Source organism: Oryx dammah, unplaced genomic scaffold (assembly GCF_014754425.2).
Source record: "Oryx dammah isolate SB20612 unplaced genomic scaffold, SCBI_Odam_1.1 HiC_scaffold_3, whole genome shotgun sequence".
Classification (NCBI taxonomy): Eukaryota; Metazoa; Chordata; class Mammalia; order Artiodactyla; family Bovidae; genus Oryx; species Oryx dammah.
Genome location: NW_024070187.1, coordinates 24,942,149 through 25,014,237, shown reverse-complemented (window position 1 = coordinate 25,014,237; position 72,089 = coordinate 24,942,149). Strand labels below are relative to the sequence as shown.

Genomic DNA, 72,089 nt, shown 5'->3' with positions numbered 1-72,089 from the left:
CCAAACAGCAGGTCCAGTGATCAGCACAGTGTTGAAGGGCATCCTAGGGAGGTAAGGTTGTCCTGTGACTCCCAGCGAGGGAAAGGACTCTGATAGCAGTGACTCAAGAAAAACACTTATTATTCTTATGTTTTGACTTGTTCTTCAGATTCTTTTGGATTTTTTTTCTTTTTTCTTTTCCTTTTTGTCCTCACCTTTATTGTAGTTGTCGATTTTATTGGCTCTATGGAATCCAATTAAGCTTTTGAGCTTTTTTTTTTTCTCAGTCACATTTTTTTATTGTTGTTATAAACCTCTGCCTCTATATTGGGCTTTTGCAGTTCTATGGAGTTTTTCTCTTTTTTCCTTTTCTCTTTTTAAATTTTAATTTAGAAAAGTCTATTATTATTTTTTTCTACATTTATTCATTTGCTTGCTTTTTCTACTGTTTTTTTTTGCCCTTGCAGTTAATCTTTAATGTATATAAATATTCTTTATCCACCTCTATTTAACTTTTCATATCTATTCTTTCCTTCTTTTCTTTCTCTCCTTTCCTCTCAATATATTTCTTAGTTTTATTTTCATTGCTTTATTCCCCAATTGGCACCTTGCTTTAATTTTGTTTTGTATGTGTATATTCTTGTTTTAATATGTGTATATTCACTCACACTTCTTTTTGTTGTTATAAACCTCTGCCTCTACATTTGGCTTTTGCAATTCTGTGAAGTTTTCTTTTTTTCCTTTTTTCTTTCTTCTTCCATTTTTTCTTTTCTGTTTTTTATAATTTTAATTTTTAACTCTTTTAAACCTGCTATATTTTTTCTACATTTATTCCTTTGTTTGCCTCTCCTACTGCTCTTTTCCCCTTGCAGTTAATCTTGTAGTTAATCTTCATCTGCCTCTGTTTAACTTTGCTTATTTATTCTTTCTTTCTTTCCTTTCCTCTCAACATATTTGTTAGTTGTGTTTTCATTGCTTTACTCCCCTTTGGCACCTTGCTTTAGTTTTGTTTTCTAGTTTGTACTTTAGTGAGTTTTGTTCTTAACTGGTGAATATAATTTTTGATTTCCTTTGTTCATAGGGTCAGTCTACTGTACTTTATTTTTGTTGGACTGTTTTCACTTTGCTCAAGGGTGTATATATATATATATATTCCATTATTTTAATTATTATTTTATTATTTTGTAACTGCCATTTGCCTGGGGTTCATCTTTGGTTTATCATTTTTGTATATTTGGTTTAATCTCACTTGGTGCCATAACAAACCACTTGTGGAATCTTTGTTCCTGACCAGAGATCAAGCCCTGAATCTTTGGAGTGGGAGCACTGACTCAAAGACCCTAGACTACCAGAGAACTAACCCTGCTACTGCTGCTGCTGCTGCAGAGAACTAACCCTAGGGTGTATCAAATAGTGAGAACTCACACAAAGGAAACCTCTTGAATACAAGACCCAATATTACCCAATAGCACCCTGTGTAGGAAGTCTCATCTACACAACAAACAAAACAAAAATACAAACTCAATCATCAGTAGACAGGAGTACCACCTCACTCGGGCCTTGCCCATCAGAGGCAAAACAAACAAACAAACAAAAACTCAGCACAAATCTCACCCTATATGAAGCTTACACAAACCACTGGACCAACTTAGGAGGACAGAAACCAAAAGGAAGAAAGAATTCAACCTTCTTCAAGGAAAGAATTCAACTTTCCTTGAAGCATGGGAAAAGGAGACCTCAAACACAATAAGTTAAAAAAAAATGAAAAGGCAGAGAAATACTACACAAATGAAGGAATAAACTAGAAACACAGAAGTCCAAGTAAATGAAGAGGAAATAGGCAAACTACCTAAAAAAGAATTCAGAATAATAACAGTAAAGATGATTTAAAAAAAAAAAAACCTGGAAAATAAAAGGGAGAAAATGCAAGAATCAGTGAACAAAGACCTAGAAGAATTAAAGAATAAACATACAGAGACAAACAACACAAAATTACTGCAATAAAAAATACTCTAGAAGGAGTCAATAGCAGAATATCTGAAGCAGAAGAACGAATCAGTGAGCTGGAAGATAAAATGGTGGAAATAACTTCTGAAGATCAGAATAAAGTAAAAAAGAATGAAAAGAATGGAGGATAGTCTCAGAGACCTCTGGGACAACATAAAACACACCAACATTCTATAAGAAGAGAAAAAGAAAGGGTATGAGAAAATTTTTGAAGAAGTTATAGTTGAAAATTTCCCCAAGATGGAAAAGGAAATAGTCAATCAAGTTCAAGAGTCCCATACAGGATAAATCCAAGGAGAAACATGCCAAGACACACAGTAATCAAACTAACAAAGACTAAACACAATGAAAATATTAAATGCAGCCAGGGAGAAGCAACAAGTAACATACAAGGGAAATCCCATATGCTTAACAGCTGATATTTCAGGAGAAACTCTACAGGCCAGAAGGGAATGGCAGGATATACTTAAAGTGCTGAAAGGGAAAAATCTACAAACAAGATTACCATACCTGGCATGGATCTGATTCAAAATTGACGGAGAAATCAAAAGCTTTTCAGACAAGCAAAAGTTAAAAGAATTCAGTACCACCAAACCAGCTTTACAGCAAATGTTAAAGGGACTTATATAGTCAAGAAATACAAGAGAAGAAAAAAGATCTACAGAATCAACCCCAAACAATTAAGAAAATGGCAATAGGAACATATATATCAATAATTACTTTAAATGTAAATGGATTAAATGCTCCAACCAAAAGACACAGACTGGCTGAATGGATACAAAAACAAGACCCATATACATGCTGTCTACAAGAAACCCACTTCAGACCTGAAGAGGCATATAGACTGAAAGTGAGAGGGTGGAAAAATATATTCCATGCAAATGGGAAGCAAAAGAAAGCAGGAGTAGCAATCTTCATATCAGACAAAATAGACCTTAAAATAAAGAAGATTATAAGAGATAAGGAAGGACACTACATAATGATCAAGGGATCAGTCCAAGAGGAAGACATAACAATTGTAAATATCTATGCACCCAACATAGGAGCACCTCAATACATAAGACAAACACTAACAGACATAAAAGAAGTTGACAGTAACACAATAGTAGTAGGAGATTTTAACACCTCACTCACACCAATGGACAGATCATCAAAACAGAAAATTAATAAGGAAACACAAGTCTGAAATGATACATTAGATGAGATGGATCTCATTGATATCTTTAGGACATTCCATCCAAATGCAGAAGAATACACTTTCTTCTCAAGTGTACATGGAATATTTTCCAGATAGACCAATCTTTGGTCACAAATCAAACCTCAGTAAATTTAGGAAAATTGAAAGCAAATCAAGCATCTCCTTTGACCACAATGCTATGAGACTAGATATCAATTACAAGAAGAAAACTAAGAAACACAAACACATGAAGATTAAACAACACGTTTCTAAATAACCAACAGGTTACTGAAGAAATCAAAAGGGAACTCAAAAAATTTCTAGAAACAAATGACAATGAAAACACGACAACTCAAAACCTATGGGATGCAGAAAAAGCAGTTCTAAGAGGGAAGATTAGAGCAATACAATCCTACCTCAAGAAATAAGAAAACCATCGAATAGACAACCTAGCTTTACACCGAAAGCAACTGGAAAAGAAGAACAGAAAAACCCCATAATTAGTATAAGGAAAGAAATCATGAAGATCTGAGCAGAAATAAATGAAAAAGAAATGAAAGAGACAATAGTAAAGATTAGTAAAACTAAAACCTGGTTCTTTGAGAAGATAAAATTGACCTATCTTTTGCCAGACTCATCAAGGAAAAAAGAGAGAAGGATCAAATCAACAATATTAGAAATGAAAAAGGAGAGGTCACAATAGACAATGGAGAAATACAAAGAACTATAAGAGACTATAATGAAAAACTATATGACAATAAAATAGATAACCTGGAAGAAATGGGAAGATTCTTAGAAAAGTTCAATCTTCCAAGACTGAACCAGGAAGAAATAGAAATTATGAACAACCCAACAAGCACTGAAATTGAAGCTGTGATAAAAAATTTTCCAAAAAAGCAAAAGCCCAGGACCAGATGGCTTCATAGGAGAATTCTATCATTTAGAGAAGAGGTAATGAAAGAGGAGAGCGAAAAAGTTGGCTTAAAGCTCAACATTCAGAAAATGAAGATCATGGCATCCGGTTGCAACACTTCATGGGAAATAGATGGGGAAACAGTGGAAAAAGTGTCAGACTTTAATTTCTGGGGCTCCAAAATCACTGCAGATGGTGACTGTAGCCATGAAATTAAAAGACGCTTACTCCTTGGAAGAAAACTTATGACCAACCTAGATAGTATATTCAAAAGCAGAGACATTACTTTGCCGACTAAGGTCCGACTAGTCAAGGCTATGGTTTTTCCTGTGGTCATGTATGGATGTGAGAGATGGACTGTGAAGAAGGCTGAGTGCCGAAGAATTGATGCTTTTGAACTGTGGTATTGGAGAAGACTCTTGAGAGTCCCTTGGACTGCAAGGAGATCCAACCAGTCCATTCTGAAGGAGATCAGCCCTGGGATTTCTTTGGAAGGAATGATGCTAAAGCTGAAACTCCAGTACTTTGGCCACCTCATGAGAAGAGTTGACTCATTGGAAAAGACTCTGATGCTGGGAGGGATTGGAGGCAGGAGGATAAGGGGATGACCAAGGATAAGATGGCTGGATGGCATCACGGACTCGATGAATGTGAGTCTGGGTGAACTCTGGGAGATGGTGATGGACAGGGAGGCCTGGTGTGCTGCGATTCATGGGGTCACAAAGAGTCGGACACGACTGAGTGGCTGAACTGAATGCCTATCCTTCTAAAACTCTTTCAAAAAATTGCAGAGGAAGGAATACTTCCAAACTCATTCTACAAGGTCACCGTCACCCTGGTATCAAAACTAGACAAAGACAACACACAAAAAGAAAACTACAGGCCAATATCACTGATGAACATAAATGCAAAAATTCTCAACAAAATTTAGGAAACATAATTCAGCAACAAATCAAAAAGCTCATACACCATGATCAAGTTGGGTTTATTCCAGGTATGCAAGGATTCTTCAATATACACAAACCAATCAATGTGAACACCATATTAACAAATTGAAAGATAAAAATCATATGATACTCTCAATAGATGCAGAAAAAGCCTTTGACAAAATTCAGCACCCATTTATGATTAAAACTCTTCAAAAATGGGCATAGAAGGAACCTATCTTTACATAGTGAAGGCCATATTTGATAGCCTATGGCAAACATTATTCTCCAGAGTGAAAAAGTGAAAGCATTCCCCTAAGATCAGGAACAAGACAAGGGTGTCCACTTTCACCACTCTTATTCAAAATTGTTCTGGAAGTCCTAGATACAGCATTCAGAGAAGAAAAAGAAATAAAAGGAACCAGATGGGAAAAGAAGTAAAGCTCTCACTGTTTGCAGATGACATGATACAGTGAATTTAGCAAAGTTGCAGGATAAAAAATCAATACCCAGAAATCACTTGCATTTCTATATACTAACAATGAAAAATCAGAAAGAGAAAGTAAGGAATCAATCCCCTTCACCATTGCAACAAAAGAATTAAATATCTAGGAATAAACTTACCTAAGGAGACAAATGAACTGTACCTGGAAAATTATGAGACACTAATGAAAGAAATCAAAGGTGACATAAACAGATGGAGAGATATTCCATGTTCCTTGGTAGGAAGAATCAATATTGTGAAAATGGCTATAATACCAAACACAGTCTACAGATTCAATATGATCCCTATCAAATTACCAATGGCATTTTTCACAGAACTAGAACAAAAAAATTCATATGGAAACACAAAGACCCTGAATAGCCAAAGCAGTCTTGAGAAAGTAGAATGGAGGTGGAGGAATCAACCTTCCTGACTTCAATTATACTACAAAGCTACAGTCATCAAGACAGTATGGTACTGGCACAAAAACAGAAATACAGACCAATGGAACAAGATAGAAAGCCCAGAAATAACCCCATGCTCCTATGGCTACCTTATTTTTGACAAGAGGGGCAAGAAGATACAATAAGGTAAAGACAGCCTCTTCAATAAATGGTTCTGGGAAAACTGGACAGCTACATGTACAAGAATGAAATTAGAACACTTCCTAACACCATACACAGAGATAAACTCAAAATGGATTAATGACATACTTGTAAGACCAGAAACTATAAAACTCTTAGAGGAAAACATAGGCAGAACACTCAATGACATAAAGCAAGATCCTCTATGACCCACCTCCTCAGTTCAGTTCAGTTGTGTCCGACTCTTTGCGATCCCATGAATCCAGCACGCCAGGCCTCCCTGTCCATCACCAACTCCTGGAGTTCACTCAAACTCATGTCCATTGAGTCAGTGATGCCATCCAGCCATCTCATTCTCTGTCGTCCCCTTCTCCTCCTGCCCCCAATCCCTCCCAGCATCAAAGTCTTTTCCAATAAGTCAACTCTTCTCATGAGGTGGCCAAAGTATTGTAGTTTCAGCTTCAGCATCAGTCCTTCTAATGAACACCCAGGACTGATCTCCTTTAGGATGGACTGGTTGGGTCTCCTTGTAGTCCAAGGGACTCTCAAGAGTCTTCTCCAACATCACAGTTCAAAAGCATCAACCACAGTTCAAAAACATCAATTGTTCAGCACTCAGCTTTCTTCACAGTCCAACTCTCACATCCATACATGACCACTGGAAAAACCATAGCCTTGACTAGATGGACCTTTGTTGGTAAAGTAATATCTCTGCTTTTCAATATACTATTTAGGTTGGTCATCACTTTCCTTCCAAGGAGTAAGCATCTTTTGATTTCATGGCTGCAATCACCATCTGCAATGATTTTGGAGCCCAAAAAAATAAAATCTGACACTGTGTCCACTGTTTCCCCATCTATTTGCCATGAAGTGATGGGACCAGATGCCATGATCTTAGTTTTCTGAATGTTGCGCTTTAAGCCAATTATTTCACTCTTCTCTTTTACTTTCATCAAGAGGCTTTTTAGTTCCGCTTTACTTTCTGCCATAAGGGTGGTGTCATCTGCATATCTGAGGTCATTGATATTTTTCCTGGCAATCTTAAAGAAAGGCAATGCCAAAGAATGCTCAAACTACTGCACAATTGCACTCATCTCACACGCTAGTAAAGTAATGCTCAAAATTCTCCAAGCCAGGCTTCAGCAATACGTGAACCGTGAACTTCCAGATGTTCAAGCTGGTTTTCGAAAAGGCAGAGGAACCAGAGATCAAATTGCCAACATCTGCTGGATCATGGAAAAAGGAGAGTTCCAGAAAAATATCTATTTCTGCTTTATTGACTATGCCAAAGCCTTTGACTGTGTGGATCCCAATAAACTGTGGAAAATTCTGAAAGAGATGGGAATACCAGACCACCTGACCTGCCTCTTGAGAAACCTATATGCAGGTCAGGAAGCAACAGTTAGAACTGGACATGGAACAACAGACTGGTTCCAAATAGGAAAAGGAATACGTCGAGGCTGTATATTGTCACCCTGCTTATTTAACTTCTATGCAGAGTACATCATGAGAAATGCTGGGCTGGAAGAAGCACAAGCTGGAATCAAGATTGCTGGAAGAAATATCAATAACCTCAAATATGCAGATGACACCACCCTTACAGTAGAAAGTGAAGAGGAACTAAACAGCCTCTTGATGAAAGTGAAAGAGGAGAGTGAAAAAGTTGGCTTAAAGCTCAACATTCAGAAAACGAAGATCATGGCACGTGGTCCCATCACTTCATGTGAAATAGATGGGGAAACAGTGGAAACAGTGTCAATTTATTATTATTATTATTATTTGGCTCCAAATCACTGCAGATGGTGACTGCAGCCATGAAATTAAAAGATGCTTACTCCTTGGAAGAAAACTAATGACCAACCTCGATAGAATATTCAAAAGCAGAGACATTACTTTGCCAACTAAGGTCCGTCTAGTCAAGGCTATGGTGTTTCCAGTCATGTATGGATGTGAGAGCTGGACTGTGAAGAAAGCTGAGTGCCGAAGAATTGATGCTTTTGAACTCTGGTGTTGGAGAAGACTCTTGAGCGTCCCTTGGACTGCAAGGAGATCCAACCAATCCATTCTAAAGGAGATCAGTCCTGGGTGTTCATTGGAAGGACTGATGTTAAAGCTGAAACTCCAGTACTTTGGCCACGTCATGCGAAGAGTTGATTCATTGGAAAATACTCTGATGCTGGGAGGGATTGTGAGCAGGAGGAGAAGGAGACGACAGAGGATGAAATGGCTGGATGGCATCACTGACTCGATGGACGTGAGTCTGAGTGGACTCCGGGAGTTGGTGATGGACAGGGAGGCCTGGCGTGCTGCGATTCATGGGGTCGCAAAGATTCGGACACGACTGAGCAACTGAACTGAACTGAACTGATGAAACCTACAGAAATATGTATCCATAAATATACTAAGTTTAAACCTGGCTTGAAGGGGGAAGAATCGTGCTGATGAATTGGAAAAGTGGTGGGTGAAATAAGACAAATTCCTGGAAGTTAACTTGAAACTATAAAGGACAGTATGGAGAGCTGGAGCACAGTAGAAAAAAGGTGTAGTTTGTTCAGTAAACCTAGTAACTTAAGTTTCAGGTTTGACAAACATCTTGTTTGTTGGTTTTAATTATTTTCACCTGTGTTCCTAACATCATCTGTTAAGTGGCTTAGAAGTTCAATGACCCATGTTGTTAAGAGACTTTTGTTTTCCCATAAGGGTTTTATAGAGCAAACAGGCCTGAGGTCATGGGTCGTGATTTTATAAAGATAGTTTAATTTATGCCAGTGAGAAGATACTAAAGTGGTAATAACCAAATGACAGAGCATTTGCTTGTGGTGAAAGCAGTTTTGAATGAAATGGTGATTTTGTCTTCGGGCAGTAAATCTGGCTAGCAAGATGCAGGTGTGTGGCTGTTTGTCTCTGATTCTTTTCCCAAGAGGAGATTGGGACACTCCTCAGCAGGAGTGATGACACTCTCCCAGCCCCAGACCACTGTTGCTCTGCACTGCTGCAGGTTTTCTCATAATCTTACAGTCGAGGCTGTTTAATAAAAAGAAAGATATTTCTAATCTGAGATGGTTTGGGCTAAGACAGAACAGTTACTTTTGGAGGTATTTTTAAAATGCATATAACTGTTGCATTTTTTTCTTGATTGAGGGGAGGGGTGGTGGTGGGATGGAATAAATGGAAGTCAGTAAAAATTACAGAGAAAATTAGCTATTTATGTATTTTTGGAGATGATTACTCTTACACTTTAAATAAGTTTTTGTGATTCATCTTTTTAAAGTATTGTTTTGAATACAGATTAATATACTCACATTGCATGAAGTAAGCATCTGGCCCATGATTATCCTACTAATTTTAAAGTCCTAATAAAAAAACAGGATGTATTTTCATCTAAGGATAAGGTAGTTCTGAGAAAAGAGGCATAAAATTAAACTCATAAGTGGGGCTTCTTTGGTAGTCCAGTGGTTAAGTCTCTGTACTCCCAATACAGGGGGCACAGTCAGGGAACTAAGATCCCAAATGCTGCAGAGTGCAACCAAGAAAACCCACAGAAACCTCATAGGTGACTGCACACTGTGATGTCAGTTAGTCCTAATTTATAATCAGAGATATACAGGGCCTGTCAGAAATGCATTGCTGATCTCGGCAAAGGCCATATCTTTGCTGATCAGTACATACACTTATGAAACTCAAATTAGAATTCAGAGTTCAGAGAAGTCAGCTGGCTTTTGAGAAATAAAAAGAAAGTTGGGTTATTTTGTTTAGAGTAAGGAGGGCTTCAATTATTCAAGATATTTTGTGCAAAAAAAAAAAAAAAGATAGAAATCTCTGACACAAGCTAGGTTCCTAAGATCATTATGACTTTAATTAGATTTCCAGGGGCAGGACTGGCTCTGGAGTTGGTTGATTTAGTGGTTTGGTGATGTCAGTAAGAACCCCGATTTTATTTTTTTCTCTGCTCTACTGTCACTGTGGAATTCATCAAAGGCTCTTTTTCCTTTTGATTACAGTCCTTGATTGGTAGTACATGCTTCCTTGTTTGTGTGAAATTGAAAGATGGGGAGAGGGAAGACAGAAGGAGAGAGAAGAAACTGGTTTGATTTTGATGACTGGATTTGCAGTTCCAGAAAAGAAAAAAAAACATCAAGGACTTCCCTGGAGATCCAGTGGTTGAGACTTCACCTTCCTGTGCAGGGGGTGAAGGTTTGATCCCTGGCCAAGGGGATAAGATCCCATGTGCTTCAAGGCCAAAAACAAAAACAAAACATAAAACAGAAGCAGTAGTATAACAAATTCAATAAAAACTCTAAAAATGGTCCACATTAAAAAATATCTTTTAAAAAAAGGAAAAAAGTTATATCACCCAGGATGAGGGGTTCTGGAAAACAAAGAAATAAAACCAAGTATAACCCAGTTAAACTCATGGGAGATTGTAAGCTAATTAGGCCAACTCAAATCACATGCTCATCTCTAGGCAAATAATTACAAGGGAATATATTTAAAAGTGTTTTTTGTTTAATTTCATCATCTGGGAGAAGAATAATATTGGGGAATCAAACAGTATCTCAATAAACCTGGATAAATGCTCTTTATGCTCTACTCTAGATATATGTTTACTTAAAGAAAATTAATGGCTCAAAGTCAAAACAATGCCTCCCATGAAGAGACATGGAAAAATATTGACACCTACTTTTATGATTTCCCTGTTCCATTTGCGTATGTTTCATGCATGTATCAGTCACCACATGCTTCTCTCTGTCAGCCAATAGGTTAAGTGCACTATGTCAGTGTCACTGGTTCAATCCTTATGAGTTAGATTTTCTCCACTCCAAGATTTTAGATCAAATTGTTAAATTGCTAATGTTTGTGTTGAAGGATTACAAAGAGGATTGCATGAGGAAGTATTAATGGATCAGTATAAATATATTATGGCTAATGAGAAAAAAGATGTGTCCATTTTGGTGAATATCACCTTACACAAATAAAGGACTGTTTGGATGTACTTTATTTTGTATTGCAAAGGTTATAGAATTACTTGGGATTGTTTGGTTGCAGCATCTCACTTGACCTGGCTTTTGGCCAGAGATTTATTTATAAATATACGGGGATGTATCATGGAATCCCAAAGCAGAGTCAAATCAGCCTCAGGCAGGAACTGGAACTAGGCAGTAGACCTCCATGGGAACGTCTCCATTTCTCTTCTTTCTGTGCATCTTCATTCCTCTTGCTGCAGATGGGCCTTCTTTTGATCTCTGTTCGTTTGGTTGAAATTATGATTACTATTTCCCCAGGTCACATATTCCTAAGCAAGATTCTTAGGAAGAGGCTGAATCAACACACTTTATTTGGTCTAGATTCTAAATTTCCAGGGAGTTTAATGACCATACCTGGTCCCATCAACAAAGATGACTCCTAGCTTTTCATAAACTTAAGGAAAAGGCAGAATCTATGAAGAGATGAGCTAGATAGATTACCTTATAGGTTTTCAATCTTTTACATTCATCTGTGGTAAATTGCTTAGGAAATTGCCACTTGTATAGTTACATGTGGATAGGATCTCCCTATCCATCACAAAATCAATGACTTTTTCTATGTAGGGATAAGGACTGGACTAAGAATCAGGAGACCTTGGATCAAGAGCAGACTCAGCCATTTAATCTTGAGAGTGAATGGTTACCCATGTGCCTACATTTCATCATCTTAAAAGTGAAAGACTTGAACTAGATCTTGTCTTTTATAAATTCCTTCTAGTTCTAAAGGTGTGAAATTTAAGAAACTATGTTGGAAGAAGGAATGTTTCATTTGGTAGGACCAACAAAGTGAAATCCCAAATTCTTGGGTTGAAACTACAAGAATCCTTACTTTCTGATCTTTTGTTATCTCAACCATTTGAAGCTGCAAAGAATATTTACATATTCTAATATAGTTAATTGTCAAGATAGCTGAATGCTGAAGAATTGATGCTTTTTTTTTTCCTTCTTTCTTTATTTTTTATTTTACTTTACTTTACTTTACATTGAACTGTGGTGTTGGAGAAGACTCTTGAGAGTCCCTTGGACTGCAAGGAGATCCAACCAGTCCATTCTGAAGGAGATCAGTCCTGGGTGTTCATTGGAAGGACTGATGCTGAAGCTGAAACTACAATACTTTGGCCACCTCATGTGAAGAGTTGACTCATTGGAAAAGTCTCTGATGCTGGGAGGGATTGTGGGCATGAGGAGAAGGGGACGACAGAGGATGAGATGGCTGTATTTCATCACTGATTTGATGGACATGAGTCTGAGTGAACTCCGGGAGTTGGTGATGGACAAGGAGGCTTGGCGTGCTGCGATTCATGGGGTCACAAAGAGTCGGACACCACTGGGCGACTGACCTGAACTGAATATAGTTAACATATGAACATAGTTAACAACTATGGAGGTTTTTTTCATTTTAATTTTTCTGTTCTTGACATATTTTTGATATTTATATTTCATTCATTTTATAATTTTATTTTGAAATCTCTAAATGTATACCACTAGTGTCCCTAATTAGAAATCTTACTTTTATTTTCCTTGTGTTTTCTTCATTGTTGTCTATTATGGAGTTAGTTTCATTTGTGTCTTAGCTATAGCATGTAAATTGATTTCTTAGGACTGGTTTCTGAACCCCAAGCCTGCATGGAGATCATAAACGAGTCCTAAATAATCAATTTAGAAATCTCAGAATGGGGATTGCATCTAACAGGGACCACCTATGCAAGATCTGGTTTAATCAGTAAGGGTCATTATAAATCAGAAATTTCGAGATGGTGGAGGAATAGGACGGGGAGACCACTTTCTCCCCCACAAATTCATCGGAAGAACATTTGAATGCTAAGCAAATTCCACAAAACAACTTCTGAATGCTGGCAGAGGACATCAGGCACCCAGAAAGGCAGCCCATTGTCTTCGAAAGGAGATAGGACAGATAAAAAGATAAAAAGAGAGACAAAAGAGGTAAGGATGGAGATCCGTCCCAGGAAGGGAGTCTTAAAAAAGAGAGGTTTCCAAACACCAGGAAACACTCTTTTCCGGTGGGTCTGTGGCAAGCCTTGGAATCTCAGAGGGCAAAATAACTGGGAGGAAAAATAAATAAATAGTTAAAACCCACAGATTACGTGCCTAACAACAACTCCCAGTGGAGCAGCAGCCCAGATGCTCGCATCCCCCACTAGCAAGCGGGGGCTGGACAGGGAGGAGCGGGCTGCATTGCTTAGAGTAAGGACCAGGCCTGAATGCCCCAAGGGCAATCTGAGGAAACTAGCTTGAGAGAGCAACCCAGACTGTGGGATAGCTAACCCATGAAAAGCCCTAACCTAAGACACTGCCCTGGTGGCTCAGAAGGTAAAGCGTCTGCCTGCAATGTGGGAGACCCGGGTTCGATTCCTGGGTTGGGAAGATCCCCTGGAGAAGGAAATGGCAATCCACTCCAGCACTCTTGCCTGGAAAATCCCATGGACAGAGGAGCCTGACAGGCTACAGTCCATGGGGTCGCAAAGAGTCAGACACGACTGAGCAACTTCACTCACTCACTCACTCAAGACACTGCCAGGCCGGCTCACAGAGCAAAAGACTGAGCAGAACTAGCCAGCTGCAGACTGGCCCATCCCCCTCCAGAGACAAGCAGGCGAGGGCAGCCAGAGCCAGAAGGGGACAATCGCAGCCTCAGAGAAGCATCCTATATCAAACTGCAGGGTGATTTCATTGCTAACCAAGACTTCTTGGGATTCTGGACAGTCGACATTCACTGGGAGGGTCACAGCCAGAGATCAGCTCCCCAGAAGAGATACATGGCACACCTAAGAAGGTGCACCCTTTGTACACCCAGAAAACTGAGCAGCTGGGAAGGGGGAGGCAATAAGTCATAGCCTTCAACTGGGGGCGACTGTGCTCACTAAGCACCTGGTCACCTGAGCTGCTTGGACCAGGGACAGACACAAAATGCAGGCCCAATCAAGTCTGTGCCTTTGTGGAGTACCTGAGAACCTGAACCTGAGTGGCTTAGACGTGGGGAGTGCATCCAACCCAGGGCCCACATCAGACAGTTCCTGGCAGAGCAACCTAGAGCCTGAGTAGTGAACACTGGGAAAGCACACACACTGTGAGTGGGGGCAAACCCAGTGTGGCTGAATCACTGTTAGCACAGTCAAGTGATGTTTGTTTGGAGTGTTCCTCCCTCCCCACAGCACGAATGAACAAGTGAACCTAAAAAAAGTGAGCACCACCACTCCTCTTTTGTCAGGGTGGAAACTAGACACTGAAGAGACCAGAAAACAGAAGAAACTAAAATAACCAGAGGGAACTGCTTTGGAAGTGACAGGAGCAATAGACTAAAACCTGAAAGCCTTCCTCAGTGATCAATGCAAAGAAATAGAGGAAAAGAACAGAATGGGAAAGACTAGAGATCTCTTCAAGAAAATTAGAGATATCAAGGGAACATTTCATGCAAAGATGGGCACAATAAAGGACAAAAATAGTATGGACCTAACAGAAGCAGAAGATATTAAGAAGAGGTGGCAAGAATACACAGAAGAACTGTACAAAAAGGATCTTCACGACCCAGGTAATCACAATGGTGTGATCACTCATCCAGAACCAGACATCTTGGAATGTGAAGTCAAGTGAGCCTTAGAAAGCATCACTACGAACAAAGCTAGTGGAGGTGATAGAAATCCAGTAGAGCTATTTCAAATCCTGAAGGATGATGCTGTGAAAGTGCTGCATTCAATATGCCAGCAAATTTGGAAAACTCAACAGTGGCCACAGGACTGGAAAAGTCAGTTTTCATTCCAATTCCAAAGAAAGGCAATGCCAAAGAATGCTCAAACTACTGCACAATTGCACTCATCTCACATACTAGTAAAGTAACGCTCAAAATTCTCCAAGCCAGGCTTCAGCAATACATGAACCGTGAACTTCCTGATGTTGAAGCTGGTTTTAGAAAAGGCAGAGGAACCAGAGATCAAATTGCCAACATCTGCTGGATCATGGAAAAAGCAAGAGAGTTCCAGAAAAACATCTATTTCTGCTTTATTGACTATGCCAAAGCCTTTGACTGTGTGGATCCCAATAAACTGTGGAAAATTCTGAAAGAGATGGGAATACCAGACCACCTGACCTGCTTCTTGAGAAACTGTATGCAGGTCAGGAAGGAAGAGGTAGAACTGGACATGCAACAACAGACTGGTTCCAAATAGGAAAAGGAATACATCGAGGCTGTATATTGTCACCCTGCTTATTTAACTTCTATGCAGAGTACATCATGAGAAACGCTGGACTAGAAGAAGCACAAGCTGGATTCAAGATTGCTGGGAGAAATATCAATAACCTCAAATATGCAGATGACACCACCCTTATGGTAGAAAGTGAAGAGGAACTAAAAAGTCTCTTGATGAAAGTAAAAGAGGAGAATGAAAATGCTGGCTTAAAGCTCAACATTCAGAAAAGGAAGATCATGGTATCCGGTCCCATCACTTCATGGGAAATACATGGAGAAACAGTGGAAAAAGTGTCAGACTTTATTTTTTGAGGCTCCAAGATCACTGCAGATGGTGATTGCAGCCATGAAATTAAAAGATCTTACCCCTTGGAAGAAAAGTTATGACCAACCTAGACAGCATATTCAAAAGCAGAGACATTACTTTGCCAACTAAGGTCCGTCTAGTCAAGGCTATGGTTTTTCCTGTGGTCATGTATGGATGTGAGAGTTGGACTGTGAAGAAGGCTGAGTGCCGAAGAATTGATGCTTTTGAACTGTGGTGTTGGAGAAGACTCTTGAGAGTCCCTTGGACTGCAAGGAGATGCAACCAGTCCATTCTGAAGGAGATTATCCCTGGGATTTCTTTGGAAGCAATGATGCTAAAGCTGAAACTCCAGTACTTTGGCCACCTCATGAGAAGAGTTGACTCATTGGAAAAGACTTTGATGCTGGGAGGCATTGGGGGCAGGAGAAGAAGGGGAGGACCGAGGATGAGATGGCTGGATGGCATCACTGACTCGATGGACGTGAGTCTGGGTGAACTCTGGGAGTTGGTGATGGACAGGGAGGCCTGGAGTGCTGCGATTCATGGGCTTGCAAAGAGTCGGACACGACTGACAGATTGAACTGAGCTGAACTGAACTGAACATAGGAAGGGGCCTATAGACCTTGAGAAGTACAAGCCAGACCAAGGAACTATTTGAAAATGAACTGACCCCACGCTGTCTGCAAAAGCTCCAGAGAAAGTCCTAGATATATTTTTACTATTATCATTTTTTAAATTAAAAAAATTTATTTTTAAGTCCCCTATTACTCCTTTAATTTTCATTTTTATAACCTACTATTACATTGCAAAAAAGACCCTATTTTTAAAGCAAACTTCCTATATATATTTTTTATAATTTTTGTGACTTTGCTTTTTTAAAAATATTGTATTTTTGAGAATTGAACCTTCACTCTAGAGTTTTAATCTTTGCTTTTTGGTATTTGTTATCAACTTTGTACCTTTAAGAACCCAATCTTCAGTACCCATTGTTACTTGAGAGCGAGATCACTGGCCTGATTATCCTCTCCTCCTTTTGACTCTCTTTTTTCTCCACCAGGTTGCCTCTATCTCTCCCATCCCCCTTTTCTTCTCTCCCTGACTCTGTGAATCTCTTTGTGTGTTCTAGGCTGTGGAGAACACTTAGGGAACTGATTACTGGCTGGATCTGTCTCTCTCCTTTTGATTCCCCCTTTTATCCTCCTAGCCACCTCTGTCTCCTTCCTCCCTCTCCTCTTCTCTTCTCTGTGTAACTCCATGAACATCTCTGAGGGATCCAGACTGTGGAGAGCACATAGGGAAGCGATCACTGGCTAGCTTGCTCTCTCCCCTTTTGATTCCCCCTCTTCTCTTCCTGGTCAGCTTTATCTCCCTCCTCCCTCTTCTCTTCTCCACATAACTCTGTGTACCTCTCCAGGTGTCCCTCACTGTGGAGAAACTTTTCATCATTAACCTAGATGTTTTATCATTGGTGCTGTATAGATGGAGAAGTCTTGAAGCTACTGTAAGAATAAGACTGAAAACCAGAGGCAGGAGGCTTAAGTCCAAATTCTGAGAACACCAGAGAACTCCTGAATCCAGGGAACATTAATCGATAGGAGCTCATCAAACACTTCCATACCTACACTGAAACCAGGCACCAACCAAGGGCCAACAAGATCCAGAGCAATACATACCAATCAAATTCTCCAGCAACAGAGGAACATAGTCCCGAGCTTTAATATACAGGCTGCCTGAAGTCACACCAAACCCACTGACATCTCAAAACTCATTACTGAACACTTCATTGCACTCCAGAGAGAAGAAATCCAGCTCCACCCACAAGAACACCGACACAAGCTTCCCTAACCAGGAAACCTTGACAAGCCATCCATCCAACACCACCCACAGTGAGGAACCTCCACAATAAAGAGGAACTACAAACTGCCAGAATACAGAAAGGCCGCCCCAAACACAGCAATATAAACAAGATGAAAAGGCAGAGAAATACCCAGCAGGTAAAGGAACAGAATAAATGCCCATTAAACCAAACAAAAGAGGAAGAGATAGGGAATCTACCTGATAAAGAATTCCAAATAATGATAGTGAAAATGATCCAAAAGCTTGAAAACAAATTGGAGTTACAGATAAATAGCCTGGAGACAAGGACTGAGAAGATGCAAGAAAAGTTTAACAAGGATCTAGAAGAAATACAAAAGAGTCAATATATAATGAGTAATGCAATAAATGAGATCAGAAACACTCTGGAGGGAACCAACAGTAGAATAACGGAGGCAGAAGATAGGATAAGTGAGGTAGAAGATAGAATGGTAGAAATAAATGAAACAGAGGAAAAAAGAAAAACGAATTAAAAGAAATACTCCTCAGAGACCTCTGGGACAATGTTAAATGCCACAACATTCGAATCATAGGAGTCCCAGAAGAAGACAAAAAGAAAGAACATGAGAAAATACCTGAGGAGATAATAGTTGAAAACTTCCTTAAAATGGGGAAGGAAATAATCACCCAAGTCCAAGAAACCCAGAGAGTCCCAAACAGGATCAATCCAAGGCAAAACACCCCAAGACACATATTAATCAATTTAACAAATATCAAACACAAAGAACAAATATTAAAAGCAGCAAGCGAAAAACAACAAATAACACACAAGGGGATTCCCATAAGGATAACAGCTGATCTTTCAATAGAAACTCTTCATGCCAGGAGGGAATGGCAGGACACACTTAAAGTGATGAAAGAAAATAACCTACAGCCCAGATTACTGTACCCAGCAAAGATCTCATTCAAATATGAAGAAGAAATCAAAAGCTTTACAGACAAGCAAAAGCTGAGAGAATTCAGCACCACCAAACCAGCTCTCCAACAAATGCTAAAGGATCATCTCTAGACAGGAAACACAGAAAGGGTGTATAAACCTGAACCCAAAACAATAAAGTAAATGGCAATGGGATCATACTTAGCAACAATTACCTTAAATGTAAATGGGTTGAATGCCCCAACCAAAAGACAAAGACTGACTGAATGGATACAAAAACAAAACCCCTATATATGTTGTCTACAAGAGACCCACCTCGAAACAAGTGACACATACAGACTGAAAGTGAAGGGCTGGAAAATAGAGACCAAAAGAAAGCAGGAGTAGCAATACTCATATCAGATAAAATAGACTTTAAGACAAAGGCTGTGAAAAGAGTCAAAGAAGGACACTACGTAATGATCAAAGGATCAATCCAAGAAGAAGATACAACAATTGTAAATATATATGCACCCAACATAGGAGCACTGCAATATGTAAGACAAATGCTAACAAGTATGAAAGGGGAAATTAACAATAACACAATAATAGTGGGAGATTTTAATACCCCATTCACACCTATGGATAGATCAATGAGACAGAAAATTAACAAGGAAACACAAACTTTAAATGAAAGAATTAGACCTAATTGATATCTATAGGACATTTCATCCCAAAACAATGAATCTCACCTCTTTTTCAAGTGCACACAGAACCTTCTCCGTGATAGATCACTTCCTGGGCCATAAATCTAGCCTTGGTAAATTCAAAAAAATTTAAATCATTCCAAGCATCTTTTCTGACCACAATGCAGTAAGATTAGATATCAATTACAGGAGAAAACTATTAAAAATTCTATTCTAAAAACTATTAAAATATATGGAGGCTGAAGAACACGCTGCTAAATAACCAACAAATCACAGAAGAAATCAAACAAGAAATTAAAATATGCATAGAAACCAATGAAAATGAAAACACAACAACCCAAAACCTGTGGGACACTGTAAAAGCAATGCTAAGAGGAGGGTTCATAGCAATACAGGCTTACCTCAAGAAGCAAGAAAAAAGTCAAATAAATAACCTAACTCTACACCTACTGCTGCTGCTAAGTCATTTCAGTCGTGTCCGACTCTGTGCGACCCCAGAGATGGCAGCCCACCAGGCTGCCCTGTCCCTGGGGTTCTCCAGACAAGAACACTGGAGTGGGTTGCCATTTCCTTCTCCAATGCATGAAAGTGAAAAGTGAAAGTGAAGTCGCTCAGTCATGTCCAACTCCTAGCGACCCCATGGACTGCAGCCTACCAGGCTCCTCTGTCCATGGGATTTTCCAGGCAAGAGTACTGGAGTGGGGTGCCATTGCCCTCTCCAACTAAAGCAACTAGAAAAGGAAGAAATGGATAACCCCAGGGTTAGTAGAAGGAAAGAAATCTTAAAAATTAGGGCAAAAATAAATGCAAAAGAAACTAAAGAGACCATAGCAAAAATCAACAAAACCAAAAGCTGGTTCTTTGAAAGGATAAATAAAATTGACAAGCCATTAGCCAGACTCATCAAGAAACAAAGGGAGAAAAATCAAATCAATAAAACTAGAAATGAAAATGGAGAGATCACAACAGACAACACAGAAATACAAAGGATCATAAGAGACTACTATCAGCAATTATATGCCAATAAAATGGACAACTTGGAAGAAATGGACATTCTTAGAAAAGTAAAACTTCCCAAAACTGAACCAGGAAGAAATAGAAAATCTTAACAGACCTATCACAAGCACGGAAATTGAAACTGTAATCAGAAATCTTCCAGCAAACAAAAGCCCAGGTCCAGATGGCTTCACAGCTGAATTCTACCAAAAATTTAGAGAAGAGCTAACACCTATTCTACTCAAACTCTTCCAGAAAATTGCAAAGGAAGGTAAACTTCCAAACTCATTCTATGAGGCCACCATCACCCTAATACCAAAACCTGACAAAGATACTACAAAAAAGGAAAACTACAGGCCAATATCACTGATGAACATAGATGCAAAAATCCTCAACAAAATTCTAGCAATCAGAATCCAACAACACATTAAAAAGATCGTACACCATGACCAAGTGGGCTTTATCCCAGGGATGCAAGGATTCTTCAATATCCACAAATCAATCAATGTAATACACCACATTAACAAATTGAAAAATAAAAGCCATATGATTATCTAAATAGATGCAGAGAAAGACTGACAAAATTCAACATCTATTTATGATAAAAACTCTCCAGAAAGCAGGAATAGAAGGAACATATCTCAACATAATAAAAGCTATATTTGACAAACCCACAGCAAACATTATCCTCAATGGTGAAAAATGAAAGCATTTCCCCTAAAGTCAGGAACAAGACAAGGGTGTCCACTCTCACCACTACTTTTCAGCATAGTTTTGGCCACAGCAATCAAAGTCGAAAAAGAAATACAAGGAATCCAGATTGGAAAGGAAAACTCTCACTGTTTGCAGATGACATGATCCTCTACATAGAAAATCCTAAAGACTCCACCAGAAAATTTCTAGAGCTAATCAATGAATATAGTAAAGTTGCAGGATATAAAATCAAGACGCAGAAATCCCTTGCATTCCTATACACTAACCATGAGAAAACAGAAAGAGAAATTAAGGAAACAATTCCATTCACCATTGCAACTAAAAGAATAAAAGAGGACACTAACAGATGGAGAAATAAACCATGTTCATGGATTGGAAGAATCAATATAGTGAAAATGAGTATACTACCCAAAGCAATCTATAGATTCAAGGCAATCCCTATCAAGCTACTAACGGTATTTTTCAGAGAACTAGAACAAATAATTTCACAATTTGTATGGAAATACCAAAAACCTCGAATAGCCAAAGCAATCTTGAGAAAGAAGCATGGAACTGGAGGAATCAACCTGCCTGATTTCAGGCTCTACTACAAAGCCACAGTCATCAGGACAGTATGGTACTGGCCCAAAGACAGAAATATATATCAGTGGGACAAAATAGAAAACCCATAGATAAATCCACACACCTATGGACATCTTATCTTTGACAAAGGAGGCAAGAATATACAACTGAGAAAAGACAATCTCTTTAACAAGTGGTGCTGGGAAAACTGTTCAACCACTTGTAAAAGAATGAAACTAGAACACTTTCTAACACCACACACAGAAATAAACTCAAAATGGATTAAAGATCTAAATGTAAGACCAGAAACTATAAAACTCTGAGAGGAAAACATAGGCAAAACACTCTCCGAAATAAATCACAGCAGGATCTTCTATGATCCACCTCCCAGAATATTGGAAATAAAAGCAAAAAGAAACAAATGGGACCTAATTAAAATTAAAAGCTTCTGCACAACAAAGGAAACTATAAACAAGGTGAAAAGACAGCCTTCAGAATGGGAGAAAATAATAGCAAACAAAGCAATGGACAAAGAATTAATCTCAAAAATATACAAGCAACTTATGCAGCTCAATTCCAGAAAAATAAACGACCCAATCAAAAAGTGGGCCAAAGATATCAAAAAGTGGGCTAAATAGATATTTCTCCAAAGACGACATACAGATGGCTAACAAACACATGAAAAGATGCTCAACATCACTCGTTATCAGGGAAATGCAAATCAAAACCACAATAAGGTACTATTTCATGCCAGTAAGAATGGCTGTGATCCAAAATTCTATAAGCGATAAGTGCTGGAGAGGGTGTGGAGGAAAGGGAACCCTTTTACACTGTTAGTGGGAATGCAAACTAGTACAGCCACTATGGAGAACAGTGTGGAGATTCCTTTAAAGCTGGAAATAGAACCGCCATAGGACCCAGCAATCCCACTGCTGGGCCTACACACCGAGGAAACCAGAATTGAAAGAGACACGTGTACCCCAATGTTCATTGTAGCACTGTTTATAATAGCCAGGACATGGAAGCAACCTAGATGTCCATCAGCAGATGAATGGATAAGAAAGCTGTGGTACATATACACAATGGAGTATTACTCAGCTGTTAAAAGAATACATTTGAATCAGTTCTAATGAGGTGGATGAAACTGGAGCCTATTATACAGAATGAAGTGAGCCAGAAAGAAAAACACCAATACAGTATACTAATGCATATATATGGAATTTATAAAGATGGTAATGATAAACCTGTATGCAAGACAGCAAAAGAGACACAGATGTATAGAACAGTCTTTTGGACTCTGTGGGAGAGGGTAAGGGCAGAATGATATGGGAGAATGGCACTGAAACATGTAAATTATCATATGTGAAACAAATCACCAGTCCAGGTTCGATGGATGATACAGGGTGCTCAGGGCTGGTGCACTGGGATGGTATGCGTAGGGAGGTGGGAGGGGGGTTCAGGATGGAGAACACATGTACACCCATGGCAGATTCATGTCAATGTATGGCAAAACCAATAAAATATTGTAAAGTAAAAGAATAAAATAAATAAATAAATAAAACAGAAATTTCATACCTAATCTACTTTTTAGAGATTATTATAGAACTCTCAATGGTTCCAAAGAACACTATGATTACAAGGTAGTTACTGCTTTAGCAATATTCTCTCAATCTTGAGACTTGCTTGGAAGCTTGAAAACACATACAACATTGTGTTTTGTGCTCTGTAGCTCAGTCATGTCCAACTCTATGTGCCTTCATGGACTGTAGCCTGCCAGGCTCATTTGTCTGTGGGATTCTCCAGGAAAGAATACTGGAGTGGGTTGCCATTGCCTTTTTTGGGATCTTCCTGACCAGCGATTGAACCTGTATTTCTTCCATCTCCTGTATTGGCAAGTGGATTCTTTACTACTGTATTACCCGGGAATTCCAACTTATACATACATAAATATTAATATTAAATAATAGAGTCACAAAATTTCTAGTAATGTCATTCTTTTTTTAAAAAAACTCTTTATTTAAAAGAAAAAATTTTAAGGTAACAGAAAAGTACCAAGGCCATAAAAGCTTTCCAGATGACACTAGTGGTAAAGAACATGCCTGCCAGTGCAGGAGACATAAGAGACACACGTTTGACCTGTGGGTCTGGAAGATCCCCTGGAAGAGTGCTTGGCAACTGACTCCAGTATTCTTGCCTGGAGAATCCCCACGGACAGAGGAGCCTCGTGGTTGACAGTCCATGGTGTCACAAAGAGTCGGACATGACTGAAATGACTTAGAATGCATGCACCAAGGCCATAACAGTCAAGGAAAGATAGAGGACTTAAAAGGCTAAAGAGACATAATAACTACATGCAACTTGTGATTCCGAAATGGATCTGTCGGGGCAGTGTGTAATTTCCTCAGTCCTGTCTCCTCACAACAAAAATGTTAAGTGATGGATGTTAAAGCCCTCGGACAGACCATGTCTCAGGTCTTGGACAGATCACTGTTACAGCTTGTGTTACAGCTCAGTTTTATTTAGAAAATAAAGGATAATACATCCTCGAGGCATGAGGGCATGCCGACCCAAAAAACGTGATAAGGAGAGAGCGAGAAAGAGAGAGAGAGAGAGAGAGCGATCAGGTGAGAGAGAGCGAGAGAGAGAGACCCCCCGCTCCCCCCCACCCCCCGGCCCTTTGGCTCCTCTTTTTATATGTTTTTTCCCTCCCCCTGGGCCTGCACTATGTAAATTGGGCTAGCCAGGAATGTTGTTTGTTGTACCTGAGGTCCTCACTATGGTCCTCGGACCTTTCTTTGTACTATTTTTGAGGGCTTTTCCCTTCCTTGTATTTTAGCCACCGCCATTCAGGACTCCCTTTTCCTATTCTAACTACCTAACATATCCTTTTGCTCTGAGGACATTACTGGGACAGTTAAGAAATTCAAATGGGGTCTGAGGATTAAATGGTCATAGAATATCGGTACTAATTTTCTTGTTTTGATGTTCTTACTGTAAGAATATCTTTGTACAAAATAGGCATTAAAGTATTTGGGGGTTGTGAGATATTGTAAGCTTCTTCTCAAATAGTTCAAAAGACATATTCTTTGTTTTGCACCTGCTACTTTTTTTGTAAGTTGGCATTGTTTCAAAATAGAAAAAAGATTTTTTTAAGTATAAAGAAGTCCATATTCTAGTTTTAACCATTTTCCAATAATGCCCTTTTGTGGCATGTTTTTCCCTATGGGTACAAATTCCAGTCCAGGATCATATATTGAATTTAGTTGTCATATCTCATTTGTCTCCTCTAATTGTGAACAATTTCTTAGGCTTTATTTCTCTTTCATGACGGTAACTTTTTGAAGAACAATGTGACATTAATTCTTGTCTTATGTTCTCTTTAAATATTGAATTTAAGCCCAACAAACTATATTCATCCATGTTTTTAAAAAACTAAGACTATTTTGATGATTCAGTGAAAACACACAAGTCATTTTCTTGGGCTGCCTTTACTTTCTAATAACCTTCAGTTGCAGTTGACTCCTATTAAAGAAAAAATTATTCATGACACTAAAGATGGTAAGGAAGACTATTCAAGAGGGATTACTGCAATGAACCAACCTAGACAGCATATTAAAAAGCAGAGACATTACTTTGTCAACATCTAGTCAAGGCTATGGTGTTTCCAGTGGTCATGTATGGATGTGAGAGTTCAACCATAAAGAAAACTGAGTGCTAAAGAATTGATGCTTTTGAAGTATGGTGTTGGAGAAGAGTCTTGAGAGTCCCTTGGACTGCAAGGAGATCCAACCAGTCCATCCTAAAGGATATCAGTCCTGAATATTCATTGGAAGGACTGATGCTGAAGCTGAAACTCTAGTACTTTGACCACCTGATGTGAAAAGCTGACTCATTAAAAAAACCCTGATGCTGGGAAAGATTGTGGGCAGGAGGAGAAGGGGACGACAGAGGATGAGATGGTTGGATGGCATCACTGACTCAATGGACTTGGGTTTGGGTGGACTCTGGGAGTTGGTGATGGACAGGGAGACCTGGTGTGCTGTGGTTCATGGGGTCGCAAAGAGTCGGACATGACTGAGTGACTGAACTGAACTGAACTGAACTGCAATGAAGGTTTTGCAGTATGGGAGAGATATCTGGCTTGACTGTGAATGTAATGAGGACATGTGGAGATTTATACTAAGGAGCAAGTTGGGAGTCAATGGAAGTTTGCTAAGAGGAAACATTGAGAATAGGGTTATTTTTACTACACCAAATTCAATAAATTCTTGCTGAAGACATGCTAGAATGGTAAGATATAAAGGGTGAAGGTTGAGGACTTAGATTAGATATTGAGAATGGAGAAGTTTTGCTAAACTCACCCAACAGGATTGTTGAGTAATACTGATTAATGATCCAGCAGGACTAAGCAGGCTAAGGACAGAATCCAAGGTCAAGGCCTAGTCAGAAGAGGGCTCACAACAGCCTGGCTCAAGTTCAGTCAAGGAGACCATCTTTATCACTCCTTGGTAAGGAAGCATAACTTTTTGCTTCTGATGCAGTTTCTTTAAATGTATTTATATGCATTCACTTAGGCAAAAAAAAAAATATATATATATATATATATTTATATTTATAACAGGAAGAAAAGTGTTATTTTGTTGTTATAGACTGTGTTTTAAAGTTCATTTTATTTGCTCTAAGTATTGCTACCCCAGTTTTCTTATGGTTTCCATTTATATAAATATCTTTTTTGAATCTCCTCACTTAAAGTCTCTATGTGTCTTTTGCTCAGGAGTGAGTTTCTTTGAAGTAGCATATAGATGGGTCTTCTTTTTTATCCAATCAGCCACTCTATGTGTTTTGATTGTTGCTGATTTTCTGATGTTTTTATAGTTCATTTCTTCCCTTGTAGGTTGCTGATTTTCTTTAGTAATGTTTGTGAGAACCCTGATACGCTTGTGTCCCTTTCTCTCTACTTTTTGTGTATCTGTTTTAGGTTTGGATTTGTGGTTCCCATGGGGGTTTTGACCTATAACTTTATCTACTTGTTTTAATCTGGTAGTCATTTAAGTTCAGATATATTCTATATTCTGCATTTTTTTTTTTTACTCCTCTCCCCCAAGTTTTGTGTTTTTGATGTCATATTCATGTCTTCATGTTTATCCCTTCACTGTTTATTATAGTTACAGTTGATTTTATTGTTTTCTGTCATTTAATATTTTTAGTTTTTTTAAATAGTTGATCTATAGCCTTTACTATATATTTGCCTTTACTAGTGGTATTTTTTTCCTTTCCTAGAGATTCTTACCACTTGCTGTAGCTTTTTCTTTTCCACCTTAGAGAAGATCTTTAAACATTTACTTTAGGATAGGTTTAGTGCTGATGAACTCTTAGTTTTTGCTCATCTGAAAAGTTCTTTATCCAAATGATAATCTTGCTTGGTAGAGCATCGAATGCTATAGGTTTTGCCCTTTAGCACTTTCAAATATAATGCAACACTTTAAATACATCATTCCATTTCCTTCTGTCCTACACAGTTTCTGCAGAGAAATCAGTTCAGTTCAGTTGCTGTTATGTCCAATTCTTTGCCACCACAGGAACTGCAGCACACCAGGCCTCCCTGTCCATCACCAACTCCCGGAGTTTACTCAAACTCATGTTCATTGAGTCAGTGATGCCATGCAACCATCTCATCCTCTGTCATACCCTTCTCCTCCCGCCTTCAATCTTTCCCAGCATCAGAGTCTTTTGCAAGGAGTCAGTTTTTTTTTTGCATCAGGTGGACAAAGTATTGGAGTTTCAGCTCCAGCATCAGTCCTTCCAATTAATATTCAGGACTGATTTCTCTTAGGATGGACTGGTTTAATCTCCTTGCAGTCCAGGGACTCTCAAGAGTCTTCTACAGCACCAGAGTTCAAAAGCATCAGTTCTTTGGCTCTCAGCTTTCTTTATGGTTGAACTCTCACATCCATACATGACCACTGGAAAAACCATAGCTTTGACTAGATGGACTTTGTTGACGAAGTAATGTCTCTGCTTTTTAATATGCTGTCTATGTTGGTCATAACTTTTCTTCCAAGGAGCAAGCATCTTTTAATTTCATGGCTGCAATCCCTATCTGCAGTGATTTTGGAGCTCCCCAAAATAAAGTCTGTCATTGTTTCTACTGTTTTCCCATCTATTTGCCATGAGGTGATAGGACCTGATGCCATGATCTTTGTTTTTTGAATGTTGAGCTTTAAGCCAACTTTTTCACTCTCCTTTTTCACCTTCATCAAGAAGCTCTTTAGTTCCTCTTTGCTTTCTGCCATAAGGGTGGTGTCACCTGTATATCTGAGGTTATTGATATCTCTCCCGGCAATCTTGATTCTGGCTTGTGCTTCATCCAGCCAGGCATTTTGCATGATGTGCTCTGCATATGTTAGATAGACAGGGTGACAGTATACAGCTTTGACATACTCTTTTCCTGATTTGAAAACAGTCTGTTGTTCCATGTCTAGTTCTATCTGTTGCTACTTGGCCTGCATACAGATTTCTCAGGAGGCAGGTCAGGTGATCTGGTATTCCAATATTTTTTTCCACAGTTTGCATAGTTTTTTGTGAGCCACACAGTCAAAGGCTTTAGCATAGTCAATAAAGCAGCAGTAGATGTTTTTCTGGAATTCTCTTGCTTTTTTGATTACCCAGCAGATGTTAGCAATTTGATCTCTGATTCTTCTGCGTTTTCTAAATCCAACTTGAACATCTAGAAGTTCTTGGTTCACATACTATTGAAGCCTCACTTGAAGAATTTTGAGCATTACTTTGCTAGCATGTGAGATGAGTGCACCTTTGGGGTATTTTTAACTTTCTTTCTATTTGCTTTTCTTGGGGATTGCAATGAAAACTGACCTTTTCCAGTCCACTTCTGAGTTTTCCAAATTTGATAGCATATTGTGTACAGCACTTTAATAGCATCATCTTTTAGGACTTGAAATAGCTTACCTCCACTAGCTTAGTTTGCAGTGATGCTTCCTAAGGCTCATTTGACTTCTGATACCAGGATGTCTGGCTCTAGGTGAGTGATCACACCTTCATGGTTATCTGGTCATTAAAATCTTTTTTGTATAGTTCTTCTGTGTATTCTTGCCACCTTTTCTTAATATCTTTGGCTTCTGTTAGGTCCTACCATTTCTGTCCTTTATTGTGCCCATCTTTGCATGAAATATTCCCTTGGTATGTTTAATTTTCTTGAAGAGATCTCTAGTCTTTCCCATTCTATTGTTTTCCTGTATTTCTTTGCACTAGTCACTGAGGAAGGCTTTCTTATCTCTCCTTGCTATTCTTTGGAATTCTGCATTCAGATAGCTATATCTTTTCTTTTCTCATTTGCCTATAGCTTCTCTTCTTTTCTCAGTTATTTGTAAGGCCTCCTCAGACAACCATTTTGCCTTTTTGCATTTGTTTTTCTTGGGGATGGTCTTGAGCACTGCCTCCTGTACAATGTCACAAATTTCTGTCCACAGTTCTTCAGGCAATCTATCAGCTCTAATCCATTGAATCTATTTCTCGCTTCCACTGTATAATCAAGAGGTATTTGATTTATGTCATACCTGAATGGTCTAGTGGTTTTCCCTACTTTCTTCAATTTAAGTCTGATTTTTGCAATAAGGAGTTCATGATCTGAGCCACAGTCAACTCTTGGTCTTGTTTTTGCTGAATGTATAGAGTTCTCCATCTTTGGGTGCAGAGAATATAATCAATTTGATTTCTGTATTGACCATCTGGTGATGTCCGTGTGTAAAGTCGTCTCTTGTGTTGTTGGAAGTGGGTGTTTGCTGTGACCAGTGTTCTCTCTTGGTTAAACTGTGTTAGTCCTTGCCCTGCTACGTTTTGTACTCCAAGGCCAAATTTGCATGTTACTCCAGGTATCACTTGACTTCCTACTTTTGCATTCCAGTCCCCTACTTGAAAAGCACAACTTTTTTTGGTTTTAGTTCTAGAAGGTCTTGTAGGTCATCATAGAACCGTTCAACTTCAGCTTCTTCAGCTTTGCTGGTTGGGTGTAGACTTGGATTACTGTGATACTAAATGGTTTGCCTTGGAAATGAACAGAGATCATTCTGTAATTTTTGAGTTTGCACCCAAGTACTGCATTTAGGACTTTCGTTGACTGTGAGGGCTACTCCATTTCTTCTAAGGGATTCTTGTCCACAGTAGTAGATATAATGGTCATCAGAATAAATTTGCCCATTCCAGTACATTTTAGTTCACTGATTTCTAAGATTTTGATGTTCACTCTTGCCATCTCCTATTTGACCATTCCAATTTGCTTTGATTCGTGGACTTAACATTTCAGATTCCTATGCAATACTGTTCTTTAAAGCTTTGGACTTTGCTTTCATCACCCATTGCACCCACAACTTAGCGTTGTTTTTGCTTTGGCTCCATCTCTTCATTCTTTCTGAAGTTATTTCTCCACTGATCTCCAGTACCATATTGGGCACCTACTGACCTGGGGAGTTCATCTTTCAGTGTCCTATCTTTTTGCCTTTTTATACTGTTCATGGGGTTCTCAAGGCAAGAATACTGAAGTGGTTTGCCATTCCCTTCTCCAGTGGACCATGTTTTGTCAGAACTCTCCACCATGACCTGTCCATCTTGAGTGGCCCGACATGGCGTGGCTCATAGTTTCACTGAGTTAGACAAGGCTGTGGTCCATGTGATCAGTTTGATTAGTTTTCTGTGATTGTGGTTTTCATTCTTTCTGCCTTTTGATGAATAAGGATAAGAGGCTTATGAAAACTTCTTGCTGGAATAGACTGAGTGTGGGGGAAACTGGGTCTTGTCTGATGGGCAGCGCCAAGCTCAGTAAATCTTTAATCCAATTTTCTGTTGATGGATGGCGCTTTGTTCCCTCCCCATGGTTTGGTGTGAAGGACAACCCTCCACCAGAAACTCCTGGACACTTACAGGCAAGTCTGACTCAGTCTCTTGTGGGGTCATTGCTCCTTTCTCCAGGCTCCTGGTGCACACAAGGTTTTGTTTGTGCCCTCCAAGAGTATTTCCCCAGTCCTGTGGCAGTTCTGTAACCAAATCCCACTGGCCTCCAAAGTCAACTTTGGTGGGGTTTCTCAGTCCCTTTGCTGGATCCCCAGGTTGGGAAATCTGTTGTGGGCCCTAGGACTTTCTTAATGGTGTGAGAATTTCTTTGGTATTATTGTTCTGCAGTTTGTGGGTTGGCTGCTTGACAGCTCTATGGTGGGGCTAATGGCAACCTCCTCCAAGAGGGCTTATGCCACACTCTTTGTGACCCAGGTCTGCTACAGCCAGAGCCCCTGGCCCCGTGGCAGGCCACTGCTGACCTGTGCCTCCACAGGAGTCACTGAAACACTCAAAGGCAGGTCTGGCTCAGTCTCTGTGTGGCCTCTGGGTCCTGGTGCACCCAAGGTTTTGTTTGTGCCCTCCCACCGTCTCTCACGAGTATGGGGTTTGATTCTAAACATGATTTTGGCCCTCCCACCATCTTGTTGGGGCTTCTTCTTTGCCCTTGGATGTGGGGTATCTTTTTTTTTGGTGGGATCCGACATTCTCCTGTTGATGGTTGTTCAGCGATGAGTTGTAATTTTGGAGTTGTTGCAGGAGAAGATGAGTGCACATCTTTCTACTCCACCATCTCGTATTAAGTCCTTCTACTCTGCCATCTGTATTACTGCAGTCGCTTCCACCAGTCTCCCTACTTTCCCTGTTACTCTTCTATAGAGTGTTACAACTTGCTTCAGATCCTATCATTCCTCAACTGATAACCTTATGGGAATTCTCTTGTATATGATTCTTTTTCTCTTGCTACTTTTAGAACTCTCTCATTATTGAACTTTTTCCATTTTGAGTATGATATGTCTTAGTGTGGGTCTGTTTGGGTTCATTTTGCTTGGGACTCTCTGTACCTGGATATCTGTTTCCTTTTTCAGGTGTGTGCTGGGTCTTCTCCTTTGCTCAGTGTCCAGCAGGACCCTATTGGGAGCAGGGTCAGGTCCCTAGTTGCTGGAGAAAAAGCCCTGAGGGTTGGGTCTGAGCTGGTTCCAATCCCTCTAAGTGTGTGCTCTCCATCTTCCCAGGAACTAACTGCTCCCTCCACCCAGAGGGAAGTGGTGCTTGAGCAAGAGAGGCTGGTGTAGGTTTTCAGCCTGAGGCCAGGCATGGGCTGTGGCAGTCTTGGTTCCAGCCAGAGCTCTGGATCTGTTGACTCCATGGGCATTAGCAATGGCCACCCTCATCCTGTTAAGATGCCATGTAGGGTCTGAGTAGGCTCCATCCTACACAACTGCTCACTTACCCTGGCTGCATCTTCCCTTGCCCTAGTGTGGAGCTGTGCCATGGAACAACAGGGCCAGGGCAGAAACTTGGTTCAGGCTAGGGCACAGGCTGGGGCACAGGCTGGGACATACATCGAGGCAGTTGTGGGAAACTGCTCAGAGTTCCAGACAATTTCAGTTTGCTTCCTCCACCTTGTTTTGGGAGAGAGCAAGGTATGTGCACACATTCTTTGTGAGTGGAGTCTAGGTTTCTCACAGACCTGTCAGTCCCACTGGTTTTCAAACCAGCTAAGTGGACTTGCCCTCCCAGTGTTGGACCCCAGGGCTGAGGTGCTCAATATGTAGTTCGAACTGCTCACTCCACAGGGAGGATATCTGAGCCCATGTAATCCCCCTCCTCTCTGTGTCCCCTTCTAGAGGCACAGGTCCCAACCTGATCACTTCCCTTCCCTTCTTACCGCTTTAGAATAGATATGATAATCCTATTTCTTCGGGTGGTTTGAAGAATTCCTTGAGATAATGAATATATATAGTGCTGAGCACACAGTGCTGTGCTTAGTCACTCAGTCATATCTGACTCTTTGCAATCCCATGGACTGTAGCCCACCAGGCTCCTCTGTCTATGGGATTTCCCAAGCAAGAATGCTGGAGTGGATTGCTATTTCCTGATCCAGGGGATCTTCCCAACCCAAGAATCAAACCTGTGTCTCCTGAATTGGCAGGTGGATTCTTTAACACTGAACCACCAGGGAAGACCTAATTTGAGAAGTAGCAGCAGACAGTTTTGGACTAGTAGCTTTGGGGTTCCAGATCTGGGATAAGACTAGGTCCTTGGCTAACTCCAGTGGAAGTTCTTTGATTTCTAGTAAAGAGACTCTGAAATGTCCATGCTGATAAATCATTAGCTAAAAGTCCTTTAATCTCAGTCTCTATCTTGGGAAGGGTAAAGAGAAGGCTTATTTTCACTGAGAGATTGATTTCTATAATAGGAGTTTGTCCTGTTACAATTCTTGTTTGCAATTTAAATTATTAACCAAGTTAAAACTGCTGTTTGGTTTTATTTAGTGGAAACAAACTAACCCTCACTGAGTGCCTAGTTAGAAATCAAGCACCTTTATGCACATTATTGATTTAATCCTTATTACAGTCTGTAAGGTTGATATATGTTTCTGATTAACAGATAAAACAGCATAGCCACCTTATTTGATGCCAGTCAGTTGTTAGTTAGAGGAGTGGGGATTTGATTTGAAATGTTTGCTTACAAAGTTCATGCTTTATTCCAGTTAAACTGCTGGTCTAGAAAGTTGTAAAATTTGAACTTTGTAATTTCCTTACTCCTGACATTACCTGTAGGTAGAATTTTGACTTCTAGGCTCTTGCTCATCTTACTTTTACTGTAAATTTTTAAAATAAATTTAAATTAAATTTGCATTTACTTTTATTTTTGTTGTTAATAAAATTGTAATGAATTGCTTTTCTAAGTCCTAGTTAGAAAAGAAGGTTATTTTTTTTTTTCTTCATCTTTAGATGAGTGTCTGTAAAGTGATAATTCATATTAAGGTAGTTGTTTTAGCATTAGGATGTCAGACAAATATAACTTATTTTTCACATTTTAGCATAAACCTCATTTATTCAATGTAGGCCTCCTCAAATCTCTCAAACCAGGTCAGGACCCCTATGCTACTCTCTCAAAGCCCCCCATACTTTTTATTCATAGCACTTTTAGCTTTCACTTTCAAATTTGGTGTTACTCAGTTGTATCTCTAGTGTGAATAGTACACAGGATTTAAATGGATTTATAGTAATTCTTTATCATTGGCTTACAATGCAAACTCTAGGTACATCGCAGGCTATAGGGGGGGATCTTTCTCAGGATGAGCATGAGCTGCTCTGAAGCAGAGTCAACATACTATGTTTTTCCTCAGGAGAAAACAAAGGTGGGGAGACTACAGAAAAAGATACCGAGTCATTATTATTATTATTTTGGCTCTGCTGGCTCTTTGCTGCTGGGCCGGCTTTTCTCTAGTTGTAGCAAGCAGGGGCTGCTCTTCATTGCATGTGCGGGCTTCTCATTGCAGTGGCTTCTCCTGATGTGGAGCACGGGCTCTAGAGCATACGGGCTTTCCTAGTTGCGGCACACGGGCTCAGTAGTTGCAGTACCTCGCCGCTAGAGCACAGGTTCAACAGTTGTGTAGGGGCTGAGTTGCTCGCGGCAGGTGGGATCTTCCCGGATCTTGAATCAAACCTGTGTCCCCTGCATTGGCAGGTGAATTGTATGCCACTGAGCTACCAGGGAAGCCCATTACTGAGTTATTAAGCATCACACATGTTTTATTGAATATTATTGAAAACCAAAATGAGAAATTACAGATCAAACGTTTTCACATCCTCCTAATGTTAGAAGTAAAGAATGCCTGTCAAACAAATAATGAAAACCTAAAAATCAGAGAACAGATCCCCAAAGAGTAAAAACACTCAGTGTAAATACAAACCTTTTATCTAGGTCTATTAAACACACATCGCTGTATTAGTACTTACCGGTTCCCTCAGTATTTAAAACCTGACTTTCATCTAAAATAGGTCCATCTTTTCTAGCCAGTTATCTTCTTTTTCTGATATTTGCCACAGTTTGTAATTTTCTATTTATTTATGTGTTTACATGTTTAATGTGTGTTTTCCTTATGTCTTTCCTATAGTCTCATGACTACAAACTCTATAAAGACAAGGCTATATCTCTTTTGTTCAAATCACGCATGTGGTGGCTGCCAATTATGCCTGGCAGACAGTTGTTACACGCATGATTTGTTTATTGAACGGTGAATAACTAAGATCAGCAATTTTTGCATACAGGGCTGCTGCTGCCAGCGCAGCAGGTAGGGATCAAAAGTGGTCGACACACAGCTTGGAAAAAAGAAACTAGAGACAGAATTAAAGTTTTAGAGATGGGACTGGGGGACTCAAGACCTCTTGGATCAAGAGCCCTGTTCCTCAGCCACATCTCTTTTATTTAGTGTCTTGGTAAGCAGAAAGTATCTGTTTTGCTGCAATAAAATCAGACTCCTGTGTCCTTGGTCACGTCTCTCATTTTACTGATCACTTTGAACTACCTTTGCTATTTTCTTGTACAAGGGGTACCCCCAGTTGGAGGTCATACCCCCGCATACACCTTGGGAAAACATCTTTGTGTGTGAACAAGCAGCGTTCTGAACTTGTGCTGACCCGGCGTTCCAAGGTGCACACTAAGTTTTTCCTTAGCTTAGCAGGGCATGACAACCCCAAATAATAACTTGATATACTTTTGTTTAGATTATACTGTATTGCTCTATTTTGCTTTTATTCTTTACCCATGATGTTCTTCTCATGGCTTAGCCAGAGCAACAGGCAGCTGATTATTAACTCTGTCCTGGGCCATCTTTAAATAAGAAAGTGTCATATTTGACATTTCTATGAAATTAATGTTGTTAAAAAGATATCTTGTTAAAAATTATTTCCTGTTAAATTAATCTTGGTTATTATGTATTTTGCAGAGTCATGGGAAATTGTGGGTATAAATGTAATTTGTGAGATTGTGAGAAACTTCCAAAGGCTGGATCCATGCATTAAGAGAGATTATTGAGGGAATGTCTATTGGATTGCTGATGACAACTGCTACTGAAAACATCATATTCACTGAAGCGTGCTTTGGTTCAGGAGATTTGAATTCTGTCTGGAAAACACCATGGAGGTGCCTCGAGACTTGTTGTTCTGTTGCTAAGTTGTATCTGACTTCTTGTGAACTTATAAACTGCAGCATGGCCAGGCTTCCCTGTCCTTCACTATCTCCCTGAGTTTGCTCAAACTCATGTTCATTCAGTCACTCATGCCATCCAACCGTCTCATCCTCTGTTGCCCCCTTCTCCTCTTGCCCTCATCTTTCCCAACATCAGAGTCTTTTCCAAAGAGTCAACTGTTCCCATCAGGTGGCCAAAGTACTGGAGTTCAGCTTCAGGATTAGTCCTTCCAGTGAACACTCAGGGTTGATGTCCTTTAGGATTGACCCATTTGATCTTTCTGTTCAAGGGACTCTCAAGATCTTCTCTAGCACCACAGTTCAAAAGCATTAATTCTTTGGCACTCAGCCTTCTTTATGGCCCAACTCTTAGATCTGTACATGGCTATTGGAATTAGTTAAGAGCATGTTGTTATAGAGTTTTAAAGACCTACATTTTAAATTACTTGTTTTAAAAAATTACAAAATCACACATGCTTTTTGTAGACTTAAGTTGTGGTTGTTTTAATCCATCTTTCACCAGTAATTTGGTATGTATGATTTCTCTTTTAACAATGACCAGAAGGCCTTTACATTCTTTGAACCTTCTTTTTCTGATATATATATTGTCTCTTGGTTTATATTTGCTACTCTAGCCCTCGAAATATGAAAAATATCTAAGATACTGGAAAGGGCACACTTTACAGAAACAAATATTGCTGGTTTTTGAGGTTACCAGGTTGCTTATGGCAAACTATGGCTGAACATTTGAAAATGCTACTTGGGATAATACTACAAAGTATTGTAATCAAAGCAGCATGGTATTGGCACAAAACCAGACATACAGTGATCACTGGAACAGGACGCGGAGGTCAGACACTTATAGCCAATCTACAGTGAAGGAGACAAGAATATACAATGGAGAAAAGACAGTCTTCAGCAAGAGGTGTTGGAAAAGCTGGACAGCTACATATAAATCAGTGAAATTAGAACATTCCCTCACCCATATATAAAAATAAGTTCAAAATGGTTTAAACACCTAAGTATAAGACATGACATCATAAAACTCCTAGAAGAGAAAATAGGCAAAACATTCTCTGACATAAATTGTAGTAGCAATATTTTCCTAGATTAGTCTTCCAAGGCACAAGAAATAAAAGCAAAAACAAACAACCCAGCCACTCTGTATCTTTTGATCAGTGAATTCAGTCATTTTATATTTAGGGTGATTATTGATAAATGGGGACATGGTACTGCCATTTTGTCTTTTGTTTTCTAGTTGTTCTATATCTCTATATCCTTGTGTTTCTGTCTGATATTTTAGTTTGGTGCTCTCCTATGATATTTTTCTTGGTTTCCTCTTTTGTTTTAAATGTTTCATGTCTCTGTTCTAGATTTACGTTTTGGGGTTACCATGAGGTTTGTACAAAACATCTCACAGATAAAATAGTCCTTTTCCTGCTGCTAACACCTTATCTTCACTTGTCTATATAGGCGCCATCCTTTCCTGCTTTCCCGTTTAAGTTTACATTGTCTGAAATTATTCCTTTTTATGGTGTGAGTTGGTTACCAGATTGAAGTAGTTATAGTTATTTATACTGCTTCCCCCTCTTTAACATTTATGCTGTAATTGTTTAACAATTATTCTGATATAGAGCTGCAATTTTCTGATTCTTTTTGTCTATTTAGCACCTTACACAAAGTTTGCTATACTTGCCTTTTCATTTCAGGTACAGGAGCTCCTTTCAACATTTCTTCTAAGGCAGGTTTAGTGGTAGTGAAATCCCCCAGCTTTTGTTTATCTGAGAAAGTCTTTATTTCTCTTTCATATGTTAAAGATGACTTTGCTGAATAGAGTGTTCTTGGCTGATATTTTTTAATCTTTCAATATTTTGAGTGTGTCATTCTACTCTCTCCTGGCCTGTAAAGTTGCTGTGGAGACATCTGTTGTAGCCTAATGAGGTTCCTTTATGAGTCACTGTCCTTTTCTCCTTGACTGCATTTAAAATTCTTTCCTGTCGTTAAATTTTGACAGCTTTAATATATTGTGTTTTGGATAATTTCTTTTTGCATCAGGGTAATTCAGTGTTCTCTTAACTTTGTGGATTTCTTTACCTAGTTCCTTCCTCAGGTTTGGGAAGGTCTCAGCTACTCTTTATATAAGCTCTCTGCTCCCATCTCCTCTCTTTTCCTCCTTGGATGCCCATTATTATTATATTGCCTTTCCTAATGGAGCCAGATAGCTCTCATATTATTTTTTCATTTTAAAAGGATGTTTGTTCCCACTCCTCTTTTACCCGTGTCGTGTCTAGGTCTGTATTTTCACGGTCACTGATTCTCTCTTACATATGGTCTTCTTTATTTTTGGTGCTTTCTAATGCAGTCTTCATCACATTTATTGAGTTCTTTGGTTCCAGAATTTATTTGATTCTTTATTTGAGAGCTCCAATCTCTTTGGAAAAGAATTCCTTTTGTTTGTTAATTTTATTCCTGAGATTACCGAAATTCCTTTCTGAGTTTTCTTATAGCTTATTGAGTTTTTTCATGACAGCTATTTTGAAATTTCTATCAGTTTGATCACAGTATTCTCCGATTTTAAGTTTGATTTTTGGAGAATTATTAATTTCTTTTTGTGATTTCATGTAATCGTGGTTTTTCATGGTGCTTGATGGGTTGTCCCTCTGCTGGTGCATTTGAAGTAGCAAACATCTTTAAGCTTTTTTTTTTTTTAAACTTGAATCTAATAATTCGATAAATTGTAATTAAAGGCCTTTTTCCCAACAAAACAGATTTATGTTTATGAAATATAACTCTATGGGTGGCAATATAGTTCAAGTTTTTCATTTTTCTTACATACTGCCTCTGGCTATATTTGAGATATTCCCACTCTGCACTGTCCCTGCCAGAGCTGACCCTTGTTGATACTGCTTATGTCTTTGGGGTTGGTGGTGCCTTATTGATCCTGGGGTTGCTGCTGTCACTGGCATCACTGCCTGGGGCACTGGATTGGTTGGTGCCTCCACCGCATCTGGGATCACCTGAGTTGCCACCATAGGGAGAGAAGGAGGGTGGGAGGAAGAGCTAAGGTTTTAGATCCCCCTGCTGCATCTGTGCTTTTGGTGTTCACAGGAGCTGCCATTGAGGATGCCAGTGAGCTGGAGTCGCGGGTGCTTTCGGGGACAGAGCTGCAGGCCCCTCTGCTGCATAGCCCGGAGACTGGAGTCGCGTGTGCCACCTCTGTTGCTAGCAGGCTCTCTGCGGCTACAGGCTCAGCCATCGCAGCTGGGGAGCTGGGGTCGCAGGGTCTGCCTCCGTCGTTTCTTCAGTCCTGCCTCCTCTCTGTGTTCCAGTCTACTGACTTTTAGACGTACAGATCTGGACATCTCTGACATCCTTGTGTGTTGGGCAGAGGGACTTTTGTTAAGTTATGGATGTTTTACTGGTTGGAGACTGAAGGGGAGAGACAAAGGGAGTGTTTCATGCTCACGTGATGCCTACATCACTCCTCTCTAAACCTGTTGGCTTCTTCCAAAGCATTTATGGTGTCTTCCTCTCATTTACTGTAAAGCATTATTTTCCCTCTAAGCTTCGAGGAGCCATTCCAGTAGCACAGAACGGACTCCAGATGTCCTTCTCAGGAATTAAATCACGAGGTAGAAGAGACTGCTCCTATTCCAACAATCTCTCCCTTATAGTCTCTGGTTTAGGATGCCTATGATTGACTGCAACACGTTTTTCTAATTCTTGCTAATACACGTGAGCCAGATTTTGTAGCTTTTTTTAAATAAATAAACTATTTCCCTAGTCACACTGACATTTGAATGCATTTATTGGCCTAGAAACCATGAGGAGAGTAAAGGTATACCTTTAAGGAGGCAAGTATCATTTTATGAGGCATTCACCTTAGTAAGGCTCCTTGTGTTCTCCAGGCAAGGAGAGGCTACTACCTGTGGCAAGGGGGAGTGGCACACTTCTTTAGGCCTATAGCATTTAGGAGAATCTGCAGTTCAAAGTTAAGATAGTCCAGTTCAGTTTTAAGATATCACCCTTTCCTATCATTGCCCTGGTTTTAGTGACAGATTTATAGATGAAAACCTTTCTGCAATTTTGCTAATATCATAATTAAATCATTGGCCTGATTTTTCAGCCCAATTTGTCCTCTAGTGGTAGGCGATAAGGGGACATTTAAATGCTGCTATAGAAGTCCTATGGTTGTTGGTCATACTCTTGGTTGATTGTTGTCTGACTCAAGCCTATCATTTTTTTCCTTCAGTGTATTGATGACACTAACAATAACTAAATCCACAGTCCTCATAATTACCATTACCATCTTATTTCTCAAGTGCTAATAATACTGCACAAGGCAGCAGATATTCCGTAATCTGTATCCCATCCAAATTAATCACAGGAGACTCACAGTTATTTTATCCCAAGAGCATGCCAAGAAAGACTCTATCTCACTTACTACCAGTATATTAGTTATCTGTTGCTTAGCGTTTTAAAACAAGCATTTGTGTTCTCAAAGTGTCTATTAGTCAGGAATCAGGGAACAGCTGAGCTGAGTGGTTTGGTTCCAGGTTTCTCACAAAGCTGTAATTGAGGTATTGGCCAGGGCTTGGTTATCTCAAAGCTTGGCTCAGGAAGAATGTTCTTCCAGTTTCACTTACATAGTGGTCTACAGGCCTCCTAAGATCCACTTCTGAGCTCAAGCCCTCTCCTCAGGCTGCCTCTTAATGTACTAGCTGGCTTCTCCCAGAACAAGCAATCGAAGAGAGACACTCCCCAGATGGAATAGAGCTCAATTGCAGAAATGATATCTCATCCTTTCTACTGTGAAAATTGAGTCATTAAGTCCAACCCACATTTAAGGAGAGGGGATTACACAAGGGCGTGAATACTAGAAGGTGGGGATCACTGGGGTCCATCTTACAATGGGGTCCAGCTCACAATTATACTTGCATAACTGATTTTTCTCCCTTAGCATAATGTCTTCAAGTTTCATCCATGTTATCACCCATGTGTCAGAGTTTCCTTCCTTTTAGGGGTGAATATAATTCCACTATGTGCACATGCACAATTTTTTTTTATCCATCATCGTTGATGGACACTTGAGTTGCTTCCACTTTTTGGCTATTATGAATAATGCTGCTATGCATATGGGTGTAAGAGTGTTTTTAAAGCTGACTATCAAAGTGGACAATTGGAGTTTAATCTTATAGGGATACTCTGTGCGCTGTGTATTTTCTAGCAATTTTTGTCAGTCATTGGCTAAGGGCTTCTTGGGAGGTACAGATTTCCTGGGACTTGTGGCTTATTGAATGTACAAGAAGCTCATGAATGGTGAGTTTTGTTTCTTTGGTGTGAAATGAGGCAGAACTTGATGTGGAAGAAACACAGTGTGCAAGGAAACATGGGCTCAGACATAGAGAAAGCTGAAATGGGAGTATCCTGGGTGAACTTTGTTTATTTGAAGGGTCTAGGATTGGGTGATTCAAATCAACCTTAATCTAGCTCTGAAAGGGAGGGTGTTCCTGGGTGACACTTGGTCACGTAAGAACAATGGTGATGAAGTGGTGACAGTAGAAGCTGGATATGAGCCCATTGCTAAATGAATCAGAGGCAAGCAGATAGAAACAGCGCTGTGTGGATAATCCTTCTAAATCGTGAAATCATGCAAATGGTATTTAGTTGGTGAGCATCATACTTAAAGTAACAGGGCACAGCGGACGCTAAAAAGAAAGGAAAGGAAAAAAAATGTTGAAATGTTTCTAAAGCAACATTTGTGATTTGAATTTCAAAATTTCCCTTTGCATACCAACGAATAAATTGGATTCCCTTTCCTAAAGTTTAGGTGAAAATAGGCAGATTAAATCAGTTATGAGATTTTTCAAAATGATGTGAAACCCCAAGAGTAAGGAACATGTAAGCAGACTTATACTCTCTTGGGGAATACTAATGCCCAGTTTATGGCTAGTGTTTGGTTTGTGGGCCAAAGATAGGTGCTAGAATTTAGAATTCTAGAGATAATTTCTCCTTTGAAATAGAATGACAAAAATAATAATTGTATTTTTATAAATTATGAACTTAAATTTAGGCTAGAATTTTATAAGCTAACTTCAGTGAGTTAATGTACATTTAAAGCAATACCAAACTGGAAATAAAATTCTAGTGGTAAGGGTAGGTGATCATTTAAGTATTTTAAGAATTATGTATTATAAAGTGGTAATTAAACAAAATGCATAAGGGAAGGAGATTTTTTGCAAATTCCTGAAACTTCCTTCAGTTGACTGTATGTGGCTTCTCCAGCCATGACTTCCCTTCCATTGCCTCCCCCACCTCCACACACCATTTCTCTTGGCCCCAAATACTCAGACATAAAAATTGTGTAAGTCACTTGCCATTTTCCAGTTTTCATTAATTCAACTGCTTCATTGATTTTGTCAAGATTCAGAGTATGGGTAATTAGTGCATCTAGGTTAATCTTCTTTGCCATATAATCAGAAACCAGTTTAGAGGCACCATCTCTGCCTTTCCAGCCTGGAAATACACAGATTAACAATAGATTTAATACAAGAGAGCCAGTATACAAGAAAGGCCCTACAATTTGTTGCTAGAGGTGTTGGCTTTGAGGAAATACAAGGATTTCCTGCTAACTTGTCTGGACCATCAGGAGAATGAATGCCTGTCCCAGCCATAAACTTTGTGTGGAAGGCTATTATCCTGGAGGAGACCTCTGGGCCTGCAGAGGAGTATTTGTTTACAGCAACTAGAACATGGACCTCTTCTTAGAGATGTGTGTGTGTGTGTGTGTGTGTGTGTGTGTGTTGATCTGCAGCTTCATGAAAGAGCCAAATATTTTAAGGAAAGAGAAGAACTTTCACCATGGCAGTGCTCAGTGACACTTTTGAAAAATGAATGTTTATAAAGTGAGATAAGAATAAAATGTGCCTTTAGGAAGTAAAATTGCACAGGAAAAGATGTGGTCAGTTAAGATAACATAAAACTTAGCATTGTATTTTCTCTGTTCTTGTGATTCTCAAGAAACATTGTCTTCATGTTTAGCTCTGTGCTGAGCGACATGCCCAGTGAGTCACCACAAAGAATTTGGTGGTCTGCTCATTTCTGCAAAGGGTGAGTGTGTGATTTTGCAAGGAGGCAACAGTGTCCTAAGCAGCTGGTTCTGTGACAGGGTCTTGGCAGTTACTTGCTTTTCTTGGTTCCAGGCCCAGCCAGTTTCTCCAGCCTTTCCAAAACTATTCTCAACACAATCTAAAACACTTCCAATACATTTATTTTCTGTTTAAGTTGGTTTTAATTATGTGTAATCAAGAATTCTAAATGATGTTCTGTGTTATGACATGAAGCATGGTGTGTTTTTCTATTTGTTTTTATCATTTAAAAAGTTGAAGTGTAATTAATAGGTAACATATTTGTTTTATATGTATAATGATTTGATATATGTATATATTATGAAATGACTACTATTAAACTAAGTTTAGTTAACATCCATCACCACACATAGTTACTATTTTTTATGATAACAACTTTTGATGTCTTTTCTACCTGTTGATTGGTAATCTGATAAAGCATTTTTATATCTATGTAAAGAACAATTTCACTTGTTTTTTGTTTCTTCTTTTAACCAAAAACAACAACAACAACAAAAAAGATGGATCCAGGAACATAGAACTAGGCTAGATAGTGTTTCTGAACAAGGCCACTAATTTTAGGGGGAAATTTTTTTCACTGTGTACATTATAGGAGGTTTAACAGTCCTGTCATTAGAGGCTATCCTTTAACTGAAAACCTTTGAAACCAGTGGATTATATTATCTGTAGAAGGAATTAACTTACATTCATGACCATTATATGAATGTATAGGTGTCGAGCAAAGTAGTTTCCTTGTGAGTTTTATTTGAAATATTAGTGAGCCTATTTAACAAGAGTTAACTGAGTATGTGTATTTGGAATCAACAATTATTGTCTCTGAGGGATATATTGTCTCTAGAGGGAAATAGCAATGGATATGTTTAATTATCCCAAATGGGGGAACTGATAATTAAACTGATTTATTGCTTGTTTTGGCTGGCCATGCCATTTCTCTACTCTATGCCCATGAATTCGGGAAGATTCCTGGTATCTATAGGACACTGCCGTAAGCAGTTGAGAGAACACAAATGAACCACCAGTCCCCAAAATTCAGGTAGCTCCTGGTTCTCATGTCTTTTGCCCAAGAATTCAAATTTCCCCCAAATCTCTGGATAAGTATATTTCTCGTATCAGGTTGCTTGCTTATGAGCCTAGAATCCCACACAGATTTATTTTAGTTTGTTTTCTACTTCCTCAGTAAGAAAACACTTCTAAAGTCTTTAAAATATATAAGTTGTAAGACAGGTTTGAAAAATGGAAAACCAAGGGATTGTATGAAAATTTTTTTTTCCTCCGGAAAAAATATTCCCTTTCGGTTTTATTGGTCGTTTCTCTTTTCAATCATGAGTTCATTATGTTTAATGTCTTTGAGTTGTACAATGCCAACTCGACTGTTTTGGGTAAGATTTAACATTAGTTGAACCATTTACTAATAATTCAGTATATTCTCCAAAGAATTCCGGTTGGCCATCATATAACTGAATTGAATAGTTATTGATCACAGTATTGCCTCTGCATTAAACTTTGGACACTAATCAATTAAAAAAAACTCTTCCTTTGCATGAGAAAAAAATTACTAAGAAGCAACTGCATACATCAATATTCATCCTCTTATCTTAGATACTTGTGTGTTGAAACAACTGTAATCTAAAGCTCTCATTCAAGCATTCATTACACATTTCTCTACTCCCCTCCTCTATAATCCCATACATTTCCATTCTTCCCTGAATTATTCATACCTCCATAAACAGATCCCTTTAAAGAACGTCCTGAGAAGAACAAGTGGCCACTGATGTTGAGTTGGACACCAATGATTAACCCAATAATCACGCAGACCCCATGGCTCTCATGGCAGGAGGCCAGGGCAGCTGCCTGTTGTAAAGCAATGTAAAACAATGAGGGGGTTAAGAGGTGTACTTGAGAGGTGGACCTAAGTCTGAATCTCAGCTTGACTGTTCTCAGTGGTCTGTTACATGCTTTTCTGACGCTCCTTGTCCTCATTTGAAATAACATTTATTTTTTAAGAATGCGCTGAAACATAAACAAGACATTGTGTGCTACAGAGTATAGTATCTGGTACAATAGATGAAAATCAAAAAATGAAAATAAAGGCACCCATGGTAGTAGTAATAATAATAATGACAGTAATAATTTCTATACTGACACGAGTGGTTAGTTAGAGCTGACATATTCATAGGGCTTCCCAGGTAGCCCTAGTGATAAAGAACCCTTCTGCCAGTGCAGATGTTAGAGATGTGAGTTCAATCCCTGAGTTTTGGGAAGATCCCCTGGAGAAGGGAATGGCAACCCACCCCAGTATTTTTGCCTGGAGAATACCATGCAGAGAGGAGCCTGGTGGGCTATAGTCTGTGGGATCGCAAAGAGTCAGACATGACTGAAGCGACTTAGCATATTCTTTTAGATACTGAAAAATATAGTTGGCTATTTGTATAGCGTCATATATTAGCAAAGTTATAAATAAGCATGTTCCTATTACTTATTTTCAAACATTATTTTTCGGAGCAAGACTATTTGCAGGAAAGCCTGTGACAAAGATTTTGTTATATCATTTTTACAGACGAGGGGATTTATGTGTAGTGAGGAATGGAAACATTTTGTAAGCTGAGGAAAGGGTCTCAGTTGGAGGAGGCAGATCTCGGGTTCTCATGGAGCTGATTAGAAGATGGAGACATGCAACCCAATAGTATGCTATTTCTACGGTCCCAGAGAAAGAGAGGGTCAAATTGTGAAATAATGTCCTATCCATTTATATTCTTACATAAACCATATTCAGCCAGAAAAAGTACCGTTTTTTCCCTTCATTCTTGAACTCTTTTAATCGAGGTTGGTAAATAATGTTTCTTGGACGATTATCTCAGATCCAACATGATAGACTTTGCTGAAAGTGTAGAGCTTTGCAGGGTCATTAATTATTCTTGTCACACTTAAATTTTCTGGCTTGGAAGTTATAGTTACTAAGCTGCTCCTTCTTATGAAATAATTCAGTAAGAATTCCTTACAAAGCTTTTTTTCCCTGTCTATTGTAGGTTGTCTGCTTATTTGAAGGGATAGTATTGATATAATGGAACAGAGGGAGAAAAAAACTCAGTATGAGGGTTCAGTGTTTGGGATAGTGAATAGATTTATAAGAGTAGACAGAAGGTACCAGGTGGGATGTCAGGGGCACAAAGAGAATTAAATAGAAGATTGTGGAGGGAATTTTAGAATTTTCACTCAGTTAAAAACATAAAATAAAGACTGGGGGCTTCCCTCGTGGTTCAATCGATAAGAATCTGCCTTCCAATGCAGGGGACACAGGTTCAATACCTGGTCAGGGAAGATCCCACATGCTGTGGCATGACTAAGCCTGTGTGCCACAACTTCTGAGCCCATGCACTGCAACTACTGAAGCCCAGGTACCTAGACCCTCTGCTTCACAAGAGAAAATCCATGGAAATAAGAAGCCCGTGCACCACAATAAAGAGTAGCCCTCACTCACCACAACTAGAGGGAGCCCTATGTGCAACAACGAAGACCTACCACAGCCAATAAATATACAAATCTTAAAAAAAAAGCGACTGATAGAAATATCGGTAATTTTCACAATTGAAAATCACATACCACAGTTTCTGGATTTCCAATGACCTCAAAGCTAAAGTCCACACCATCACCTGTCAGGTCAAATAAAACTTCTTGGATGGGTTTCTCATAGTCCTGTGGGTTGATGCACTCAGTGGCACCCACTTCCTTTGCCTTCTCAAATTTGTCTTTGTTGATGTCCACTGCAATGATCCTGGTTGCTCCAGCTGCTTTGCAGCCCATGATAACAGACAGGCCAACTCCTCCCAGGCCAAACACAGCACAAGTGGAGCCTGGGGTCACCTGCATACCCAAAGGCAGAAAAAAAGAGCAAAGGGAACATATACTGTGACTTAATTGGACAGACAAGATCTGAATGTACTTTTTTATGAGACATAAACAAAGGCCATCTTCAAAAAAACATGTGACTAAAGAATTTTAGCTTCTCAACATATTTCTAGATATGGGATACTTTTTGATAAAGGAGCAAAAACTAACCTGTAAAAAGAGTTTTAAGTCTCAGGAACTAGGGTAAATAGAAGTTTAATGAACTTTCATTGACTCTTAAGACTTATTTAACAGACTATTTAATTTCATATATTTTTGAGTTTTCCACCTTCTTGCAACATTTCCCTTCTCTTTTCTTTTGGATATCTGTAAACTTTGGTTCACTTATAATGTCAATGCCTTACAAAGGTAAAGACTTATTTTTTATTGGGTCTAAAATGAGACTAATTTAAATTGAATCCCATACTAAGTCTCTGGATAGTATGGGGACTAATGGAGATTGAAAAAAATAAAGAACTAAAATTCACTTGCTGCTTCAGCCTGGATGGGAGAGGTGTTTGGGGGAGAATGCATACACGGCTGAGTATGGCTGAGTGCCTTTGCTCTTCACCTAAAACTATCATAACATTATTAATCGGCTATACTCCAATACAAAATAAATACAAAAGAAAAAAATTTTAAAAAGGAAATTTATTAACCACTTAAAGAAAGAAGCTAGGCAGGTTTGGGTGATATTCCAGAAACTGTCATTTAACAGTAACCCACTCTAGAGTTCCCCAGTTGCCTAGTGGTTAGGATTCCAGGCTTTCACTGCTGTGGCTTGTATTCAGTCCCTTGTTGGGAAAGTAAGATCCTGCAAGTCAATTTGGTACCACCAAAAAGAAAAAAAAAAAATCAAACAAAGCAGTAACCCACTCAACCAGAGTGGGATTACCTGACTAGTCTGTTTTACATGCCAACATCTTCTCCATCAATTGGTCTTTTTACTTCCCTTTTATTTTTATAGGAACTTATCACCATCTGTTAAATAACAGAATAGAAGCTCAATGGGCACTTTTAGCTGTTGAATCAAAGGATCTGGAACAGTGAATGGCCCCATAAATGTATGTTGAAAGAAAAAAAGAATTAACTGGAATGTGGAAGGATACATAGTCATTTTAAACTGTAGTATGTTCAACTCCCAGGAATTCCTGATGTCTCCACTTGTGAATGGCATCTAGACTTAATTTGCCGCATACTGCTGACCAAGAAGGAATCGGAAATATGTGCAAGGGAGTATAGGTGACTAGACAATAATAAAGAATTTGAGGATGTTTTGAGGCAAGTTTGTGAGTCTCTCTCAGGCTATATGATCAAACATGGCCCAGATACATAAGGCCTTCCAATTCCATAAGTTAACAATTACATTCATAATGGATATAAATGCTTCTCACCTTGGCAGTATTGATTGCACCACCATACCCAGTAGAAAAACCACAGCTAACTAAGAATACTTTCTCCAGAGGTGCAGCTGCATCGATCTTGGCAACTGAGATTTCGTTCATTACTGTGTATTCGGAGAAGGTGCTTGTATTCCCAAAGTGGTATACTGGTTTTCCCTTGCAGGTAAATCTACTGGTACCATCAGACATCATGTGGGTTTCTCCCTGTCTTTTATGGACAAAAGCAAACAAAAAACATTTATTTGGAATTAGAAAGTTTAGATTCCTTTTAAGGAAATTGAATTAATTTTTCAAAAAAAATGTTTGTAAAAACTTACTTGAATTTTATACAAAAATTGTCTGTAGAATTAAGGCAAGAGGTGCATTCTCCACATTGTGGTAGAAAGAGTGTGATAACTTTATCTCCTAAGAGAGCAAAAATGTTTATGAAGGCATTATTTTTAAAGTAAAGAGATAGCTGTATCTCAGGAACTGAACAACAAGGCGCTCAAGAAAATATAACTAAGAATTTGTTCCACAGTTAATTGTGTTTGCTATTGTGGAGAATACTTGCAAAAAAGGGGATATCTTTGGCATGTGTGTCTAGCCCTGGGCTCAATGTCTGACTCCCAAGGAGCTGGCTTCAGATTTGCCTCCTTTCTAGGTTCCTCTTGAGGCACCAGATGACTTTGTCATGTAGCCACTCAGCCAAGTCTTTTCTTACATTTCCTATAAAACTTCTGCTGTCAGGAATTGGATTTAAAACTGTTTGGATACCACAAACTCACAGAATAAGCTTCTGGATCAGGGACAGAGGACTGTCTCCATGCTATCTTCTGCGTTTTACATCAATCCTTTCTCCAGAGGTAGACAGTTTTTTCTACTAATGTTCAAAGTATAAGAAGAATATTAGAATAACCTGCCTGTGATGGACTTACTGACTGCCCCACTGTCTATCCTTGTAAACCAGAGCAATTTACTTCATATTTTCTGTAAAAATAATTTGTAGAATTTCATTTATTTTCAGTTTTTTTAAAAAAATAATACATACGGTAAAATTTAAACAGTACAAGTGAAAATTGACATCCAAGTTTCTAGTCTTCCTTATCCCACCCTAAAGACAATTACTTTTATCCATATTCAAGGTATTTTTCAGAGACATAGTCCCTTTAGAAAGACAAAAACTAGTATACCATGTACCCTATCATAGGCCTTGCTTTTCTATTTAAAGGTTGATCTTGGAGATTTCTTATCTTAGAATGATACAGCATTCTATCATTTATTTAATATTTACATAGTATTCTGTTATATAAATATATCATAATTTGTATTTAAGCAGCACCCTGTATACTGACAGACATTTAGGTTGTTTTCTACTTTTATTATTTCTTCCTCTTTGACATGAAAAAGAACAATGCAATAAATATTTTGAGCACACATGGTCTGTGGTAGGCAGAATTTCTAAAATGGCTCACCAAAGATGTCTTATCCTAATTCCCAGAAATTAAATATGTCAAGTTATCATGCCTGTGAATGTTACATGGAAAGAAGAGAGGCTTTGCAGATGTAATTAAGATTACTAAGCAATTGACATTAAAATAGGAGACTATCCTGGGTTATTTAGGTGGACCAAAGATCCATGAAAGGAGACAAGAGGAAAGCAGAAGAGGAAGAAAAAGTGATTCAAAGCATGAGAAGGACTTGATGTGCCATTGCTGCTTTGAGGCTAGAAGTGGGTAAAGGGGCCCCATGAGAAGGAATGTGAGCAGCTTCAAGGAGCTGAGGTCTGTAGCCCCAGCTGACAGCCTATCAACGGAGGTTGAGCACTTTAGTCTTACAACCTTAAAGGTTGTCAGCCCTAAATATTACACTTTCAAGCCTTTGGTAATTTTTTAGATAAACAGTTTTTCTGTTGTCTTTAAAATTTTAATTTATTTAGGGTTTGAGATTGGACATCTTCTCACATGCTTAAAAAGCATTTGTGTGTATATGTGTGCATATCTACATCTCTGTATATATTTCCCTCCAAACTAAATGTATATTTCCTTTGCCAATTTTCATAAGTTAGTGTTAAAGAATTCTTTATAAATTAAAGAAATTTGCCCACTGTCATATTGGCTTGTTGATTTGGGTGAAAGGTATTTTTGTAACACAGAATTTTAAAGAATTTATTTTCAAATTTATCGATATGTTATTTTACATCTGAACTTTTTGGGTTAGTTAAAATTTCCTTCCCTTCTCTGAAGTATTAAAAAATGTTCTGTTACAATAATTTATAATACTTCTATGGTTTCACTTTTCACTTTTAATTCTTGGATTCATATAGCATCTTTCTTTCTATAAAAATGTAATAGCAACTCAAGGTACTTTTATTCTCCAGAAAACTATCCAGTTGTTTCAATATTATATATTGAAATACATGTTTCCCCTTCAAATTTGAAAGGCAAACTTAATCCTATATTAAATTCCTACATGAATTTGATCCAGTTCTGAACTTCTTCCCTATTTAGTTCACTAATGTGTTCAGCTGTTTATCATAGTTGAACTATTTATCAAATTTATCATATGCTTCATTTAAACAATTGTTCAACCGTTTCTCTCAGTTGATTTTTTTGAGGAAATTTTTGTCACATTTGCACTCTTTCAAGTTCAATCTCAGTACATTCGATTTTTTGTTTTTATTAATATCAAAATATAAGTATAAAGAATACATTTAGTATTTTTCTGTAATTTATACTTTTAACCCTCCTTTTCTAAGAAATGGGCAATATTTTACCTTTTATTTCACTTACGCTTAACATAATTTAAGGGATGCTTTTTATTCCTGAGGTGGGTTCCAAGTTGCTGCTATTTCCTAACTCCAGGTACCAGTTCATACCTGCTTTCACTGTGCTCACTCCTTCTCCCACACTCTCGACTATTCCAGCTCCTTCATGGCCCATAATGATAGGGTAGTGTTGGTGCTGAAGATTTTTATCTTTCAACATTTTCATCTCGGTCCCACAGAGCGCAGTGACCACCATCTGTATGGAAGGCAAAGAGTAATATAGTTTTTTCTGTCTCAGAGATGTTCTAGAATTGTTAATGTTGTAAAGTGTTTTGGTAGTTTGATATGCTGCATTAATATTAATGCATTAATTTCTTAGTTTTAACTCTGGACAAGGGCCAGTAATGTGTTTCAATCAATGCAGTGTTTTTCACTAGCTAATTTTGGAATCAAATGATTTTAAAACTTACTGGAGAGGGTAGGATATGCTCAGAAGAGACCGTTGTAAAACCACATGTGGCATCAAAGGTCTCACTTTGTGCTTCACTGTAGCTTGTGGGTGGGAGTGTGGAGGAGTAAGACCAATTATAGAAATGAAGGAATTGGAATACAGGAAGGAGAGGGATAATGCCTCCTATTATAATTGAGGCTTTAATTTATTTCACATGAGGGCTTTACAGTTATGTTATTGGTACAAGTTGTAATTCCATTTTTTGTTGTAAATCAGCCAGATAGTTTAAAGTGGAGGTACTCAGAGCAGTGGTTACTAAAGAGTTTAGAGCTGAAATCTTGGCTCTGCACCCCTGTTTAACTGTGTGATCAGGAGATAATTGTCCTTCTGAGTCTCAGTTTCTTCATCTCTAAAATGGGTATGGGGTTGGAATGCATATGCACACGCACACACACACACACATACACACACATGGCTAAGTCAAGAATTGAAATCTATTGAAATTTGACCATGTAAAAGGGGTATAATTTGAAGGGTATCATAAAATTGCATGTAACTTGGACTGTAAGCAGTGCAGTTGGAATTAATGGATCTAGAAATCCATCAAGCAGACTTTGTCTACTTCTGTCTACTTTGACTCAGTGTGTGTATAGCTGCATTTTCCTATCATTCTCTGAAGACAGGCTTTCTCTTATTCATATGACCACATGGTTAAAAATGACTGCCAGCCCTGAGCCCCTCCAGCCTCTCTAATTCCCTCCAACCCCTGTCTTGCTCAGACTCTCTGTATCTTGTTCAAATTCTTGAGTGAGAGATTCAGATTTGTAGCTTATCAGATAATGGCTGGATGTCCTTGAGTTGGTGTCCACATCTCTCTGTATGAGTTGTGATCCTGTGGGTGGAGAGTGAATAGAGATGGCCAAATGACCTTCTGTGCACTCCATGGATCATATAAGCCAGAGATGACTTTTTGAAAAGAGGGCATGGATTGCACAGGCAAGGTAACTTAGAGAATGATGATCTCTCTGTGATCCATTAATAAATAATATTTATTCATCATTACTAACATTAAATAGTGAAAATTCAAAAGAAACTAAACTAGAAGTCAGGTGAGCTACCTTCTGGGCTGGTAGCCTCTCATTAGAATCACCTAGGGGAGATTTTAAAACTCTAATGATCAGCCTGTGTGCATGCTAAGCTGCTTCAGTTGTGTAACCCTATGCACTGTAGCCTGCCAAACTCCTCTGTCCAGGGGATTCTCCAGGCAAGAATACTGAGTGGATTGCCATGCCCTCCTCCAGGGAATCTTCCCAACTCAGGGATCAAACCTAGGTCTCCTGCTCGGCAGGAGTGTTCTTTACCACTAGTGCCCCTTGGGAAGCCCAATCAGACTGCTCTCCACACCAGATAAATCACAAATTCAAAATGTCTAAGGGTGGGATTCAGTTTTCAGCATTTTCCAAAGCTCCCAAATGATTCCAGACATATAAGCAAGGTTGAGAAAAGCAGTTGAAGTCTCTGTTCTTATTTAACCGCTAGAACAGTCCTATACATTATTGATTTCAATCTTATTTTTAAAATAACAGGTATCTGTAAGCCTCTTCCAGCTCTAATCTGAATTCCAAAGACTGAGTCTTGATTTATCTATAATCAAACAAAATTTCATAAAACATACAGTCAATCCTTCTTATCCATGGGTTTTTCATCCATGGATTCAACCAATAAGGGATTGAAATTATTTTTAAAAAATCCAGAAAGTTGCCCGAACAAAACTTGAATTTGCTGCATACTGGCAACTACTTACATTTCATTTACATTGTATTTACAACAATTCGTATAGCATTTATCTTGTATTAGGTATTTTTAAGTAACCTAGGCGCTAGTGGTAAAGAATCCTTCTGCCAGTGCAGGAGATGTAAGAGATGTGGGTTTGACCCCTGGGTCAGGAAGATCCCCTGGAGGAGGGCACAACAACCCATTCCACTATTCTTACACGGAGAATCCTATGGACAGAGGAGACTGGTGGACTACAGCCTATAGGGTCGCAAAGAGTCGGACACAACTGAAGTGACTTAGCAGAGGTGATTTAAAATATACAGGAAAATGTATATGCAAATACCACACCATTTTACATAAGGAATTTGAGCCTCCTAGGATTTTGGTATGGAGTGGAGGAGTCTTGGTACCAATCCCCTGCAGATATAGGGGGAGGACTGTTTCAGGGTAACTTAAATATCATGAAGAATATCATAAAGAAAATTGAAAGTACAGATTAAAGTATGGTTTGTGGGTAGAAACTTCTTTTAATTAGTCATAGTTACAAATAAGTGTCCATTGGGTATGTAGCCTATGCTATACCTTCCTAACTGATTCTCTGTTTAGATTTGAAGACTAATGGAAATGTTTAATAAAAAAAAAAAAATAGGAGAGCGTATAGTTTTCTTTCTGAATTGAACATAGTGAAAAGAATGTATCACCTACAGTGAACCGCTCTGAGTTTGGTGTGGAAATATTGTGGATTTTTTTTTTTTTACCTTTATGCGAACTTCTTTTGCCTTTGGTGGGGCCACTTCTACCTCCTCAATGGAAAATGATCCACCAGGCTTCCAGACTATGGCTGCTCTGCACCTGATAACCTGGGAAGAAGAATATGGAGGCAGAAAGGGAAACTCTTTAGGCTTGGGAGTTAGAGAATTCCTATATTAATGATTATTAGAAGGTTGAATCCAATTCTTTCACACTCAAGCCTAGATTAAAAAAAAAAAAAAAGGAAGAAATCATTGCTTAAATATACTCAGAATGTAGCCTCTTGACCTCAACTCTTCCTGTACTATCAGTCTCTGTATTCAAATCAGTCTTGCAATTCTAACCATATTTACATACTGCTACACAACCAAGGGGATAGATGTCATACTTTTGATCTTATGATGAACGAAGTTGTTCAGTTTCAGGGTAGAAATGACATTGCAGTGTGAGAGTTATTTGTAATCCTAGGTATGGAGAGAATCAGTTTTGGGGTGCAGGCAGGAATGGAGACCATCTAATTGTGGCATTTCATCAAATGGTGGTAGTCACTGGCAGACTGAGATTGAAGAGGTTGTTGGTGGTAAGGTAGTCCTTCAAGGGTTCTGATTTCAGCCCATCATCTTTCTCACTATAAATTATTATCCTATGTGATTTCACCTAGTTTATATAGAATCAATGATTACTTTTATATAGATGACCTTTGTAACAGACTTGTTACTAAGCTTTGGATTCTATTCATTGGCTATTTGATTGTACTGTGCTTAGTTGTTCAGTCATGTCCAATTCTTTGCAACCCTTTGGACTGTCCTACAGGTATCTCAACTTCAACATGATAAAACATGAAGACACTGTTCTTTCTTTCTTCCACCACCCCCCTTCCCTTGACCAGTGGTGGACACAGCACACAATTTGTTCTTTCCTCTGCTTTCTCTGTTTCAATGAGTTGCCATATAATCTATTCAATAATACAAGAAATAAACCTAGAAAGAGCCTTGATTTGTCTCTTTCCCTCAACCTCCACAATCTAAAAATTTCTGTGATCTGACCCCTCTTCTCCATTTCTGCTGCTACTGTGTGGTCCAGTCCTCATTGTCTTTCACCTGGCTTAGTTCATCACCTTGAAGTCCATCTTTTATAGCACTGCTGTGCTTAGCCACTCAGTTGTATCTGACTCTTTGTGACCCCATGCACTGTAGTCCACCAAGCTCCTCTGTCCATGGGGATTCTCCAGGCAAGAATACTGGAGTGGGTTTCCATGCCCCACTCCAGGGATCTTCTTAACCCAGACCTGAATTGAACCCAGGTCTCCCGATTGCAGGCAGATTCTTTACTGTCTGAGCCACAGAGAAGCCCTGAATTATAATCCTTATCATGCTAATTCCCTACCTAAAAATGATATTGTCACTAGTTGTTTGTCAGGATCTGTTGATGTGATCTACAAAGCTTTCCATGATCTTCTTGTCAGTCTTCCAACCTTACTTCTAGTCATTTCCTGCCCTCAGGAACAACAGAGAAATTCTGGATAATTTTCTTCTGTTTTTCCTCATGTTTCATCTACCTGCACAACTGCCTCCTCCTTTACCTGGTGAATTCTTACATCTGTAAGTTTTCTCTTATATGTCACTTTCTCTGGGAAGCCAGGCAAGATTAGGGGCGATGCCCCTCTCTATTTCACTACCCTTGGACTCTCTTTCGTAGTTACTATGTCTCTTTATGAGATCCTTTAAGGAGGGGATATATCTTTAACTTTGGAGAGTTTGATATACGGCTTGATATATTGCCTATTAAAGAACTGAAAAAAAAAAAAAACGAAGAAAGGCAAGGCACATAAAAAGAATAAAAGACAAGGGGAAGGAGAAGGAGAGATATTAAGATTAAGATTGTCTTCCACCTTTAGGAGTATAGAGAGTAGTTGAGTAATGCTGCTAAGTCGCTTCAGTCGTGTCTGACTCTGTGCAACCCCATAGACGGCAGCCTACCAGGCTCCGCCGTCCCTGGGATTCTCCAGGCAAGAACACTGGAGTGGGTTGCCATGTCCTTCTCCAGGTGTTGGTAAATAGACAAGCACACAGGTTGACACATTTATGCTATGACATAAAAAGAATACTATACTTACTTTCCCTGTAGTGCTCATGCTGATTTTCTCTTGTGTTCTTCTGGCCACAGATGAATACACTGAGAAAAGGAGATTCTGGTTACAACTTTCAAAGTCCAAGGGAGTAGAGGTCACTGTTTGATCAAGAGGCTGAGTCCTGACCTTTGTGTATTAATCAGGAAATTAATACACCTCATAACTGGAAACAGATTTTCCTGATCCTTGATGGAAGTTCCTAATTATACTATGAAAAAGATTTAGCTCAGTGCACAAGCACAAAAGGTGAAATTGTGCAAAGTTTTTCTTCTCTTAGTCATGAGGTTCCCCTCTTAGTATCCATTCTGTTGAATTTTAAATTTGGTCTTCTAAATGTCCAAGTTTAAAATTTCTATTAACATGTATAAAATTGTGTCTGTGGTGTTTTTCCCATGCAGATATGGTATCTATGAGTCTAAATTTGAGTAATTCATTGGTTTTCCAAGCATGTATCCCATTCTTGAGGAATTAGGATGTTACTAACTAGTTTTATCTAGGAGTTTAGCATAAGCTCCACACCTCTTGGTATGCTGAGCTGGTTACTCAGAGAAATTGAAACCAATTTGGTTAAGAAGCCTAACAATCAGGATTTGAATTTGAGCAAATGTCTGTATGTGGATTAAGAGACTTGACCAGAACCCTGATGAACATGAGGAAAAGGAAACACATTCCCAATGAAAGGTAAACCAGTAGGCAGGTTTTAGCTAGAAGGGAAGAGAAGAAGATTAAATGCTCTTTCTGTGTCATAAAATGAGCACATGATCTTCTTACTTAGCCTGTGAGATTACAGTGGATTATATTGATTATTTTTCAAATATTGAACCAGCTTTACATATCTGGAATAAATTCTACTTGGTGTATTAGTTTTCTTTCTTTGCACTGCCTTTGTCTGATTTTGGTTTCATAGTAATAATAATATAAAATTATTTCCTCCACTTCTATTTTCTGGGAGTGATTGTATAGAATTGATATTAATTCCTTAAATGTTTGGTTGAATTCTTTAATGAGACCATCTGGGTCTAGACATTTCTATTTTGGGATGTTTAAAACTGTGAATTTAATTACCTTTGTATTTGTTGGTTGGTTGGTTTGGTTTAGTCTCTAAGTTGTGTCTGACTCTTGCAACCCCATGGATTCTAGCCCACCAGGCTCCTCTGTCCAGAGGATTTTCCACCTCTGTCCAGAGGATTTTCCAGGCAAGAATATGTAAATGATCTGTTTTGCATGTTAGTCTGCAGTCTTTGAGCAATTACTCCATTTCATCTAATTTGTCAAATTTATGTGTATAGAATTGCTAACAAAGTGTGAAAGTGCAAGTTGCTCAGTTGTGTCTGACTCTTTGAGACCCCATGGACTATATATTCCATGGAATTCTCCAGGCCAGGATACTGAGGTAGGTAGCTTTTCCCTTCTTCAGGGGATCTTCCCAACCCAAGGATGGAACCCATGTCTCCCTCATTGCAAGTGTATTCTTTACCAGCTGAGCCACAGAACCGTTTGTATTCCCTTATTAGTCTTTTGATGTTTGCAGTGTCTGTAGTAATATACTCTGATTCCTTATTATTGATAATTTGTGTCTTTTTTTCTGTTTTTCTTTGTCAGAAGCCACTCTTATATTTCAGGCATTCATTTGATGCTGGGGTAATGATGATGAACATGATATTCAGAGTCCACAGTCTCATAGTGTGAACAAAAAATCAGACAATTACAATACAGTGTTTGACATGGTATAATGGAGGGAGTAGAGGATGCAATAGAAAGAGAGAGGAAGTATAGGTAATCTATATTTCTGGGAGCCCAAGGCTAATAGAGTTTTGCCAAGAGAATGCACTGGTCATAGTAAACACCCTCTTCCAACAACACAAGAGAAGACTCTACACATGGACATCACTATATGGTCAACACTGAAATCAGATGGATTATATTCTTTGAGGACAAAGATGGATAAGCTCTATACAGTCAGCAAAAACAAGACTGGGAACTGACTGTGGCTCAGATCATGAACTCCTTATTGCCAAATTCAGACTTAAATTGAAGAAAGTAAGGAAAACCACTAGACCATTCAGGTATGACCTAAATCAAATCCCTTATGATTATACAGTGGAAGTGAGAAATAGATTTAAGGCACTAGATCTGATAGACAGAGTGCCTGAAGAACTATGGACAAGTTTTGTATCATTGTACAGGAGACAGGGATCATGACCATCCCTATGGAAAAGAAAGGCAAAAAAGCAAAATGGCTGTCTGGGGAGGCCTTACAAATAGCTGTGAAAAGAAGAGAAGTGAAAAGCAAAGGAGAAAAGGAAAGATATTCCCATTTGAATGCAGAGTTCGAAAGAATAGCAAGGAGAGATAAGAAAAACTTCCTCAGCAATCAATGCACAGAAAGAGAAGAAAACAACAGAATGGGAAAGACTAGAGATCTCTTCAAGAAAATTAGAGATACTAAGGGAATATTTCATGAAAAGATGGGCTCAATAAAGGACAGAAATGGTATGGACCTAACAGAAGCAGAAGATATTAAGAAGAGGTGGCAAGAATATACAGAAGAACTGTACAAAAAAGATCTTCATGACCAGATAATCACAATGGTAAGATCACTCACCTAGAGCCAGCCATCCTGGAATGTGAAGTCAAGTGGGACTTAGGAAGCATCACTACGAACAAAGCTAGTGGAGGCGATGGAATTCCAGTTGAGCTTTTTCAAATCCTGAAAGATGATGCTGTGAAAGTGCTGCACTCAATATGCTAGCAAATTTGGAAAACTCAGCAGTGGCCACAGGACTGGAAAAGGTCCGTTTTCATTCCAATCCCAAAGAAAGGCAATGCAAAAGAATGTTCAAACTACTGCACAATTGCACTCATCTCACATGCTAGTAAAGTAATGCTCAAAATTCTCCAAGTTAGGCTTCAGCAATACGTGAACTGTGAACTTCCTGATGTTCAAGCTGGATTTAGAAAAGGCAGAAGAACCAGAGATCAAATTGCCAACATCCGCTGGATCGAAAAAGCAAGAGAGTTTCAGAAAAATATTTATTTCTGCTTTATTGACTATGCCAAAGCCTTTGACTGTGTGGATCACAATAAACTGTGGAAAATTCTTCAAGAGATGGGAATACCAGACCACCTGACCTGCCTCTTGAGAAACCTGTATGCAGGTCAGGAAGCAACAGTTAGAACTGGACATGGAACGACAGACTGGTTCCAAATAGGAAAAGGAGTACATCAAGGCTGTATATTGTCACCCTGCTTACTTAACTTCTATGCAGAGTACATCATGAGAAACGCTGGACTGGAGGAAGCACAAACTGGAATCAAGATTGCCGGGAGAAATATCAATCACCTCAGATATGCAGATGACACCACTCTGATGGCAGAAAGTGAAGAGGAGCTAAAAAGCCTCTTGATGAAAGTGAAAGAGGAGAGTGAAAAAGTTAACCTAAATCTCAACTTTCAGAAAACGAAGATCATGCATCTGGTCGGATCACTTCATGGGAAATAGATGGGGAAACAGTGGAAACAGTGTCAGACTTTATTTCTGGGGGCTCCAAAATCACTGCAGATGGTGACTACAGCCATGAAATTAAAAGACGCTTGCTGCTTGGAAGGAAAGTTATGACCAACCTAAATAGCATATTTAAAAAGCAGAGACATTACTTTGCCAATGTTCATCTAGTCAAGGCTATGGTTTTTCCAGTGGTCATGGATGGATGTGAGAGCTGGATTGTGAAGAAAGCTGAGCGCTGAAGAATTGATGCTTTTGAACTGTGGTGTTGGAGAAGACTCTTGAGTGTCCCTTGGACTGCAAGGAGATCCAACCAGTCCATCCTAAAGGAGATCAGTCCTGGGTGTTCACTGGAAGTCTGATGCTGAAGCTGTAACTCCAGTACTTTGGCCACCTGATGCGAAGAATTGACTCATTGGAAAAGACCCCTATGCTGGGAGGGATTGGGGGCAGGAGGAGAAGGGGATGACAGAGGCTGAGATGGCTGGATGGCATCACTGACTCTATGGACATGAGTTTTTGTGAACTCCAGGAGTTGGTGTTGGACAGCGAGGCCTGGTGTGCTGCAATTCACGGGGTTGCAGAGTCGGAAACAACTGAGCGACTGAACTGAACTGAACTGAACTGAAAGGTCTTGCTATAATGAGATTTGGACAATGGCTGGAAGTTAGGAACATAGAGTTTGGTGGGGATGGGGTTTGGGTATGGCTGAGTGTGAAGGATCACAGACAAGGACTCTGATATCTTTTGAAGAACAGGAACTCGGGGAAGACTGAAAAAAGTTCAATGTAATTGAGGCACAAGGAATGAAATGAAAAGATGTGAGGTTAACATGAAAGATTCATGTAGAGAAAGGAGTGGTGAGAATGCCAAATTTACTCAGCTGGCAATTGGCTATGGGATTCTAGTAAGTCTCTACACTGAGCTTCCCTTGTCCTTGATTTTCTTCCCCAATGAATGAAGGTGACACCCAAATAATCTCAGAAATTACCTCTGTCCATACCCGAACAAAGCTAAATTCAATAGGTCCCTTTGCAGAAAGGTTCTACAAATGGCTTCTGATAGTGAGATTGGGAAAGGTTAATAATATTCTAGTCCAGGAATCTGTATAACAACCAGAGCTGGTCTGTATTTGATTTTTCTCAGGAAGGTTCATGTCAGTTTCTTTGCAGTCTGTTTTGTTCTATTATCACATGCACTGTTAATACTACAAAGAGTAATGTTATTTATTTTAATGTTTGGTACCAAAGTCTGATGTTGCTAAATCATAGATAATTATTAAGCCAATTTCAAAAAAGAAAATGTAAAGAAAAGTAACATTTCCTCATACTCCAATTAAGTAATGTAAATTGCTTGAGGACTTTGTGAATAAGTTGGGGAAAAACTACCATTTTTCTAGGGTCAAAGTCTGAAGTAAGGTTTCAAGGTAGGTAAGATGACTATATTAAATTAATACCTATGGCTTCTTTATAGCTACTATCTGTTTGTTATATTTAATGTGAAGAACAGAAATGGCAACTTTTCTGACCTTTTTGTGTGCTTGTAAACTCTGCAAACGTGGCCACTTCAGCAGTAATGGCATGTTCTCCATCAAATTACCATGAATGCCTATTTCATCTCGGTTCATTTCCAAGGCAAAGCATTCAATATCACAGTAATCCAAACCTATGCCCCAACCACTAATGCCGAAGAGGCTGAAGCAGAACAGTTCTATGAAGGCCTACAAGACCTTCTAGAACTGACACCAAAAATATATGCCCTTTTCATCACAGGGGATTGGAATGCAAATATAGGAAGTCCAGAGATAACCTGGAGTAACAGGCAAGTTTGATCTTGGAGCACAAAATGAAGCAGGGCAAAGGCTAACAGAGTTTTGCCAGGAGAACACACTGATCATAACAAACACCCTCTTCCAACAACAGAAGAGATGACTCTACACATGGACATCTCAGATGGTCATTACTGAAATCAAGCTGACTGTATTCTTTGCAGCTAAAGGTGGAGAAACTCTATACAGTCAGCAAAAGTAAGACCAGGAGCTGACCATGGCTCAGATCATGAACTCATTTTTGCAAAATTCAGGCTTAAACTGAAGAAAGTAGGGGGAACTCCTAAATTCAGTATGACCTAAATAAAATCCCTTATAATTATACAGTAAAAGTGACAAATAGATTCAAGGGGTTAGATCTTTTAGACAGATTGCCTGAAGAACTGTGGATGGAGGTTCATAACATTGTATAGGAGGCAGGGACCAAAATCACCCCAAAGAAAAAGAAATGCAAGAAGGCAAAATGGTTGAGGAGGCCTTATAAATAGCTGAGAAAAGAGAAGTGAAAGGGAAAAGAGAAAAAGAAAGATATATCCATCTGAATGCAGAGTTCCAAAGAATAGCAAGGAGAGATAAGAAAGTCTTCTTAAGTGAACAGATCAAACAAAATGAGGAAAAAAATAGAATGGGAATGACTAGAGATCTCTTCAAGAAAATTAAAGATATCAAGGGAACATTTCATGCAAAGATGGGCACAATAAAGGACAGAAATGGCAAGGACCTAATAGAAGCAGAAGAGATAAAGAAAAAGTGACACGAATACACAGAAGAACTATATAAAAAGGTCTTAATGATCCAATAACCATGATGGTGTGATCACTCACCTAGAGCCAGACATTCTGGAATATGAAATCAAGTGGGCCTGAGGAAACCTTACTGCAAGCAAAGCTAGTGGAGGTGACAAAATTTCATTTGAACTATTTCAAATTCTAAAAGATAATGCTGTGAAAGTGCTGCACTCAATATGCCAGCAAATTTGGAAAACTTGGCAGTGGCCGCAGGACTGGAAAAGGTCAGTTTTCATTCCAATCCCAAAGAAGAGCAGTGACAAAGAATATTCAAATGACCGCACAATTGTACTCATTTCATATGCTAGGAAGATAATTCTCAAAATCCTTCAAGTTAGGCTTCAAGAGTACATGATCCAAAAACTTCCAGACATACAAGCTTGATTTAGAAAAGGCAGATGAACCAGAAATCAAATTGCCAACATCTGTTGGATCATAAAAAAAATAAGAGAATTTCAGAAAAACATCTACTTCTGCTTCATTGTCTGCTCTAAACCCTTTGACTGTGTGGATCACAACAGGCTGTGGAAAATTCTTCAAGAGATGGGAATACCAGACCACTTTACCTGCCTCCTGAGAAACCTGGATGCAGGTCAAGAAGAAGCAACAGTTAGAACTGGACATGGAACAACCGAATGGTTCCAAATTGGGAAAGGAGTTCATCAAGGCTGTATATTGTTACCCTGCTTATTTATCTTATATGTGGAGTGTGTGTGTGTGTGTGTGTGTGTGAAGTCACTCAGTCATGTCCGACTCTGTGACCCTGTGGACTGTAGCCCGCCAGGCTCCTCTGTCCATGGGATTCTCCAGGCAAGAATACTGGAGTGGGTTGCCATTTCCTTCTCCAGGGGATCTTCCCAACCCAGGGATCTAACCCGGGTCTCCTGCTTTGCAGGCAGATGCTTTATCCTCTGAGCCACCAAATGCCGGGCTGGATGAATCACAGGCTGGAACCAAGATGCCAGGAGGAATATGAACAACTTCAGATATGCAGATGATACCACCCTAATGGCAGAAAGTGAAGAGGAACTAAAGACCTCTTGATGAAGGTGAAAGAGGAGAGTGAAAAAGCTGGCTTAAAACTCAACATTCAAAAAAAGAGGATCATGGCATCTGGTCCTATCTCTTCATGGCAAATCAATCGGGAAAAAATGGAAACAGTGGTAAATTTTATTTTCTCGGTCTCCAAAATCACTGTGGATGGTGACTGCAGCCACAAAACTAAAGGACACTTGATCCTTGAAAGAAAAGCTATGACAAACCTCAGTTCACTTTGGTTCTAATGCTCAGTCATGTCTGACTGTGTGTGATCCCATGGACTGCAGCTTGCCAGGCTTCCCTGTCCATCACCAAATCCCAGGGCTTGCTCAAGCTCATGTCCATTGAGTTGGTGATGCAATCCAGTCTTTCCCAGCATCAGGGTCTTTTCCAGTGACTCAGTTCTTTACATCAGGGGGCCAAAGTATTGGAGCTTTAGCTTCAACATCAGTCTTTCCAATGGATATTCAGGACTGATTTCCTTTAGGATTGTCTGGTTTAATCTCCTCGAAGACCAAGAGACTCTCAAGAGTCTTCTCCAACACCACAATTCAAAAGCATCAATTCTTCAGCACTCAGCTTTCCTTATGGTCCAACCCTCACATCCATACATGACTACTGGAAAAACCATAGCTTTGACTAGATGGGCTTTTGTCAGGAAAGTAATACCTCTGCTTCTTAATATGCTGTCTAGGCTTGTCATAGCTTTTCTTCTAAGGAATAAGCATCTTTTAATTTCATGGAGGTTGTCACCATCTGCAGTGATTTTGGAGCTCAAGAAAATAAAATTTGCCACTGTTTTCATTTTTCCCCAACTATTCGCCATGAAATGATGGGACCAGATGCCATGATCTTCATTTCTTGAATGTTGATTTTTAAGACAGGTTTTCACTCTCCTCTTTCACCTTCACAAAATGTCTTTAGTTCTTCTTCACTTTCTGCCATAAGGGTGGTGTCATCTGCATATCTGAGGTTATTGATATTTCTCCCAGCAATCTTGATTCCAGCTTGTATTTCATCCAGCCCAGCATTTCTCAAGATATACTCTGCATATAAGTTAAATAAGCAGGGTGACAATATACAGACTTGACGTACTCCTTTTCTGATTTGGAACCAGTCTGTTGTTCCATGTCCAGTTTTAACTGTTGTTTCTTGATCTGCATACAGATTTCTCAGGAGGCAGGTCAGGTTGTCTGGTATTCCTATCTCTTGAAGATTTTTCCACAGTTTGTTGTGATTCACACAGTTAAAGGCTTTAGCATAGTCAATGAAGCAGACATAGATATTTTTCTCGAATTCTTTTGCTTTTTTGATGATCCAATGGATGTTGGCAACTTGATCTCTTGTTCCTCCACCTTTTCTAAATCCAACTTGAACATCTGGTAGTTCTTGGTTCATATATTGTTGAAGCCTAGCTTAGAGAATTTTCAGTATTACTTTGCTAATGTGTGAGATGAGAGTAATTGTGGGGTAGTTTGAACATTCTTTGACATTGCCTTTCTTTGGGATTGGAATGAAAACTGACCTTTTCCAGTCCTGTGGCCATTGCTGACTTTTCTAAATTTGCTGGCATATTGAGCGCAGCACTTTCACAGCATCATCTTTTAGGATTTGAAATAGCTCAAATAGAATTCCATCACCTCCACCAGCTTTGTTCATAGTGATGCTTCCTAAGGCCTACTTGACTTCACTCTCCATGATGTCTGGCTATAGGTGAGTGATCATACCATCATGATTATCTGGGTCATTAAGATCTTTTTTGTATAGTTCTTCTGTGTATTCTTGCCACCTCTTCTTAATATTTTCTACTTCTGTTTGGTCCTTGCCATTTGTATCTTTTATTGTGCCCATCTTTGCATGAAATGGTCTCCTGATATCCCTAATTTTCTTGAAGAAATCTCTAGTCTTTCCCATTTCACATTTAATATGATGACAAACCTAGACACCATATTAGGTTTAAAACTTACATTCTTCTCCATTTGAAGCATGAGGCTAATGCAATGTTTCATACGATGATGTATGCAAGAAAATATAAACTGAAAGTTAAATAACAGATTTTCAAGCATTTTAAATTTAGTGTTCTCAAAAAATTTAAAGACCAACGTCACCATATTGTAGGTGAAAATGAAAAGGTGAATCTTATTTCTTGTTCTTGTTGTTGTTGCTGTTCAGTCGCTAAGTTGTGTCTGACTTTTGTGACCCCAAGGACTGCAGCACACCAGGCTTAAGGCATCATATTAAAAAGCAGAGACATCACTTTCCCGATGAAGGTCCATGTTGTCAAAGCTATGGTTTTCCCAGTAGTCACAAACAGATGTGAGATTTGTACCATAAAGAATGCTGAGTACCAGTGAATTGATGCTTTCAAACTGTTGTGCTGGAGAAGACTCTTGAGAGTCCCTTGGACAGCAAGGAGATCAAACTAGTTAATCTTAAAGGATATCAACCCTGAATATTCATTGGAAAGACATATGAAGCTGAAGCTCCAATTTTTTGCCACCAGTTGCTGACTTATTGAAAAGATCCTTATACTGGGAAAGACTGAGGGCAGGAGGAGAAGGGGACAACAGAGGATTTGATTGTTGGGTAACATCACTGACTCAGTTGACATGAGTTTGAGCAAACTCAGGAAGATAGTGACGGGCAGGGAAGCCTGGCATGCTGCAGTCTTTGGGGTAGCAAAAGTCAGACACAACTTAGTGACAGAAAAGCAATAGCAAGAAATTAGATTCAACTTTTGCATTTTCACCCACAATATAGTGACATTGGTCTTTAAATTTTTAGAGAACACTAAATTTAAAATGCTTGAAAATCTATGTGTTAATTTTCAGATTAAATTTTCTTGGATGCAACATTGTATGTAACATTGCATTTGCCTCATGCTTCAAATGGAGAAGAATGTAAGTTTTAAATTCTCAGCATGCTTATCTTTTCTTATCAACATGAAGCTTCAGTCCACCATCAATAATGTAGGAACTATTGTTTTCCTAGGCTAATGATGGGTGAATTTTGGTACTCTCTTACTACTAATGACCAATAGGATACTTTTATTTGAATATTGCCTGTGGATAGGAGTGAACTATTCAGCTAAAGAATTTTAAAGGAGACCTATTTAAGGGTCAGTTTCAGAGTTCTATAAAAATTATTTGGGTCATGTTGTTTCAGAACCCATAACCCTAGTCTCATCAGCTCTGCACTCAATGTACAGAGATGCACGGATGGACTTATTGAGCTAGAAAGTGGCTTCAAGGTCAAACACTCCAACACTGTTTTTCAGATGCTTTGTGACTGACTGATTTTAGTCAGTATACCAAGCACACTTTAATAATTTCAACCAAACTTACTGTTAGTTTATATCAGTCACCACTAGGTGATACTGCATAGCAATATCATATAGGAAGATTCAGGAAAGGGAATACAGCATGCTAGGAAAACCCAGTTCCTTTAAATGTAAACATTCTTGCACTCTTGTTTACACAGAAAATATTTTACAGTCAAGACTTTTGAACTCACTCATTACTCTATACAAACACAATCTGCCCCTTGCAAAACAATTGTTTTCCTGCTTACTCTCTGGAAGGTTTTTTCTCTCTTTTATAGGTTCTTATGCACAGTCCCAATTTCTACAATGTCTTTTACCCCATTGTTCATGTTGTAGTTATACAGTCTCCCAAGGCCCAACTTGGGAGTGACCTGCTCTCAGAGGGCTTCCCCAATCTTCCAGCCAGAAATGAGGTCTCTATGCCTTGAATCTATAGTCTTTTGGATTGTCTGAGCAGATGTCACATCCAGCCCTATATTGTAGTTCTTTTTTTATGAGTATCTTATAATACTGAACCATCAGTGACTTGAAGGCAGTGGTTACTTTTATCTCTTTTTCCAGTACGTTTACCACAGTGTTGTTATTAAATGTTTAGTAAATGTATGCTGAAGAGAAATACTTTTGAAGTATCAAATCATAAACTATTGATTAAAAATAAACCCGTAAAAGCAGCACAAATTGTACTTTGTAAATAAATAACTCTCTGGAGGAATTTAGACCATTTCAAAATTGTGTTAGTGATAAGTAGGTTGCTATTTAAGTTGTACTGTAATTTAACTTATATCAGTACTCAAATCACAAAGAAAATTTTACTATAACATAATTTTGTAGTATTCATTCGTTCATTGGTCTTTCCTTTTCATTTGCTCATTTGATCTTCATACCTGACTCTCAAGGGAGAGGTATCATCCTCGTTTTCTAGATGACAACAGTGATGCATGGGCAAAGGCACTTAGGGGCACATGCTTCCCTGGCGGCTCAGGTGGTAAAGAATCTGTCTGTAGTGCAAGAGACTGGGGTTTAATCCCTGGGTTGGGAAGATCCCCCGGAGAAAGAATGCCAACCCACTCCAGTATTCTTGCCTGGAGAATTCCATGGACAGAGAAGCCTGGCAGGCTCCAGTCCATGGGTCGCACAGAGTCGGACATGACCTACTAACCCTTGACTTTGACTTCAGGGTCACACAATGACTGCTTAAAGTGTTCTTCACAACTGAATCAAAGCTCTTGTATCTACATGGTTTCCTACAACCACTCCCTTTTATACTCGATCTGAGACTTTTCATTTTTCATAAAATTTTGGATGTAAGAGTCATATGTATAAGATATCATGCAGAGATTCATTACACAAACGTACACACATACACACAAACACCAATTTTCATCTTGGAGCAATTCAAATGCCTTATTCATTTCTTGCAAAAGGCAAGATATAGGTTATAAGTAGATCTATGTTAATTTTTTTTTTTAGAAAGTAGTCAGTTACCAGTTTTGGAGAAGGAAATGGCAACCCACTCCAGTATTCTTGCCTGGAGGATCATGTGGACAGAGGAGTCCGGTGGGCTACAGTCCATGGGGTCGCTAAGAGTCGGATACAAGCTGAGCAACTTCACTTTCACTTTTCACTTTCATGCATTGGAGAAGGAAATGGCAACCCACTCAAATATTCTTGCCTGGATAATCCCAGGGACAGAGGAGCCTGGTGGGCTGCTGTCTATGGAGTCGCACAGAGTCGGATGCAAGTGAAGCAACTTAGCAGCAGCAGCAGTTACCAGTTTAGAAATAGAATCTCTGGTTTTAAATTCTGTAGAAGGAAACGTCAATAATAAAGTGGCTTCCAAAAAAAACCAAACAAGCAAATCTAATCAAAGAATCAAATGACCTGTTTATATATAAAATTGGAAAAAGCATTCATGGGGATAGCAAATCATTTACTTTTTGACTCTTTTCCTTCTCATCAAAAGCTATTGAGGTCCTTTAATGGACCAGAACCTGGTGGTCCGGAGTCGACGATGAGAAAGTGAAAGAAGGAGAGGCTAATATTTCTTGGGTTACGCCGCCAGCTTTCGTGTTCCAGGAAATCAGCCAGAAATAGAGAGAGAGAGAGAGAGAGAGAGAGAGAAAGAAAGAAAGAAACACAGGGGGACCCAAGCTCTGATGGAGCAAACGTGTTTCAATCAACATGGTGTGGGCATATATACTGTAGTAATTCTCAGCAAAAATAAAGATTAAAACTCCAGACTTACAAAACATAGGCGATCCATATTAAAGAGCGAGAGAGTTGTAAACAATCATTTTTACCATATGGTTCACAAGAAGGAAGAGGGTACTTGTCACCATATTGAAAAACTAATGAAGGAAATGCCTGGATCCCTCAGCCCTGGGAGAGGCTTGCCTCTCCTCTTAATTCCTGAATATTCAGAAAATAATAAGGAACAGAGGATTCCTGATAGATTCAAAACAGCACACAGGAAGCCTCCTGTTAAATGCTTCCTGACAATTCCCCCTATTTTATTATATTTGTAAAATGAAATTTGATTTGTTTCCAATTGTAGGCACTATGATTAAAATGAATCAAGAGTAACACAAAATTGAGGTAATCTGGAAGCAAGTCCAACCATGGGACCTTCTTCCCAGGGTCATTGGAGATTTACTGGTTGTAATGCACCCAGAGGTTTTATAGATGTATTAACTTTTCTAAGGTCTGCTAGAAGACACCATTTGCTAGATTTCTTTTTTATAACAAAAATAGGAGAGTTCCAAGGAGAACAAGATTCCTCAATATGCTTTAATTCTAGCTGTGTATCTATAAGTTCCTTAGTCACCTGTAATTTCTCTTTTATTTGTCATAAACCTTTTTTTATATTTTTATATTTGTCATTTTATTTGCCATATCTTATATTTTTTATTAAAAGCATATATCTTACTTTTTTTAGCAACTATGAAGTGTCTTGTATATTATCATTTTATAGATTGGTGAATATATTTATTATATCCTATTATAATATATATTTATTATATATATTTATATATATACATATAAATATATCATACATTATATAATATATTTATTAATAGTTTAAAATCTCTTTAGTTTTTCTGTAAAAAACTTTTTGTAAGAGAAAGTTAATGTTCAGTAATTAATGTTTTAAAATCTTATTTTATTTGCAAATGACCTAGTTATTTAATAAACTTTTATTATTTAGTTTAATATAACTCTAGAAATTTAAGTTATCCCAATCCCAAGAGATTATTTTAGATTATAGTAATAGTTATTCTATTAAAAATATAATTATTTTTAATAGAGTTTATCTAAAAGTTTTCATTTCATTTATATATTTATATATATTTAAAGAGTTACCTTTTTGTTGACAAATTTAGTTTACCTTAAACCTAGGCATAATAAAAGTATTATATAATGTTGATGACTTAATTAGATTAGGAAACAATTGTTTTTAAATTATATTTATATTTAAATAAACATTATATTTAATATTGAATATTTTTTAGTTCACATGAATTTGAATTTAAATAGAGCACATTAACTTCATATTATCTAAAAACAAAGCTGGTATATCGATGGCAACACTGCCAGATGTTGAGGGTTTCAGGGAAAAGATGGAATTTGTCCCTGGTTTTTGTTGAAGGGGACCTGGGGGGGTCCCTGCTTAGAGTTTTCCAGAATAGGTTTTCTTTCAATGTCAAATTTAGATTTACAATCTTTGGCCCAATGCATTCTTCTCTGTCAGCAGTAGCCAGGGCAGATTTTTGGAGGTTTTTTTGTTTTTTTTTTTTAATTAGCTTTCTTAGGGAAGTCCCCTTTTAAATGGTTCTTATTTCCACATGTAAAGCATTCTTCATTTCCCTTTCTTAAGGCAGCAACCATTGTTTCAGCTAGCATTTACATCTTTTGAGTTTCTGATCTTAGATTGCAACTACTGCTGCTGCTAAGTCGCTTCAGTCGTGTCTGACTCTGTGCGACCCCATAGATGGCAGCCCACCGGGCTCCACTGTCCCTGGGATTCTCCAGGCAAGAGTACTGGAGTGGGTTGCTATTGCCTTCTCTGGTAGATTGTAACAAGCATTCAAGTAATCAATAAGAGTCCCTGTCTCACGAATTGGAGCTATAGCCTTTTGACTTTCCTGATTTGCATTTTCATAAGCAAGTAATTTCTCTAGTTGCCTTTTATCTTTTTCTCTGATTACAGTACGGGAAATAGCAGCTTCTAATCTAGCTAAAACATCAGCATAAATTTCATTCAGTTCAGTCGCTCAGTCGTATCCGGCTCTTTGTGACCCCATGAATCGCAGCACGCCAGGCCGGGATCCCTGTCCATCACCAACTCCTGGAGTTCACTCAGACTCACGTCCATCCAGTTGGTAATTTCATTAGGTCCTAGTAAAGGAAAGACTTTTAGATTCACACCTGTTGGCACAGGAGGAGGATTTGGAGCAGCCAGGGCAGAGCTTGTAGGAAAAATTTTCCAGAAATCTATCGGAATATTTTTTTCCCTGTCTGGTGGCTCATTCAACATTCTCTTTGACCTGGTGCCAAATTTCTAAATTAAAACTGTCTTTATCAATGCACCAGGGATTATATTAAACTATTGTTTGAAGACAAGCCTCTACTCATTGGCGCGAAACCGAAAGTCCCTGAACTTTAAGTAAAGTAGAAAAGTGAGGGGGCTTTCCAGTCGATTGACCCGTGTCTTAGTACTTACTGGTCTCAATAGGCCCTGGGGTCACTCTGTCCGAATCCGCTACGTGTACCAAGCTCCTGTTCTGGTCGCCACTTGTTGAGGTCCTTTAAGGGTCCAGAACCTGGTGGTCCGGAGTCGACAATAAGAAAGTGAAAGAAGGAGAGAGGCTAATATTTCCTGGGTTATGCAGCCAGCTTTCGCATTCCAGGAAATTAGCCAGAAATAGAGAGAGAGAGAGAGAAAGAAAGATGCAGGGACCCAAGCTCTAATGGAGCAAAGGTGTTTTAATCAACATGGTGTGGGCATATATACTGTAGTTATTCTCAGCAAAAATAAAGATTAAAATTCCAGACTCACAAAACATAGGCGATCCATATTAAAGAGTGAGAGAGTTGTAAACAATCACTTTTACCGTATGGTTCACAAGAAGGAAGAGGGTACTTGTCACCGTATTGAAAAACTAATGAAGGAAATGCCTGGATCCCTCAGCCCCGGGAGAGGCTTGCCTCTCTTCTTAATTCTCGAATATTCAGGAATTAATAAGGAACAGAGGATTCCTGATAGATTCAAAACAGAACACAGGAAGCCTCCTGTTAAATGCTTCCTGACAAAAAGCAAGGTAATTTAATTCATTGTGGAATGCAGTTACACTCATAGTACCTAGAGTAACAATATGGTAGATGAGCCCTACGTGGACCATGGGGGACTGCTGGAGTGGATTCAGCACAGCCACGATCACAGACAATCGGCCTGCAGCTCCCCTTTGTGCCTAGGGCACCCGTAATTTTCTGTAGCAGCTTACCCTCCAGCTAGTATGATTTGAGCTACCACATATCTGCTCCCTCCCTCTGAGGCTCTAGATATGTCTCCTTCACAAACCTAATGTCTCAACCTCAAAAATAAAGCCGATTATACAGAGTGAAGTAAGCCAGAAAGAAAAACACCAATACAGCATACTAACACATATATATGGAATTTAGAAAGATGGCAATGATGACCCTGAATGCAGGACAGCAAAAAAGACACAGATGTGTATAGCGGACTTTTGGACTCAGAGGGAGAGGGAGAGGGTGAGATGATTTGGGAGAATGGCATTGAAACATGTATAATATCATGTAAGAATCGAATTGCCAGTTTATGTCTGATGCAGGATACGGCACACTTGGGGCTGGTACACGGGGGGATGACCCAGAGAGATGTTGTGGGGAGGGGAGTGGGAGTGGGGTTCATGTTTGGGAACGCATGTACACCCGTGGTGG

At 38.9% G+C, this 72,089-nt stretch overlaps 1 protein-coding gene across 3 annotated transcripts; it reads right to left on the bottom strand.

The window, feature by feature from the left end:
* Positions 1-40,777: 40,777 nt before the first annotated feature.
* Positions 40,778-71,018, bottom strand: LOC120861908 (alcohol dehydrogenase 6-like). 3 transcript variants are annotated; one of them, XM_040237805.1, is made up of 10 exons: positions 70,852-70,957; positions 55,636-55,694; positions 53,528-53,629; positions 50,654-50,798; positions 48,114-48,201; positions 47,788-48,004; positions 46,109-46,369; positions 44,227-44,359; positions 41,738-41,876; positions 40,778-41,068 (listed from the first exon to the last, which is right to left on the bottom strand). In XM_040237805.1, coding segments are annotated over exons 1-10 (1,170 nt in total). In that variant the 5' UTR covers positions 70,853-70,957; the 3' UTR covers positions 40,778-41,043. The 3 variants fall into 3 exon arrangements, with proteins under 3 accessions (XP_040093739.1, XP_040093740.1, XP_040093741.1); XM_040237806.1 differs by having other exon boundaries at positions 55,636-55,849; positions 70,852-70,956; XM_040237807.1 differs by lacking the exon at positions 55,636-55,694 and having other exon boundaries at positions 70,852-71,018.
* Between the last annotated feature and the right edge of the window lie 1,071 nt (positions 71,019-72,089).

What these genes read in the sequence shown, in the direction of transcription:
- LOC120861908 (XM_040237805.1), bottom strand. An exon ending in GCATGAGCACTACAGGGAAA is followed by an intron (nt 53,630 to 55,635) that starts GTAAGTATAGTA and finishes TCTTCTTCCCAG; the next exon opens with GTTATCAGGTGCAGAGCAGC. An exon ending in TTAATGAAAACTGGAAAATG is followed by an intron (nt 41,069 to 41,737) that starts GCAAGTGACTTA and finishes CTTTCTTTTTAG; the next exon opens with CGTCCGCTGTGCCCTGTTAC.